This window comes from Hemitrygon akajei, chromosome 5 (assembly GCF_048418815.1).
Source record: "Hemitrygon akajei chromosome 5, sHemAka1.3, whole genome shotgun sequence".
In the NCBI taxonomy this organism is placed as follows: domain Eukaryota; kingdom Metazoa; phylum Chordata; class Chondrichthyes; order Myliobatiformes; family Dasyatidae; genus Hemitrygon; species Hemitrygon akajei.
In genome coordinates this window covers 105,802,889-105,874,977 of record NC_133128.1, presented here as the reverse complement: position 1 = coordinate 105,874,977, position 72,089 = coordinate 105,802,889, and positions in this window count along the sequence as shown.

The following is a 72,089-nucleotide window of genomic DNA, read 5'->3' as shown; positions in this document are numbered from 1 at the left end:
GGAGGACCAATCGACTCACACTAAAGAACGTGTTCTCTGCATGTAAGACCTCGAATCGACTCACTCTAAAGAGAATGTTTTCTGAATGTAGGAGTGGCAATTGACTCAATCTAAAGAGAATGTTATCTGCATGTAGGATGGCCAATTAGTTCACCCTAAAGAATGCTTTCCTCATGTAGGAGGGCCAATTGACTGATCCTAAAGAGAATTATTTCCAGATGTAGGAGCGCCATTCGACTCACTCTAATGAGAATGTTTTCCACATGTAGGAGAGCCAAAGGACACACTCTGAAGAGAATGTTTTTCACTTGTCAGAGGGCCAATTGAATCACTCTAAAAGGAAATTTTCTACATGTAGGAGGGTCAATCAACTCACTCTAAAGAGAATATTCTCCACATGTAAAAGGGCCAATCGATTCACACTAAAGAGAATGTTTTCCACATGTAGGAGGACCAATTGACTCAATCTAAAGAAGATCTTCTCCACATGTAGTAGGGCCAATCGACTCATCCTAAAGAACATGTTCCCTGCATGTAAGACCTCGAATCGACTCACTGTAAAGAGAATGTTTTCTGAATGTAGGAGTGGCAATTGACTCAATCTAAAGAGAATCTTTTCCAGATTAAGGAGGGCCAATCGACTCACCCTAAAGAGAATGTTTTCTGAATGTTGGAGTGGCAATTGACTCAATCAAAAGAGAATGTTATCTGCATGTAGGATGGCCAATCAATTCACCCTAAAGAATGCTTTCATCATGTAGGAGGGCCAATTGATTCACCCTAAAGAGAATGGTTTCCACATGTAGGAGGGTTAATGGACTCTGTCTAAAGAGAATGTTTTCCACATGTAGGAGCGCCAATCGACTCAACCTAAAGTGAAAGTTTTCTGCATGAAGGAGGGCCAACTTACTCACTCTAAAGACAATGTTTTCTGAATGTAGGAGGGCCAATCGTCTCACTCTAAAGAGAATGTTTTCCAGATTAAGGAGGGCCAATCGACTCACTCTAAAGAGAAAGTTTTCCCAATGTAGGAGGGCCAATAGACTCACTCTAAAGAGAATGTTTTCCTCATGTTTAAGGGCCAATCAACTCACTCTAAAGAGAATGTTTTCTGAATGTTGGAGGGCCAATTGACACACTCCAAAGAGCCTGTTCTCTGCATGTAAGACGGCCAATCGACTCACCCTAAAGAGCATGTTCTCTGCATGTAGGAGCGCCCATCTACTCAGTCTAATGAGAATGTTTTCCACATGTAGGAGAGCCAAATGGCTCATTCTGAAGAGAATGTTTTTCACATGTTGGAGGGCCAATCAAATCACTCTAAAAGGAAAGTTTTCTACATGTAGGAGGGTCAATCGACTCACTCTAAAGAGAATATTCTCGACATGTAAAAGTGCCAATCGATTCACTATAAAGAGAATGTTTTCCACATGTAGGAGGAGCAATTGACTCAATCTAAAGAAGATTTTCTCCACATGTAGTAGGGCCAATCGACTCATCCTAAAGAACATGTTCTCTGCATGTAAGACCTCGAATCGACTCACTCTAAAGAGAATGCTTTCTGAATGTAGGAGTGGCAATTGACTCAATCTGAAGAGAATGTTATCTGCATGTGGGATGTCCAATCAATTCACCCTAAAGAATGATTTCCTCTTGTAGGAGGGCCAATTGACTCACCCTAAAGAGAATGGTTTCCACATGTAGGAGAGCCAATGGACTCACCCTAAAGTGAAAGTTTTCTGCATGTAGGAGGGCCAATTTACTCACTCTAAAGACAATGTTTTCTGAATGTAGGAGGGCCAATTGACTCACTCTAAAGAGAATATTTTCCAGATTAAGGATGGCCAATCGACTCACCCTAAAGAGAATGTTTTCTGCATGTAGGAGGGCCGATTGACTCACTCTAACGAGAATGTTTTCTGAATGTAGGAGGGCCAATTGACTCACTCCAAAGAGAATGTTTTCTGAATGTAGGAGGGCCAATTGACTCACTCTAAAGAGAATATTCTCCACATGTAGGAGGGCCAATCGACTCACTCTAAAGAGAATGTTTTCTGAATGTTGGAGGGCCCATTGACACACTCCAAAGAGCATGTTCTCAGCATGTAAGACAGCCAATCGACTCACCCTAAAGAGTATGTTTCTGCATGTAAGACCTCTAATTGACTCACCCTAAAGAGCATGTTCTCCGCATGTAGGAGCGCCTATCTACTCACTCTAATGAGAATTTTTTCCACATGTAGGATGGCCAATCGACTCACCCTAACGAGAATGTTTTCCACATGTAGGAGAGCCAAATGACTCACTCTGAAGAGAATGTTTTTCACATGTCGTAGGGCCAATCGAATCACTCTAAAAGGAAAGTTTTCTACATGTAGGAGGGTCAATCGACTCACTCTAAAGAGAATATTCTCCAGATGTAAAAGGGCCAATCGATTCACTCTAAAGAGAATGTTTTCCACATGTAGGATTGGCAATTGACTCAATCTAAAGAGAATGTTATCTGCATGTAGGATGGCCAATCAATTCACCCTAAAGAATGCTTTCCTAATGCAGGAGGGCCAATTGCCTGACCCTAAAGAGAATGTTTTCCACATGTAGGAGGACCAATCGACTCATCCTAAAGAACATGTTCTCTGCATGTAAGACCTCGAATCGACTCGCTCTAAAGAGAATGTTTTCTGAATGTAGGAGTGGCAATTGACTCAATCTAAAGAGAATGTTATCTGCATGTAGGATGGCCAATTAATTCACCCTAAAGAATGCTTTCCTCATGTAGGAGGGCCAATTGACTGACACTAAAGAGAATGTTTTCCACATGTAGGAGCGCCAATCGACTCATCCTAAAGAGAATATTCCCCACATGTATGAGGGCCAATCCACTCGCTCTAAAGAGAATATTCTCCACATTTAGGAGGGCCAATCGACTCACTCTAAAGAGAATAATCTCCCCATGTAGAAGGGCCAATTAACTCACTCTAAAGAGAATGTTTTCCGAATGTAGGAGGGCCAATTGACTCACTCTAAAGAGAATGTTTTCTGAATGTAGGAGGGCCAATTGACTCACTCTAAAGAGAATGTTTTCCACATGTAGGAGGATCAATCGACTCAATCGAAAGAGACTGTTTTCCAAATGTAGGAGGGCCACATGACTCACTCTAATGATAATTTATTCCACATGTAGGAGGGCCAATTGACAGACTCTGATGAGAATTTTTTTCACATCTCGGAGGGCCAATCGAATCACTCTAAAAGGAAAGTTTTCTACATGTAGGAGGGTCAATCGACTCACTCTAAAGAGAATATTCTCCAGATGTAAAAGGGCCAATCGATTCACTCTAAAGAGAATGTTTTCCACATGTAGGATTGGCAATTGAATCAATCTAAAGAGAATGTTATCTGCATGTAGGATGGCCAATCAATTCACCCTAAAGAATGCTTTCCTAATGCAGGAGGGCCAATTGCCTGACCCTAAAGAGAATGTTTTCCACATGTAGGAGGACCAATCGACTCATCCTAAAGAACATGTTCTCTGCACATAAGACCTCGAATCGACTCACTCTAAAGAGAATGTTTTCTGAATGTAGGAGGGCCAATTGACTCACTCTAAAGAGAATATTCTCCACATGTAGGAGGGCCAATAGACTCACTCTAAAGAGAATGTTTTCTGAATGTTGGAGGGCCCATTGAGACACTCCAAAGAGTATGTTCTCAGCATGTAAGACGGCCAATTGACTCACCCTAAAGAGTATTTTTCTGCATGTAAGACCTCTAATCGACTCACCCTAAAGAGCATGCTCTCCGCATGTAGGAGCGCCCATCTACTCACTCTAATGAGAATGTTTTCCACATGTAGGAGGGCCAATCGACTCACCCTAACGAGAATGTTTTCCACATGTAGGAGAGCCAAACGACTCACTCTGAAGAGAATGTTTTTCACATGTCGGAGGGCCAATCGAATCACTCTAAAAGGAAAGTTTTCTACATGTAGGAGGGTCAATCGACTCACTCTAAAGAGAATATTCTCCACATGTAAAAGGGCCAATCGATTCACTCTAAAGAGAATGTTTTCCACATGTAGGATTGGCAATTAACTCAATCTAAAGAGAATGTTATCTGCATGTAGGATGGCCAATCAATTCACCCTAAAGAATGCTTTCCTCATGTAGGAGGGCCAATTGACTGACCCTAAAGAGAATGTTTTCCACATGTAGGAGGACCAATCGACTCACACTAAAGAACGTGTTCTCTGCATGTAAGACCTCGAATCGACTCACTCTAAAGAGAATGTTTTCTGAATGTAGGAGTGGCAATTGACTCAATCTAAAGAGAATGTTATCTGCATGTAGGATGGCCAATTAGTTCACCCTAAAGAATGCTTTCCTCATGTGGGAGGGCCAATTGACTGATCCTAAAGAGAATTATTTCCAGATGTAGGAGCGCCATTCGACTCACTCTAATGAGAATGTTTTCCACATGTAGGAGAGCCAAAGGACACACTCTGAAGAGAATGTTTTTCACTTGTCAGAGGGCCAATTGAATCACTCTAAAAGGAAATTTTCTACATGTAGGAGGGTCAATCAACTCACTCTAAAGAGAATATTCTCCACATGTAAAAGGGCCAATCGATTCACACTAAAGAGAATGTTTTCCACATGTAGGAGGACCAATTGACTCAATCTAAAGAAGATCTTCTCCACATGTAGTAGGGCCAATCGACTCATCCTAAAGAACATGTTCCCTGCATGTAAGACCTCGAATCGACTCACTGTAAAGAGAATGTTTTCTGAATGTAGGAGTGGCAATTGACTCAATCTAAAGAGAATCTTTTCCAGATTAAGGAGGGCCAATCGACTCACCCTAAAGAGAATGTTTTCTGAATGTTGGAGTGGCAATTGACTCAATCAAAAGAGAATGTTATCTGCATGTAGGATGGCCAATCAATTCACCCTAAAGAATGCTTTCATCATGTAGGAGGGCCAATTGATTCACCCTAAAGAGAATGGTTTCCACATGTAGGAGGGTTAATGGACTCTGTCTAAAGAGAATGTTTTCCACATGTAGGAGCGCCAATCGACTCAACCTAAAGTGAAAGTTTTCTGCATGAAGGAGGGCCAACTTACTCACTCTAAAGACAATGTTTTCTGAATGTAGGAGGGCCAATCGTCTCACTCTAAAGAGAATGTTTTCCAGATTAAGGAGGGCCAATCGACTCACTCTAAAGAGAAAGTTTTCCCAATGTAGGAGGGCCAATAGACTCACTCTAAAGAGAATGTTTTCCTCATGTTTAAGGGCCAATCAACTCACTCTAAAGAAAATGTTTTCTGAATGTTGGAGGGCCAATTGACACACTCCAAAGAGCCTGTTCTCTGCATGTAAGACGGCCAATCGACTCACCCTAAAGAGCATGTTCTCTGCATGTAGGAGCGCCCATCTACTCAGTCTAATGAGAATGTTTTCCACATGTAGGAGAGCCAAATGGCTCATTCTGAAGAGAATGTTTTTCACATGTTGGAGGGCCAATCAAATCACTCTAAAAGGAAAGTTTTCTACATGTAGGAGGGTCAATCGACTCACTCTAAAGAGAATATTCTCGACATGTAAAAGTGCCAATCGATTCACTATAAAGAGAATGTTTTCCACATGTAGGAGGAGCAATTGACTCAATCTAAAGAAGATTTTCTCCACATGTAGTAGGGCCAATCGACTCATCCTAAAGAACATGTTCTCTGCATGTAAGACCTCGAATCGACTCACTCTAAAGAGAATGCTTTCTGAATGTAGGAGTGGCAATTGACTCAATCTGAAGAGAATGTTATCTGCATGTGGGATGTCCAATCAATTCACCCTAAAGAATGATTTCCTCTTGTAGGAGGGCCAATTGACTCACCCTAAAGAGAATGGTTTCCACATGTAGGAGAGCCAATGGACTCACCCTAAAGTGAAAGTTTTCTGCATGTAGGAGGGCCAATTTACTCACTCTAAAGACATTTTTTTCTGAATGTAGGAGGGCCAATTGACTCACTCTAAAGAGAATATTTTCCAGATTAAGGATGGCCAATCGACTCACCCTAAAGAGAATGTTTTCTGCATGTAGGAGGGCCGATTGACTCACTCTAACGAGAATGTTTTCTGAATGTAGGAGGGCCAATTGACTCACTCCAAAGAGAATGTTTTCTGAATGTAGGAGGGCCAATTGACTCACTCTAAAGAGAATATTCTCCACATGTAGGAGGGCCAATCGACTCACTCTAAAGAGAATGTTTTCTGAATGTTGGAGGGCCCATTGACACACTCCAAAGAGCATGTTCTCAGCATGTAAGACAGCCAATCGACTCACCCTAAAGAGTATGTTTCTGCATGTAAGACCTCTAATCGACTCACCCTAAAGAGCATGTTCTCCGCATGTAGGAGCGCCTATCTACTCACTCTAATGAGAATTTTTTCCACATGTAGGATGGCCAATCGACTCACCCTAACGAGAATGTTTTCCACATGTAGGAGAGCCAAATGACTCACTCTGAAGAGAATGTTTTTCACATGTCGTAGGGCCAATCGAATCACTCTAAAAGGAAAGTTTTCTACATGTAGGAGGGTCAATCGACTCACTCTAAAGAGAATATTCTCCAGATGTAAAAGGGCCAATCGATTCACTCTAAAGAGAATGTTTTCCACATGTAGGATTGGCAATTGACTCAATCTAAAGAGAATGTTATCTGCATGTAGGATGGCCAATCAATTCACCCTAAAGAATGCTTTCCTAATGCAGGAGGGCCAATTGCCTGACCCTAAAGAGAATGTTTTCCACATGTAGGAGGACCAATCGACTCATCCTAAAGAACATGTTCTCTGCATGTAAGACCTCGAATCGACTCGCTCTAAAGAGAATGTTTTCTGAATGTAGGAGTGGCAATTGACTCAATCTAAAGAGAATGTTATCTGCATGTAGGATGGCCAATTAATTCACCCTAAAGAATGCTTTCCTCATGTAGGAGGGCCAATTGACTGACACTAAAGAGAATGTTTTCCACATGTAGGAGCGCCAATCGACTCATCCTAAAGAGAATATTCCCCACATGTATGAGGGCCAATCCACTCGCTCTAAAGAGAATATTCTCCACATTTAGGAGGGCCAATCGACTCACTCTAAAGAGAATAATCTCCCCATGTAGAAGGGCCAATTAACTCACTCTAAAGAGAATGTTTTCCGAATGTAGGAGGGCCAATTGACTCACTCTAAAGAGAATGTTTTCTGAATGTAGGAGGGCCAATTGACTCACTCTAAAGAGAATGTTTTCCACATGTAGGAGGATCAATCGACTCAATCGAAAGAGACTGTTTTCCAAATGTAGGAGGGCCACATGACTCACTCTAATGATAATTTATTCCACATGTAGGAGGGCCAATTGACTGACTCTGATGAGAATTTTTTTCACATCTCGGAGGGCCAATCGAATCACTCTAAAAGGAAAGTTTTCTACATGTAGGAGGGTCAATCGACTCACTCTAAAGAGAATATTCTCCAGATGTAAAAGGGCCAATCGATTCACTCTAAAGAGAATGTTTTCCACATGTAGGATTGGCAATTGAATCAATCTAAAGAGAATGTTATCTGCATGTAGGATGGCCAATCAATTCACCCTAAAGAATGCTTTCCTAATGCAGGAGGGCCAATTGCCTGACCCTAAAGAGAATGTTTTCCACATGTAGGAGGACCAATCGACTCATCCTAAAGAACATGTTCTCTGCACATAAGACCTCGAATCGACTCACTCTAAAGAGAATGTTTTCTGACTGTAGGAGTGGCAATTGACTCAATCTAAAGAGAATGTTTTCTGAATGTAGGAGGATCAATCGACTCAATCGAAAGAGACTGTTTTCCAAATGTAGGAGGGCCACATGACTCACTCTAATGATAATCTATTCCACATGTAGGAGGGCCTTTTGACTGACTCTGATGAGAATTTTTTCCACATGTCGGAGCGCCAATCGACTCACCCTTTAGAGCATGTTCTCTGCATGTAAGACATCAAATCGACTCACTCTAAAGAGAATGTTTTCTGAATGTAGGAGTGGCAATTGACTCAATCTAAAGAGAATGTTATCCGCATGTAAGACGGCCAAACGACTCACCCTAAAGAGTATGTTTCTGCATGTAAGACGTCCAATCGACTCACCCTAAAGAGCATGTTCTCCGCATGCAGGAGCGCCCATCTACTCACTCTAATGAGAATGTTTTCCACATGTAGGAGGGCCAATCGACTCACCCTAACGAGAATGTTTTCCACATGTAGGAGAGCCAAAGGACACACTCTGAAGAGAATGTTTTTCACTTGTCAGAGGGCCAATTGAATCACTCTAAAAGGAAATTTTCTACATGTAGGAGGGTCAATCAACTCACTCTAAAGAGAATATTCTCCACATGTAAAAGGGCCAATCGATTCACACTAAAGAGAATGTTTTCCACATGTAGGAGGACCAATTGACTCAATCTAAAGAAGATCTTCTCCACATGTAGTAGGGCCAATCGACTCATCCTAAAGAACATGTTCCCTGCATGTAAGACCTCGAATCGACTCACTGTAAAGAGAATGTTTTCTGAATGTAGGAGTGGCAATTGACTCAATCTAAAGAGAATCTTTTCCAGATTAAGGAGGGCCAATCGACTCACCCTAAAGAGAATGTTTTCTGAATGTTGGAGTGGCAATTGACTCAATCAAAAGAGAATGTTATCTGCATGTAGGATGGCCAATCAATTCACCCTAAAGAATGCTTTCATCATGTAGGAGGGCCAATTGATTCACCCTAAAGAGAATGGTTTCCACATGTAGGAGGGTTAATGGACTCTGTCTAAAGAGAATGTTTTCCACATGTAGGAGCGCCAATCGACTCAACCTAAAGTGAAAGTTTTCTGCATGAAGGAGGGCCAACTTACTCACTCTAAAGACAATGTTTTCTGAATGTAGGAGGGCCAATCGTCTCACTCTAAAGAGAATGTTTTCCAGATTAAGGAGGGCCAATCGACTCACTCTAAAGAGAAAGTTTTCCCAATGTAGGAGGGCCAATAGACTCACTCTAAAGAGAATGTTTTCCTCATGTTTAAGGGCCAATCAACTCACTCTAAAGAGAATGTTTTCTGAATGTTGGAGGGCCAATTGACACACTCCAAAGAGCCTGTTCTCTGCATGTAAGACGGCCAATCGACTCACCCTAAAGAGCATGTTCTCTGCATGTAGGAGCGCCCATCTACTCAGTCTAATGAGAATGTTTTCCACATGTAGGAGAGCCAAATGGCTCATTCTGAAGAGAATGTTTTTCACATGTTGGAGGGCCAATCAAATCACTCTAAAAGGAAAGTTTTCTACATGTAGGAGGGTCAATCGACTCACTCTAAAGAGAATATTCTCGACATGTAAAAGTGCCAATCGATTCACTATAAAGAGAATGTTTTCCACATGTAGGAGGAGCAATTGACTCAATCTAAAGAAGATTTTCTCCACATGTAGTAGGGCCAATCGACTCATCCTAAAGAACATGTTCTCTGCATGTAAGACCTCGAATCGACTCACTCTAAAGAGAATGCTTTCTGAATGTAGGAGTGGCAATTGACTCAATCTGAAGAGAATGTTATCTGCATGTGGGATGTCCAATCAATTCACCCTAAAGAATGATTTCCTCTTGTAGGAGGGCCAATTGACTCACCCTAAAGAGAATGGTTTCCACATGTAGGAGAGCCAATGGACTCACCCTAAAGTGAAAGTTTTCTGCATGTAGGAGGGCCAATTTACTCACTCTAAAGACATTTTTTTCTGAATGTAGGAGGGCCAATTGACTCACTCTAAAGAGAATATTTTCCAGATTAAGGATGGCCAATCGACTCACCCTAAAGAGAATGTTTTCTGCATGTAGGAGGGCCGATTGACTCACTCTAACGAGAATGTTTTCTGAATGTAGGAGGGCCAATTGACTCACTCCAAAGAGAATGTTTTCTGAATGTAGGAGGGCCAATTGACTCACTCTAAAGAGAATATTCTCCACATGTAGGAGGGCCAATCGACTCACTCTAAAGAGAATGTTTTCTGAATGTTGGAGGGCCCATTGACACACTCCAAAGAGCATGTTCTCAGCATGTAAGACAGCCAATCGACTCACCCTAAAGAGTATGTTTCTGCATGTAAGACCTCTAATCGACTCACCCTAAAGAGCATGTTCTCCGCATGTAGGAGCGCCTATCTACTCACTCTAATGAGAATTTTTTCCACATGTAGGATGGCCAATCGACTCACCCTAACGAGAATGTTTTCCACATGTAGGAGAGCCAAATGACTCACTCTGAAGAGAATGTTTTTCACATGTCGTAGGGCCAATCGAATCACTCTAAAAGGAAAGTTTTCTACATGTAGGAGGGTCAATCGACTCACTCTAAAGAGAATATTCTCCAGATGTAAAAGGGCCAATCGATTCACTCTAAAGAGAATGTTTTCCACATGTAGGATTGGCAATTGACTCAATCTAAAGAGAATGTTATCTGCATGTAGGATGGCCAATCAATTCACCCTAAAGAATGCTTTCCTAATGCAGGAGGGCCAATTGCCTGACCCTAAAGAGAATGTTTTCCACATGTAGGAGGACCAATCGACTCATCCTAAAGAACATGTTCTCTGCATGTAAGACCTCGAATCGACTCGCTCTAAAGAGTATGTTTTCTGAATGTAGGAGTGGCAATTGACTCAATCTAAAGAGAATGTTATCTGCATGTAGGATGGCCAATTAATTCACCCTAAAGAATGCTTTCCTCATGTAGGAGGGCCAATTGACTGACACTAAAGAGAATGTTTTCCACATGTAGGAGCGCCAATCGACTCATCCTAAAGAGAATATTCCCCACATGTATGAGGGCCAATCCACTCGCTCTAAAGAGAATATTCTCCACATTTAGGAGGGCCAATCGACTCACTCTAAAGAGAATAATCTCCCCATGTAGAAGGGCCAATTAACTCACTCTAAAGAGAATGTTTTCCGAATGTAGGAGGGCCAATTGACTCACTCTAAAGAGAATGTTTTCTGAATGTAGGAGGGCCAATTGACTCACTCTAAAGAGAATGTTTTCCACATGTAGGAGGATCAATCGACTCAATCGAAAGAGACTGTTTTCCAAATGTAGGAGGGCCACATGACTCACTCTAATGATAATTTATTCCACATGTAGGAGGGCCAATTGACTGACTCTGATGAGAATTTTTTTCACATCTCGGAGGGCCAATCGAATCACTCTAAAAGGAAAGTTTTCTACATGTAGGAGGGTCAATCGACTCACTCTAAAGAGAATATTCTCCAGATGTAAAAGGGCCAATCGATTCACTCTAAAGAGAATGTTTTCCACATGTAGGATTGGCAATTGAATCAATCTAAAGAGAATGTTATCTGCATGTAGGATGGCCAATCAATTCACCCTAAAGAATGCTTTCCTAATGCAGGAGGGCCAATTGCCTGACCCTAAAGAGAATGTTTTCCACATGTAGGAGGACCAATCGACTCATCCTAAAGAACATGTTCTCTGCACATAAGACCTCGAATCGACTCACTCTAAAGAGAATGTTTTCTGACTGTAGGAGTGGCAATTGACTCAATCTAAAGAGAATGTTTTCTGAATGTAGGAGGATCAATCGACTCAATCGAAAGAGACTGTTTTCCAAATGTAGGAGGGCCACATGACTCACTCTAATGATAATCTATTCCACATGTAGGAGGGCCTTTTGACTGACTCTGATGAGAATTTTTTCCACATGTCGGAGCGCCAATCGACTCACCCTTTAGAGCATGTTCTCTGCATGTAAGACATCAAATCGACTCACTCTAAAGAGAATGTTTTCTGAATGTAGGAGTGGCAATTGACTCAATCTAAAGAGAATGTTATCCGCATGTAAGACGGCCAAACGACTCACCCTAAAGAGTATGTTTCTGCATGTAAGACGTCCAATCGACTCACCCTAAAGAGCATGTTCTCCGCATGCAGGAGCGCCCATCTACTCACTCTAATGAGAATGTTTTCCACATGTAGGAGGGCCAATCGACTCACCCTAACGAGAATGTTTTCCACATGTAGGAGAGCCAAAGGACACACTCTGAAGAGAATGTTTTTCACTTGTCAGAGGGCCAATTGAATCACTCTAAAAGGAAATTTTCTACATGTAGGAGGGTCAATCAACTCACTCTAAAGAGAATATTCTCCACATGTAAAAGGGCCAATCGATTCACACTAAAGAGAATGTTTTTCCACATGTAGGAGGACCAATTGACTCAATCTAAAGAAGATCTTCTCCACATGTAGTAGGGCCAATCGACTCATCCTAAAGAACATGTTCCCTGCATGTAAGACCTCGAATCGACTCACTGTAAAGAGAATGTTTTCTGAATGTAGGAGTGGCAATTGACTCAATCTAAAGAGAATCTTTTCCAGATTAAGGAGGGCCAATCGACTCACCCTAAAGAGAATGTTTTCTGAATGTTGGAGTGGCAATTGACTCAATCAAAAGAGAATGTTATCTGCATGTAGGATGGCCAATCAATTCACCCTAAAGAATGCTTTCATCATGTAGGAGGGCCAATTGATTCACCCTAAAGAGAATGGTTTCCACATGTAGGAGGGTTAATGGACTCTGTCTAAAGAGAATGTTTTCCACATGTAGGAGCGCCAATCGACTCAACCTAAAGTGAAAGTTTTCTGCATGAAGGAGGGCCAACTTACTCACTCTAAAGACAATGTTTTCTGAATGTAGGAGGGCCAATCGTCTCACTCTAAAGAGAATGTTTTCCAGATTAAGGAGGGCCAATCGACTCACTCTAAAGAGAAAGTTTTCCCAATGTAGGAGGGCCAATAGACTCACTCTAAAGAGAATGTTTTCCTCATGTTTAAGGGCCAATCAACTCACTCTAAAGAAAATGTTTTCTGAATGTTGGAGGGCCAATTGACACACTCCAAAGAGCCTGTTCTCTGCATGTAAGACGGCCAATCGACTCACCCTAAAGAGCATGTTCTCTGCATGTAGGAGCGCCCATCTACTCAGTCTAATGAGAATGTTTTCCACATGTAGGAGAGCCAAATGGCTCATTCTGAAGAGAATGTTTTTCACATGTTGGAGGGCCAATCAAATCACTCTAAAAGGAAAGTTTTCTACATGTAGGAGGGTCAATCGACTCACTCTAAAGAGAATATTCTCGACATGTAAAAGTGCCAATCGATTCACTATAAAGAGAATGTTTTCCACATGTAGGAGGAGCAATTGACTCAATCTAAAGAAGATTTTCTCCACATGTAGTAGGGCCAATCGACTCATCCTAAAGAACATGTTCTCTGCATGTAAGACCTCGAATCGACTCACTCTAAAGAGAATGCTTTCTGAATGTAGGAGTGGCAATTGACTCAATCTGAAGAGAATGTTATCTGCATGTGGGATGTCCAATCAATTCACCCTAAAGAATGATTTCCTCTTGTAGGAGGGCCAATTGACTCACCCTAAAGAGAATGGTTTCCACATGTAGGAGAGCCTATGGACTCACCCTAAAGTGAAAGTTTTCTGCATGTAGGAGGGCCAATTTACTCACTCTAAAGACATTTTTTTCTGATGTAGGAGGGCCAATTGACTCACTCTAAGAGAATATTTTCCAGATTAAGGATGGCCAATCGACTCACCCTAAGAGAATGTTTTCTGCATGTAGGAGGCCGATTGACTCACTCTAACGAGAATGTTTTCTGAATGTAGGAGGGCCAATTGACTCACTCCAAAGAGAATGTTTTCTGAATGTAGGAGGGCCAATTGACTCACTCTAAAGAGAATATTCTCCACATGTAGGAGGGCCAATCGACTCACTCTAAAGAGAATGTTTTCTGAATGTTGGAGGGCCCATTGACACACTCCAAAGAGCATGTACTCAGCATGTAAGACAGCCAATCGACTCACCCTAAAGAGTATGTTTCTGCATGTAAGACCTCTAATCGACTCACCCTAAAGAGCATGTTCTCCGGCATGTAGGAGCGCCTATCTACTCACTCTAATGAGAATTTTTTCCACATGTTAGGATGGCCAATCGACTCACCCTAACGAGAATGTTTTCCACATGTAGGAGAGCCAAATGACTCACTCTGAAGAGAATGTTTTTCACATGTCGTAGGGCCAATCGAATCACTCTAAAAGGAAAGTTTTCTACATGTAGGAGGGTCAATCGGACTCACTCTAAAGAGAATATTCTCCAGATGTAAAAGGGCCAATCGATTCACTCTAAAGAGAATGTTTTCCACATGTAGGATTGGCAATTGACTCAATCTAAAGAGAATGTTATCTGCAGGTAGGATGGCCAATCAATTCACCCTAAAGAATGCTTTTCCTAATGCAGGAGGGCCAATTGCCTGACCCTAAAGAGAATGTTTTTCCACATGTAGGAGGACCAATCCGACTCATCCTAAAAGGAACATGTTCACTGCATGTAAGACCCTCGAATCGACTCGCTCTAAAGAGAATGTTTTCTGAATGTAGGAGTGGCAATTGACTCAATCTAAAGAGAATGTTATCTGCATGTAGGATGGCCAATTAATTCACCCTAAAGAATGCTTTCCTCATGTAGGAGGGCCAATTGACTGACACTAAGAGAATGTTTTTCCACATGTAGGAGCGCCAATCGACTCATCCTAAAGAGAATATTCCCCACATGTATGAGGGCCAATCCACTCGCTCTAAAGAGAATATTCTCCACATTTAGGAGGGCCAATCGACTCACTCTAAAGAGAATAATCTCCCATGTAGAAGGGCCAATTAACTCACTCTAAAGAGAATGTATTCCGAATGTAGGAGGGCCAATTGACTCACTCTAAAGAGAATGTTTTCTGAATGTAGGAGGGCCAATTGACTCACTCTAAAGAGAATGTTTTCCACATGTAGGAGGATCAATCGACTCAATCGAAAGAGACTGTTTTCCAAATGTAGGAGGGCCACATGACTCACTCTAATGATAATTTATTCCACATGTAGGAGGGCCAATTGACTGACTCTGATGAGAATTTTTTTCACATCTCGGAGGGCCAATCGAATCACTCTAAAAGGAAAGTTTTCTACATGTAGGAGGGTCAATCGACTCACTCTAAGAGAATATTCTCCAGATGTAAAAGGGCCAATCGATTCACTCTAAAGAGAATGTTTTCCACATGTAGGATTGGCAATTGAATCAATCTAAAGAGAATGTTATCTGCATGTAGGATGGCCAATCAATTCACCCTAAAGAATGCTTTCCTAATGCAGGAGGGCCAATTGCCTGACCCTAAAGAGAATGTTTTCCACATGTAGGAGGACCAATCGACTCATCCTAAAGAACATGTCTCTGCACATAAGACCTCGAATCGACTCACTCTAAAGAGAATGTTTTCTGACTGTAGGAGTGGCAATTGACTCAATCTAAAGAGAATGTTTTCTGAATGTAGGAGGATCAATCGACTCAAATCGAAAGAGACTGTTTTTCCCAAAATGTAGGAGGCCACATGACTCACTCCTAATGATAATCTATTCCACATGTAGGAGGGCCTTTTGACTGACTCTGATGAGAATTTTTTCCACATGTCGGAGCGCCAATCGACTCACCCTTTAGAGCATGTTCTCTGCATGTAAGACATCAAATCGACTCACTCTAAAGAGAATGTTTTCTGAATGTAGGAGTGGCAATTGACTCAATCTAAAGAGAATGTTATCCGCATGTAAGACGGCCAATCGACTCACCCTAAAGAGTATGTTTCTGCATGTAAGACGTCCAATCGACTCACCCTAAAGAGCATGTTCTCCGCATGCAGGAGCGCCCATCTACTCACTCTAATGAGAATGTTTCCACATGTAGGAGGGCCAATCGACTCACCCTAACGAGAATGTTTTCCACATGTAGGAGAGCCAAAGGACACACTCTGAAGAGAATGTTTTTCACTTGTCAGAGGGCCAATTGAATCACTCTAAAAGGAAATTTTTCTACATGTAGGAGGGTCAATCAACTCACTCTAAAGAGAATATTCTCCACATGTAAAAGGGCCAATCGATTCACACTAAAGAGAATGTTTTTCCACATGTAGGAGGACCAATTGACTCAATCTAAAGAAGATCTTCTCCACATGTAGTAGGCCAATCGACTCATCCTAAAGAACATGTTCCCTGCATGTAAGACCTCGAATCGACTCACTGTAAAGAGAATGTTTTCTGAATGTAGGAGTGGCAATTGACTCAATCTAAAGAGAATCTTTTCCAGATTAAGGAGGGCCAATCGACTCACCCTAAAGAGAATGTTTTTCTGAATGTTGGAGTGGCAATTGACTCAATCAAAAGAGAATGTTATCTGCATGTAGGATGGCCAATCAATTCACCCTAAAGAATGCTTTCATCATGTAGGAGGGCCAATTGATTCACCCTAAAGAGAATGGTTTCCACATGTAGGAGGGTTAATGGACTCTGTCTATGTTTTCCACATGTAGGAGCGCCAATCGACTCAACCTAAAGTGAAAGTTTTCTGCATGAAGGAGGGCCAACTTACTCACTCTAAAGACAATGTTTTCTGAATGTAGGAGGGCCAATCGTCTCACTCTAAAGAGAATGTTTTCCAGATTAAGGAGGGCCAATCGACTCACTCTAAAGAGAAAGTTTTCCCAATGTAGGAGGGCCAATAGACTCACTCTAAAGAGAATGTTTTCCTCATGTTTAAGGGCCAATCAACTCACTCTAAAGAGAATGTTTTCTGAATGTTGGAGGGCCAATTGACACACTCCAAAGAGCCTGTTCTCTGCATGTAAGACGGCCAATCGACTCACCCTAAAGAGCATGTTCTCTGCATGTAGGAGCGCCCATCTACTCAGTCTAATGAGAATGTTTTCCACATGTAGGAGAGCCAAATGGCTCATTCTGAAGAGAATGTTTTTCACATGTTGGAGGGCCAATCAAATCACTCTAAAAGGAAAGTTTTCTACATGTAGGAGGGTCAATCGACTCACTCTAAAGAGAATATTCTCGACATGTAAAAGTGCCAATCGATTCACTATAAAGAGAATGTTTTCCACATGTAGGAGGAGCAATTGACTCAATCTAAAGAAGATTTTCTCCACATGTAGTAGGGCCAATCGACTCATCCTAAAGAACATGTTCTCTGCATGTAAGACCTCGAGTCGACTCACTCTAAAGAGAATGCTTTCTGAATGTAGGAGTGGCAATTGACTCAATCTGAAGAGAATGTTATCTGCATGTGGGATGTCCAATCAATTCACCCTAAAGAATGATTTCCTCTTGTAGGAGGGCCAATTGACTCACCCTAAAGAGAATGGTTTCCACATGTAGGAGAGCCAATGGACTCACCCTAAAGTGAAAGTTTTCTGCATGTAGGAGGGCCAATTTACTCACTCTAAAGACAATGTTTTCTGAATGTAGGAGGGCCAATTGACTCACTCTAAAGAGAATATTTTCCAGATTAAGGATGGCCAATCGACTCACCCTAAAGAGAATGTTTTCTGCATGTAGGAGGGCCGATTGACTCACTCTAACGAGAATGTTTTCTGAATGTAGGAGGGCCAATTGACTCACTCCAAAGAGAATGTTTTCTGAATGTAGGAGGGCCAATTGACTCACTCTAAAGAGAATATTCTCCACATGTAGGAGGGCCAATCGACTCACTCTAAAGAGAATGTTTTCTGAATGTTGGAGGGCCCATTGACACACTCCAAAGAGCATGTTCTCAGCATGTAAGACAGCCAATCGACTCACCCTAAAGAGTATGTTTCTGCATGTAAGACCTCTAATCGACTCACCCTAAAGAGCATGTTCTCCGCATGTAGGAGCGCCTATCTACTCACTCTAATGAGAATTTTTTCCACATGTAGGATGGCCAATCGACTCACCCTAACGAGAATGTTTTCCACATGTAGGAGAGCCAAATGACTCACTCTGAAGAGAATGTTTTTCACATGTCGTAGGGCCAATCGAATCACTCTAAAAGGAAAGTTTTCTACATGTAGGAGGGTCAATCGACTCACTCTAAAGAGAATATTCTCCAGATGTAAAAGGGCCAATCGATTCACTCTAAAGAGAATGTTTTCCACATGTAGGATTGGCAATTGACTCAATCTAAAGAGAATGTTATCTGCATGTAGGATGGCCAATCAATTCACCCTAAAGAATGCTTTCCTAATGCAGGAGGGCCAATTGCCTGACCCTAAAGAGAATGTTTTCCACATGTAGGAGGACCAATCGACTCATCCTAAAGAACATGTTCTCTGCATGTAAGACCTCGAATCGACTCGCTCTAAAGAGAATGTTTTCTGAATGTAGGAGTGGCAATTGACTCAATCTAAAGAGAATGTTATCTGCATGTAGGATGGCCAATTAATTCACCCTAAAGAATGCTTTCCTCATGTAGGAGGGCCAATTGACTGACACTAAAGAGAATGTTTTCCACATGTAGGAGCGCCAATCGACTCATCCTAAAGAGAATATTCCCCACATGTATGAGGGCCAATCCACTCGCTCTAAAGAGAATATTCTCCACATTTAGGAGGGCCAATCGACTCACTCTAAAGAGAATAATCTCCCCATGTAGAAGGGCCAATTAACTCACTCTAAAGAGAATGTTTTCCGAATGTAGGAGGGCCAATTGACTCACTCTAAAGAGAATGTTTTCTGAATGTAGGAGGGCCAATTGACTCACTCTAAAGAGAATGTTTTCCACATGTAGGAGGATCAATCGACTCAATCGAAAGAGACTGTTTTCCAAATGTAGGAGGGCCACATGACTCACTCTAATGATAATTTATTCCACATGTAGGAGGGCCAATTGACTGACTCTGATGAGAATTTTTTTCACATCTCGGAGGGCCAATCGAATCACTCTAAAAGGAAAGTTTTCTACATGTAGGAGGGTCAATCGACTCACTCTAAAGAGAATATTCTCCAGATGTAAAAGGGCCAATCGATTCACTCTAAAGAGAATGTTTTCCACATGTAGGATTGGCAATTGAATCAATCTAAAGAGAATGTTATCTGCATGTAGGATGGCCAATCAATTCACCCTAAAGAATGCTTTCCTAATGCAGGAGGGCCAATTGCCTGACCCTAAAGAGAATGTTTTCCACATGTAGGAGGACCAATCGACTCATCCTAAAGAACATGTTCTCTGCACATAAGACCTCGAATCGACTCACTCTAAAGAGAATGTTTTCTGACTGTAGGAGTGGCAATTGACTCAATCTAAAGAGAATGTTTTCTGAATGTAGGAGGATCAATCGACTCAATCGAAAGAGACTGTTTTCCAAATGTAGGAGGGCCACATGACTCACTCTAATGATAATCTATTCCACATGTAGGAGGGCCTTTTGACTGACTCTGATGAGAATTTTTTCCACATGTCGGAGCGCCAATCGACTCACCCTTTAGAGCATGTTCTCTGCATGTAAGACATCAAATCGACTCACTCTAAAGAGAATGTTTTCTGAATGTAGGAGTGGCAATTGACTCAATCTAAAGAGAATGTTATCCGCATGTAAGACGGCCAATCGACTCACCCTAAAGAGTATGTTTCTGCATGTAAGACGTCCAATCGACTCACCCTAAAGAGCATGTTCTCCGCATGCAGGAGCGCCCATCTACTCACTCTAATGAGAATGTTTTCCACATGTAGGAGGGCCAATCGACTCACCCTAACGAGAATGTTTTCCACATGTAGGAGTGCAAAATGAATCACTCTGAAGAGAATGTTTTTCACATGTCGGAGGGCCAATCGAATCACTCTAAAAGGAAAGTTTTCTACATGTAGGAGGGTCAATCGACTCAATCTAAAAATGATTTTCTCCACATGTAGTAGGGCCAATCGACTCATCCTAAAGAGCATGTTTTCTGCATGTAAGACGTCTAATCGACTCACTCTAAAGAGAATGTTTTCAGAATGTAGGAGTGGCAATTGACTCAATCTAAAGAGAATGTTATCTGCATGTAGGATGGCCAATCAATTCACCCTAAAGAATGCTTTCCTCATGTTGGAGGGCCAATTGACTCACCCTAAAGAGCATGGTTTCCACATGTAGGAGGGCCAATGGACTCTGTCTAAAAAGAATATTTTCCACATGTAGGAGCACCAATCGACTCACCCTAAAGTGAAAGTTTTCTGCATGGAGGAGATCCAATTTACTCACTCTAAAGACAATGTTTTCTGAATGTAGGAGGGCCAATCGACTCACTGTAAAGAGAAAGTTTTCCAGATTAAGCTGGGCCAATCGACTCACCCTAAAGAGAATGTTTTCTGCATGTAGGAGGGCCAATTGACTCACTCTAAAGAGAATATTCTCCACATGTAGGAGGGCCAATCGACTCACTCTAAAGAGAATGTTTTCCGAATGTAGGAGGGCCAATTGACAAACTCTAAAGAGAATGTTTTCTGAATGTAGGAGGGCCAATTGACTCACTCTAAAGAGAATGTTTTCCACATGCAGGAGGACCAATCGACTCAATCGAAAGAGACTGTTTTCCAAATGTAGGAGGGCCACATGACTCTCTCTAATGATAATTTATTCCACATGTCGGAGGGCCAATCGACTCACCCTTTAGAGCATGTTCTCTGCATGTAAGACATCAAATCGACTCACTCTAAAGAGAATGTTTTCTAAATGTAGGAGTGGCAATTGACTCAATCTAAAGAGAATGTTATCCGCATGTATGACGGCCAATCGACTCACCCTAAAGAGCATGTTCTCTGCATGTAAGACCTCGAATTGACTCACTCTAAAGAGAATGTTTTCTGAATGTAGGAGGGCCAATTGACTCACTCTAAAGAGAATGTTTTCTGAATGTAGGAGGGCCAATTGACTCACTGTAAAGAGAATATTCTCCACATGTAGGAGGGCCAATCGACTCATCCTAAAGAACATATTCCCTGCATGTAAGACCTCGAATCGACTCACTGTAAAGAGAATGTTTTCTGAATGTAGGAGTGGCAATTGACTCAATCTAAAGAGAATCTTTTCCAGATTAAGGAGGGCCAATCTACTCACCCTAAAGAGAATGTTTTCTGAATGTTGGAGTGGCAATTGACTCAATCTAAATAGAATTTTATCTGTATGTAGGATGGCCAATCAATTCACCCTAAAGAATGCTTTCTTCATGTAGGAGGGCCAATTGATTCACCCTAAAGAGAATGGTTTCCACATGTAGCAGGGCTAATGGACTCTGTCTAAAGAGAATGTTTTCCACATGTAGGAGCGCCAATCGACTCAACCTAAAGTGAAAGTTTTCTGCATGAAGGAGGGCCAACTTACTCACTCTAAAGACAATGTTTTCTGAATGTAGGAGGGCCAATCGACTCACCCTAAAGGGAATGTTTTATGCATGTAGGAGGGCCAATCGACTCACACTAAAGTGCATGTTCTCTGCATGTAAGACGGCCAATCGACTCGCACTAAAGAGCATGTTCTCCACATGTAGGAGGGCCAATCGACTCACTCTAAAGAGAAAGTTTTCCCAATGTAGGAGGGCCAATAGACTCACTCTAAAGAGAATGTTTTCCTCATGTTTAAGGGCCAATCGACTCACTCTAAAGAGAATGTTTTCTGAATGTTGGAGGGCCAATTGACACACTCCAAAGAGCATGTTCTCTGCATGTAAGACGGCCAATCTACTCACCCTAAAGAGTATGTTTCTGCATGTAAGACCTCTAATCGACTCACCCTAAAGAGCATGTTCTCCGCCTGTAGGAGCGCCCATCTACTCACTCTAATGAGAATGTTTTCCACATGTAGGAGGGCCAATCGACTCAACATAAAGTGAAAGTTTTCTGCATGAAGGAGGGCCAACTTACTCACTCTAAAGACAATGTTTTCTGAATGTAGGAGGGCCAATCGACTCACCCTAAAGGGAATGTTTTATGCATGTAGGAGGGCCAATCGACTCACACTAAAGTGCATGTTCTCTGCATGTAAGACGGCCAATCGACTCGCACTAAAGAGCATGTTCTCCACATGTAGGAGGGCCAATCGACTCACTCTAAAGAGAAAGTTTTCCCAATGTAGGAGGGCCAATAGACTCACTCTAAAGAGAATGTTTTCGTCATGTTTAAGGGCCAATCGACTCACTCTAAAGAGAATGTTTTCTGAATGTTGGAGGGCCAATTGACACACTCCAAAGAGCATGTTCTCTGCATGTAACACGGCCAATCTACTCACCCTAAAGAGTATGTTTCTGCATGTAAGACCTCTAATCGACTCACCCTAAAGAGCATGTTCTCCGCCTGTAGGAGCGCCCATCTACTCACTCCAAAGAGAATGTTTTCCACATGTAAGAGGACCAATCGACTCAATCTAAAGAAGATTTTCTCCACTTGTAGTAGGGCCAATCGACTCATCCTAAAGAGCATGTTCTCTGCATGTAATACCTCGAATCGTCTCAATCTAAAGAGAATGTTTTCTGAATATAGGAGTGGCAATTGACTCAATCTAAAGAGAATCTTTTCCAGATTAAGGAGGGCCAATCGACTCACACTAAAGAGAATGTTTTCTGAATGTTGGAGTGGCAATTGACTCAATCTAAAGAGAATGTTATCCACATGTAGGATGGCCAATCAATTCACCCTAAAGAATGCTTTCTTCATGTAGGAGGGCCAATTGATTCACCCTAAAGAGAATGGTTTCACATGTAGGAGGGCTAATGGACTCTGTCTAAAGAGAATGTTTTCCACATGTAGGAGCGCCAATCAACTTACACTAAAGTGAAAGTTTTCTGCATGAAGGAGGGCCAACTTACTCACTCTAAAGTCATTGTTTTTTGAATGTAGGAGGGCCAATCGGCTCACTCTAAAGAGAATGTTTTCCAGATTAAGCAGGGCCAATCGACTCACCCTAAAGAGAATGTTTTCTGCATGTAGGAGGGCCGATTGACTCTCTCTAAAGAGAATGTTTTCTGAATGTAGGAGGGCTAATTGACTCACTCCAAAGAGAATGTTTTCTGAATGTAGGAGGGCCAATTGACTCACTCCAAAGAGAATGTTTTCTGATTGGAGGAGGGCCAATTGACTCACTCTAAATAGAATGTTTTCTGAATGTAGGAGGGCCAATTGACTCACTCTAAAGAGAATGTTTTCTGAATGTAGGAGGGCCAATTGACTCACTGTAAAGAGAATATTCTCCACATGTAGGAGGGCCAATCGACTCATCCTAAAGAACATATTCCCTGCATGTAAGACCTCGAATCGACTCACTGTAAAGAGAATGTTTTCTGAATGTAGGAGTGGCAATTGACTCAATCTAAAGAGAATCTTTTCCAGATTAAGGAGGGCCAATCTACTCACCCTAAAGAGAATGTTTTCTGAATGTTGGAGTGGCAATTGACTCAATCTAAATAGAATTTTATCTGTATGTAGGATGGCCAATCAATTCACCCTAAAGAATGCTTTCTTCATGTAGGAGGGCCAATTGATTCACCCTAAAGAGAATGGTTTCCACATGTAGCAGGGCTAATGGACTCTGTCTAAAGAGAATGTTTTCCACATGTAGGAGCGCCAATCGACTCAACCTAAAGTGAAAGTTTTCTGCATGAAGGAGGGCCAACTTACTCACTCTAAAGACAATGTTTTCTGAATGTAGGAGGGCCAATCGACTCACCCTAAAGGGAATGTTTTATGCATGTAGGAGGGCCAATCGACTCACACTAAAGTGCATGTTCTCTGCATGTAAGACGGCCAATCGACTCGCACTAAAGAGCATGTTCTCCACATGTAGGAGGGCCAATCGACTCACTCTAAAGAGAAAGTTTTCCCAATGTAGGAGGGCCAATAGACTCACTCTAAAGAGAATGTTTTCCTCATGTTTAAGGGCCAATCGACTCACTCTAAAGAGAATGTTTTCTGAATGTTGGAGGGCCAATTGACACACTCCAAAGAGCATGTTCTCTGCATGTAAGACGGCCAATCTACTCACCCTAAAGAGTATGTTTCTGCATGTAAGACCTCTAATCGACTCACCCTAAAGAGCATGTTCTCCGCCTGTAGGAGCGCCCATCTACTCACTCTAATGAGAATGTTTTCCACATGTAGGAGGGCCAATCGACTCAACATAAAGTGAAAGTTTTCTGCATGAAGGAGGGCCAACTTACTCACTCTAAAGACAATGTTTTCTGAATGTAGGAGGGCCAATCGACTCACCCTAAAGGGAATGTTTTATGCATGTAGGAGGGCCAATCGACTCACACTAAAGTGCATGTTCTCTGCATGTAAGACGGCCAATCGACTCGCACTAAAGAGCATGTTCTCCACATGTAGGAGGGCCAATCGACTCACTCTAAAGAGAAAGTTTTCCCAATGTAGGAGGGCCAATAGACTCACTCTAAAGAGAATGTTTTCGTCATGTTTAAGGGCCAATCGACTCACTCTAAAGAGAATGTTTTCTGAATGTTGGAGGGCCAATTGACACACTCCAAAGAGCATGTTCTCTGCATGTAACACGGCCAATCTACTCACCCTAAAGAGTATGTTTCTGCATGTAAGACCTCTAATCGACTCACCCTAAAGAGCATGTTCTCCGCCTGTAGGAGCGCCCATCTACTCACTCCAAAGAGAATGTTTTCCACATGTAAGAGGACCAATCGACTCAATCTAAAGAAGATTTTCTCCACTTGTAGTAGGGCCAATCGACTCATCCTAAAGAGCATGTTCTCTGCATGTAATACCTCGAATCGTCTCAATCTAAAGAGAATGTTTTCTGAATATAGGAGTGGCAATTGACTCAATCTAAAGAGAATCTTTTCCAGATTAAGGAGGGCCAATCGACTCACACTAAAGAGAATGTTTTCTGAATGTTGGAGTGGCAATTGACTCAATCTAAAGAGAATGTTATCCACATGTAGGATGGCCAATCAATTCACCCTAAAGAATGCTTTCTTCATGTAGGAGGGCCAATTGATTCACCCTAAAGAGAATGGTTTCACATGTAGGAGGGCTAATGGACTCTGTCTAAAGAGAATGTTTTCCACATGTAGGAGCGCCAATCAACTTACACTAAAGTGAAAGTTTTCTGCATGAAGGAGGGCCAACTTACTCACTCTAAAGTCATTGTTTTTTGAATGTAGGAGGGCCAATCGGCTCACTCTAAAGAGAATGTTTTCCAGATTAAGCAGGGCCAATCGACTCACCCTAAAGAGAATGTTTTCTGCATGTAGGAGGGCCGATTGACTCTCTCTAAAGAGAATGTTTTCTGAATGTAGGAGGGCTAATTGACTCACTCCAAAGAGAATGTTTTCTGAATGTAGGAGGGCCAATTGACTCACTCCAAAGAGAATGTTTTCTGATTGGAGGAGGGCCAATTGACTCACTCTAAATAGAATATTCTCCACATGTAGGAGGGCCAATCGACTCACTCTAAAGATAATGTTTTCTGAATGTTGGAGGGCCCATTGAGACACTCCAAAGAGCATGTTCTGAGCATGTAAGACGGCCAATCGACTCACCCTAATGAGTATTTTTTTTCATGTAAGACCTCTAAGCGACTCACCCTAAAGAGCATGTTCTCCGCATATAGGAGAGCCCATCTACTCAGTCTAATGAGAATGTTTTCCACATGTAGGAGGGCCAATCGACTCACCCTAACGAGAATGTTTTCCACATGTAGGAGAGCCACATGACTCACTCTGAAGAGAATGTTTTTCACATGTTGGAGGGCCAATCGAATCACTCTAAAAGGAAAGTTTTCTACATGTAGGAGGGTCAATCGACTCACTCTAAAGAGAATATTCTCCACATGTAAAAGGGCCAATCGATTCACTCTAAAGAGAATGTTTTCTGAATGTAGGAGTGGCAATTGACTCAATCTAAAGAAAATGTTATCTGCATGTAGAATGGCAAATTAATTCACCCTAAAGAATGCATTCCTCATGTAGGAGGGCCAATTGACTGACCCTAAAGAGTATGTTTTCCACATGTAGGAGCGCCATTCGACTCACTCTAATGAGAATGTTTTCCACATGTAGGAGAGCCAAAGGACACACTCTGAAGAGAATGTTTTTCAAATGTCAGAGGGCCAATTGAATCACTCTAAAAGGAAAGTTTTCTACATGTAGGAGGGTCAATCAACTCACTCTAAAGAGAATATTCTCCACATGTAAAAGGGCCAATCGATTCACTCTAAAGAGAATGTTTTCCACATGTAGGAGGACCAATTGACTCAATCTAAAGAAGATTTTCTCCACATGTAGTAGGGCCAATCGACTCATCCTAAAGAACATATTCCCTGCATGTAAGACCTCGAATCGACTCACTGTAAAGAGAATGTTTTCTGAATGTAGGAGTGGCAATTGACTCAATCTAAAGAGAATCTTTTCCAGATTAAGGAGGGCCGATCGACTCACCCTAAAGAGAATGTTTTCTGAATGTTGGAGTGGCAATTGACTCAATCTAAATAGAATTTTATCTGCATGTAGGATGGCCAATCAATTCACCCTAAAGAATGCTTTCTTCATGTAGGAGGGCCAATTGATTCACCCGTAAAGAGAATGGTTTCCACATGTAGCAGGGCTAATGGACTCTGTCTAAAGAGAATGTTTTCCACATGTAGGAGCGCCAATCGACTCAACCTAAAGTGAAAGTTTTCTGCATGAAGGAGGGCCAACTTACTCACTCTAAAGACAATGTTTTCTGAATGTAGGAGGGCCAATCGACTCACTCTAAAGAGAATGTTTTCCAGATTAAGGAGGGCCAATCGACTCACCCTAAAGAGAATGTTTTATGCATGTAGGAGGGCCAATCGACTCACACAAAAGTGCATGTTCTCTGCATGTAAGACGGCCAATCGACTCGCACTAGAGAGCATGTTCTCCACATGTAGGAGGGCCAATCGACTCACTCTAAAGAGAAAGTTTTCCCAATGTAGGAGGGCCAATAGACTCACTCTAAAGAGAATGTTTTCCTCATGTTTAAGGGCCTATCGACTCACTCTAATGAGAATGTTTTCTGAATGTTGGAAGGCCAATTGACACACTCCAAAGAGCATGTTCTCTGCATGTAAGACGGCCAATCTACTCACCCTAAAGAGTATGTTTCTGCATGTAAGACCTCTAATCGACTCACACTAAAGAGCATGTTCTCCGCCTGTAGGAGCGCCCATCTACTCACTCTAAAGAGAATGTTTTCCCATGTAAGAGGACCAATCGACTCAATCTAAAGAAGATTTTCTCCACATGTAGTAGGGCCAATCGACTCATCCTAAAGAGCATGTTCTCTGCATGTAAGACCTCGAATCGACTCACTGTAAAGAGAATGTTTTCTGAATATAGGAGTGGCAATTGACTCAATCTAAAGAGAATCTTTTCCAGATTAAGGAGGGCCAATCGACTCACACTAAAGAGAATGTTTTCTGAATGTTGGAGTGGCAATTGACTCAATCTAAAGAGAATGTTATCTGCATGTAGGATGGCCAATCAATTCACCCTAAAGAATGCTTTCTTCTTGTAGGAGGGCCAATTGATTCACCCTAAAGAGAATGGTTTCCACATGTAGGAGGGCTAATGGACTCTGTCTAAAGAGAATGTTTTCCACATGTAGGAGCGCCAATCAACTTACACTAAAGTGAAAGTTTTCTGCATGAAGGAGGGCCAACTTACTCACTCTAAAGACAATGTTTTCTGAATGTAGGAGGGCAAATCGACTCACTCTAAAGAGAATGTTTTCCAGATTAAGGAGGGCCAATCGACTCACCCTAAAGAGAATGTTTTCTGCATGTAGGAGGGCCGATTGACTCACTCCAAAGAGAATGTTTTCTGAATGTAGGAGGGCCAATTGACTCACTCCAAAGAGAATGTTTTCAGAATGTAGGAGGGCCAATTGACTCACTCCAAAGAGAATGTGTTCTGAATGTAGGAGGGCCAATTGACTCACTCTAAAGAGAATATTCTCCACATGTAGGAGGGCCAATCGATTCACTCTAAAGAGAATGTTTTCTGAATGTTGGAGGGCCCATTGAGACACTCCAAAGAGTATGTTCTCAGCATGTAAGACGGCCAATTGACTCACCCTAAAGAGTATTTTTCTGCATGTAAGACCTCTAATCGACTCACCCTAAAGAGCATGCTCTCCACATGTAGGAGCGCCCATCTACTCACTCTAATGAGAATGTTTTCCACATGTTGGAGGGCCAATCGACTCACCCTAACGAGAATGTTTTCCACATGTAGGAGAGCCAAACGACTCACTCTGAAGAGAATGTTTTCACATGTCGGAGGGCCAATCGAATCACTCTAAAAGGAAAGTTTTCTACATGTAGGAGGGTCAATCGACTCACTCTAAAGAGAATATTCTCCACATGTAAAAGGGCCAATCGATTCACTCTAAAGAGAATGTTTTCCACATGTAGGATTGGCAATTAACTCAATCTAAAGAGAATGTTATCTGCATGTAGGATGGCCAATCAATTCACCCTAAAGAATGCTTTCCTCATGTAGGAGGGCCAATTGACTGACCCTAAAGAGAATGTTTTCCACATGTAGGAGGACCAATCGACTCACACTAAAGAACGTGTTCTCTGCATGTAAGACCTCGAATCGACTCACTCTAAAGAGAATGTTTTCTGAATGTAGGAGTGGCAATTGACTCAATCTAAAGAGAATGTTATCTGCATGTAGAATGGCAAATTAATTCACCCTAAAGAATGCATTCCTCATGTAGGAGGGCCAATTGACTGACCCTAAAGAGAATGTTTTCCACATGTAGGAGCGCCATTCGACTCACTCTAATGAGAATGTTTTCCACATGTAGGAGAGCCAAAGGACACACTCTGAAGAGAATGTTTTTCAAATGTCGGAGGGCCAATTGAATCACTCTAAAAGGAAAGTTTTCTACATGTAGGAGGGTCAATCAACTCACTCTAAAGAGAATATTCTCCACATGTAAAAGGGCCAATCGATTCACTCTAATGAGAATGTTTTCCACATGTAGGAGGACCAATTGACTCAATCTAAAGAAGATTTTCTCCACATGTAGTAGGGCCAATCGACTCATCCTAAGGAACATATTCCCTGCATGTAAGACCTCGAATCGACTCACTGTAAAGAGAATGTTTTCTGAATGTAGGAGTGGCAATTGACTCAATCTAAAGAGAATCTTTTCCAGATTAAGGAGGGCCGATCGACTCACCCTAAAGAGAATGTTTTCTGAATGTTGGAGTGGCAATTGACTCAATCTAAATAGAATTTTATCTGCATGTAGGATGGCCAATCAATTCACCCTAAAGAGAATGGTTTCCACATGTAGCAGGGCTAATGGACTCTGTCTAAAGAGAATGTTTTCCACATGTAGGAGCGCCAATCGACTCAACCTAAAGTGAAAGTTTTCTGCATGAAGGAGGGCCAACTTACTCACTCTAAAGACAATGTTTTCTGAATGTAGGAGGGCCAATCGACTCACTCTAAAGAGAATGTTTTCCAGATTAAGGAGGGCCAATCGACTCACCCTAAAGAGAATGTTTTATGCATGTAGGAGGGCCAATCGACTCACACTAAAGTGCATGTTCTCTGCATGTAAGACGACCAATCGACTCGCACTAAAGAGCATGTTCTCCACATGTAGGAGGGCCAATCGACTCACTCTAAAGAGAAAGTTTTCTGAATGTTGGAAGGCCAATTGACACACTCCAAAGAGCATGTTCTCTGCATGTAAGACGGCCAATCTACTCACCCTAAAGAGTATGTTTCTGCATGTAAGACCTCTAATCGACTCACCCTAAAGAGCATGTTCTCCGCCTGTAGGAGCGCCCATCTACTCACTCTAAAGAGAATGTTTTCCACATGTAGTAGGGCCAATCGACTCATCCTAAAGAGCATGTTCTCTGCATGTAAGACCTCGAATCGACTCACTGTAAAGAGAATGTTTTCTGAATATAGGAGTGGCAATTGACTCAATCTAAAGAGAATCTTTTCCAGATTAAGGAGGGCCAATCGACTCACACTAAAGAGAATGTTTTCTGAATGTTGGAGTGGCAATTGACTCAATCTAAAGAGAATGTTATCTGCATGTAGGATGGCCAATCAATTCACCCTAAAGAGAATGGTTTCCACATGTAGGAGGGCTAATGGACTCTGTCTAAAGAGAATGTTTTCCACATGTAGGAGCGCCAATCAACTTACACTAAAGTGAAAGTTTTCTGCATGAAGGAGGGCCAACTTACTCACTCTAAAGACAATGTTTTCTGAATATAGGAGGGCAAATCGACTCACTCTAAAGAGAATGTTTTCCAGATTAAGGAGGGCCAATTGACTCACCCTAAAGAGAATGTTTTCTGCATGTAGGAGGGCCGATTGACTCTCTCTAAAGAGAATGTTTTCTGAATGTAGGAGGGCTAATTGACTCACTCCAAAGAGAATGTTTTCTGAATGTAGGAGGGCCAATTGACTCACTCCAAAGAGAATGTTTTCAGAATGTAGGAGGGCCAATTGACTCACTCCAAAGAGAATGTTTTCTGAATGTAGGAGGACCAATTGACTCAATCTAAAGAAGATCTTCTCCACATGTAGTAGGGCCAATCGACTCATCCTAAAGAACATGTTCCCTGCATGTAAGACCTCGAATCGACTCACTGTAAAGAGAATGTTTTCTGAATGTAGGAGTGGCAATTGACTCAATCTAAAGAGAATCTTTTCCAGATTAAGGAGGGCCAATCGACTCACCCTAAAGAGAATGTTTTCTGAATGTTGGAGTGGCAATTGACTCAATCAAAAGAGAATGTTATCTGCATGTAGGATGGCCAATCAATTCACCCTAAAGAATGCTTTCATCATGTAGGAGGGCCAATTGATTCACCCTAAAGAGAATGGTTTCCACATGTAGGAGGGTTAATGGACTCTGTCTAAAGAGAATGTTTTCCACATGTAGGAGCGCCAATCGACTCAACCTAAAGTGAAAGTTTTCTGCATGAAGGAGGGCCAACTTACTCACTCTAAAGACAATGTTTTCTGAATGTAGGAGGGCCAATCGTCTCACTCTAAAGAGAATGTTTTCCAGATTAAGGAGGGCCAATCGACTCACTCTAAAGAGAAAGTTTTCCCAATGTAGGAGGGCCAATAGACTCACTCTAAAGAGAATGTTTTCTGAATGTTGGAGGGCCAATTGACACACTCCAAAGAGCCTGTTCTCTGCATGTAAGACGGCCAATCGACTCACCCTAAAGAGCATGTTCTCTGCATGTAGGAGCGCCCATCTACTCAGTCTAATGAGAATGTTTTCCACATGTAGGAGAGCCAAATGGCTCATTCTGAAGAGAATGTTTTTCACATGTTGGAGGGCCAATCAAATCACTCTAAAAGGAAAGTTTTCTACATGTAGGAGGGTCAATCGACTCACTCTAAAGAGAATATTCTCGACATGTAAAAGTGCCAATCGATTCACTATAAAGAGAATGTTTTCCACATGTAGGAGGAGCAATTGACTCAATCTAAAGAAGATTTTCTCCACATGTAGTAGGGCCAATCGACTCATCCTAAAGAACATGTTCTCTGCATGTAAGACCTCGAATCGACTCACTCTAAAGAGAATGCTTTCTGAATGTAGGAGTGGCAATTGACTCAATCTGAAGAGAATGTTATCTGCATGTGGGATGTCCAATCAATTCACCCTAAAGAATGATTTCCTCTTGTAGGAGGGCCAATTGACTCACCCTAAAGAGAATGGTTTCCACATGTAGGAGAGCCAATGGACTCACCCTAAAGTGAAAGTTTTCTGCATGTAGGAGGGCCAATTTACTCACTCTAAAGACAATGTTTTCTGAATGTAGGAGGGCCAATTGACTCACTCTAAAGAGAATATTTTCCAGATTAAGGATGGCCAATCGACTCACCCTAAAGAGAATGTTTTCTGCATGTAGGAGGGCCGATTGACTCACTCTAACGAGAATGTTTTCTGAATGTAGGAGGGCCAATTGACTCACTCCAAAGAGAATGTTTTCTGAATGTAGGAGGGCCAATTGACTCACTCTAAAGAGAATATTCTCCACATGTAGGAGGGCCAATCGACTCACTCTAAAGAGAATGTTTTCTGAATGTTGGAGGGCCCATTGACACACTCCAAAGAGCATGTTCTCAGCATGTAAGACAGCCAATCGACTCACCCTAAAGAGTATGTTTCTGCATGTAAGACCTCTAATCGACTCACCCTAAAGAGCATGTTCTCCGCATGTAGGAGCGCCTATCTACACACTCTAATGAGAATTTTTTCCACATGTAGGATGGCCAATCGACTCACCCTAACGAGAATGTTTTCCACATGTAGGAGAGCCAAATGACTCACTCTGAAGAGAATGTTTTTCACATGTCGTAGGGCCAATCGAATCACTCTAAAAGGAAAGTTTTCTACATGTAGGAGGGTCAATCGACTCACTCTAAAGAGAATATTCTCCAGATGTAAAAGGGCCAATCGATTCACTCTAAAGAGAATGTTTTCCACATGTAGGATTGGCAATTGACTCAATCTAAAGAGAATGTTATCTGCATGTAGGATGGCCAATCAATTCACCCTAAAGAATGCTTTCCTAATGCAGGAGGGCCAATTGCCTGACCCTAAAGAGAATGTTTTCCACATGTAGGAGGACCAATCGACTCATCCTAAAGAACATGTTCTCTGCATGTAAGACCTCGAATCGACTCGCTCTAAAGAGAATGTTATCTGCATGTAGGATGGCCAATCAATTCACCCTAAAGAATGCTTTCTTCATGTAGGAGGGCCAATTGATTCACCCTAAAGAGAATGGTTTCCACATGTAGGAGGGCTAATGGACTCTGTCTAAAGAGAATGTTTTCCACATGTAGGAGCGCCAATCAACTTACACTAAAGTGAAAGTTTTCTGCATGAAGGAGGGCCAACTTACTCACTCTAAAGACAATGTTTTCTGAATGTAGGAGGGCAAATCGACTCACTCTAAAGAGAATGTTTTCCAGATTAAGGAGGCCCAATCGACTCACCCTAAAGAGAATGTTTTCTGCATGTAGGAGGGCCGATTGACTCACTCCAAAGAGAATGTTTTCTGAATGTAGGAGGGCCAATTGACTCACTCCAAAGAGAATGTTTTCAGAATGTAGGAGGGCCAATTGACTCACTCCAAAGAGAATGTTTTCTGAATGTAGGAGGGCCAATTGACTCACTCTAAAGAGAATATTCTCCACATGTAGGAGGGCCAATAGACTCACTCTAAAGAGAATGTTTTCTGAATGTTGGAGGGCCCATTGAGACACTCCAAAGAGTATGTTCTCAGCATGTAAGACGGCCAATTGACTCTCCCTAAAGAGTATTTTTCTGCATGTAAGACCTCTAATCGACTCACCCTAAAGAGCATGCTCTCCGCATGTAGGAGCGCCCATCTACTCACTCTAATGAGAATGTTTTCCACATGTAGGAGGGCCAATCGACTCACCCTAACGAGAATGTTTTCCACATGTAGGAGAGCCAAACGACTCACTCTGAAGAGAATGTTTTTCACATGTCGGAGGGCCAATCGAATCACTCTAAAAGGAAAGTTTTCTACATGTAGGAGGGTCAATCGACTCACTCTAAAGAGAATATTCTCCACATGTAAAAGGGCCAATCGATTCACTCTAAAGAGAATGTTTTCCACATGTAGGATTGGCAATTAACTCAATCTAAAGAGAATGTTATCTGCATGTAGGATGGCCAATCAATTCACCCTAAAGAATGCTTTCCTCATGTAGGAGGGCCAATTGACTGACCCTAAAGAGAATGTTTTCCACATGTAGGAGGACCAATCGACTCACACTAAAGAACGTGTTCTCTGCATGTAAGACCTCGAATCGACTCACTCTAAAGAGAATGTTTTCTGAATGTAGGAGTGGCAATTGACTCAATCTAAAGAGAATGTTATCTGCATGTAGAATGGCAAATTAATTCACCCTAAAGAATGCATTCCTCATGTAGGAGGGCCAATTGACTGACCCTAAAGAGAATGTTTTCCACATGTAGGAGCGCCATTCGACTCACTCTAATGAGAATGTTTTCCACATGTAGGAGAGCCAAAGGACACACTCTGAAGCGAATGTTTTTCAAATGTCGGAGGGCCAATTGAATCACTCTAAAAGGAAATTTTCTACATGTAGGAGGGTCAATCAACTCACTCTAAAGAGAATATTCTCCACATGTAAAAGGGCCAATCGATTCACACTAAAGAGAATGTTTTCCACATGTAGGAGGACCAATTGACTCAATCTAAAGAAGATCTTCTCCACATGTAGTAGGGCCAATCGACTCATCCTAAAGAACATGTTCCCTGCATGTAAGACCTCGAATCGACTCACTGTAAAGAGAATGTTTTCTGAATGTAGGAGTGGCAATTGACTCAATCTAAAGAGAATCTTTTCCAGATTAAGGAGGGCCAATCGACTCACCCTAAAGAGAATGTTTTCTGAATGTTGGAGTGGCAATTGACTCAATCAAAAGAGAATGTTATCTGCATGTAGGATGGCCAATCAATTCACCCTAAAGAATGCTTTCATCATGTAGGAGGGCCAATTGATTCACCCTAAAGAGAATGGTTTCCACATGTAGGAGGGTTAATGGACTCTGTCTAAAGAGAATGTTTTCCACATGTAGGAGCGCCAATCGACTCAACCTAAAGTGAAAGTTTTCTGCATGAAGGAGGGCCAACTTACTCACTCTAAAGACAATGTTTTCTGAATGTAGGAGGGCCAATCGTCTCACTCTAAAGAGAATGTTTTCCAGATTAAGGAGGGCCAATCGACTCACTCTAAAGAGAAAGTTTTCCCAATGTAGGAGGGCCAATAGACTCACTCTAAAGAGAATGTTTTCCTCATGTTTAAGGGCCAATCAACTCACTCTAAAGAGAATGTTTTCTGAATGTTGGAGGGCCAATTGACACACTCCAAAGAGCCTGTTCTCTGCATGTAAGACGGCCAATCGACTCACCCTAAAGAGCATGTTCTCTGCATGTAGGAGCGCCCATCTACTCAGTCTAATGAGAATGTTTTCCACATGTAGGAGAGCCAAATGGCTCATTCTGAAGAGAATGTTTTTCACATGTTGGAGGGCCAATCAAATCACTCTAAAAGGAAAGTTTTCTACATGTAGGAGGGTCAATCGACTCACTCTAAAGAGAATATTCTCGACATGTAAAAGTGCCAATCGATTCACTATAAAGAGAATGTTTTCCACATGTAGGAGGAGCAATTGACTCAATCTAAAGAAGATTTTCTCCACATGTAGTAGGGCCAATCGACTCATCCTAAAGAACATGTTCTCTGCATGTAAGACCTCGAATCGACTCACTCTAAAGAGAATGCTTTCTGAATGTAGGAGTGGCAATTGACTCAATCTGAAGAGAATGTTATCTGCATGTGGGATGTCCAATCAATTCACCCTAAAGAATGATTTCCTCTTGTAGGAGGGCCAATTGACTCACCCTAAAGAGAATGGTTTCCACATGTAGGAGAGCCAATGGACTCACCCTAAAGTGAAAGTTTTCTGCATGTAGGAGGGCCAATTTACTCACTCTAAAGACAATGTTTTCTGAATGTAGGAGGGCCAATTGACTCACTCTAAAGAGAATATTTTCCAGATTAAGGATGGCCAATCGACTCACCCTAAAGAGAATGTTTTCTGCATGTAGGAGGGCCGATTGACTCACTCTAACGAGAATGTTTTCTGAATGTAGGAGGGCCAATTGACTCACTCCAAAGAGAATGTTTTCTGAATGTAGGAGGGCCAATTGACTCACTCTAAAGAGAATATTCTCCACATGTAGGAGGGCCAATCGACTCACTCTAAAGAGAATGTTTTCTGAATGTTGGAGGGCCCATTGACACACTCCAAAGAGCATGTTCTCAGCATGTAAGACAGCCAATCGACTCACCCTAAAGAGTATGTTTCTGCATGTAAGACCTCTAATCGACTCACCCTAAAGAGCATGTTCTCCGCATGTAGGAGCGCCTATCTACTCACTCTAATGAGAATTTTTTCCACATGTAGGATGGCCAATCGACTCACCCTAACGAGAATGTTTTCCACATGTAGGAGAGCCAAATGACTCACTCTGAAGAGAATGTTTTTCACATGTCGTAGGGCCAATCGAATCACTCTAAAAGGAAAGTTTTCTACATGTAGGAGGGTCAATCGACTCACTCTAAAGAGAATATTCTCCAGATGTAAAAGGGCCAATCGATTCACTCTAAAGAGAATGTTTTCCACATGTAGGATTGGCAATTGACTCAATCTAAAGAGAATGTTATCTGCATGTAGGATGGCCAATCAATTCACCCTAAAGAATGCTTTCCTAATGCAGGAGGGCCAATTGCCTGACCCTAAAGAGAATGTTTTCCACATGTAGGAGGACCAATCGACTCATCCTAAAGAACATGTTCTCTGCATGTAAGACCTCGAATCGACTCGCTCTAAAGAGAATGTTTTCTGAATGTAGGAGTGGCAATTGTCTCAATCTAAAGAGAATGTTATCTGCATGTAGGATGGCCAATCAATTCACCCTAAAGAATGCTTTCTTCATGTAGGAGGGCCAATTGATTCACCCTAAAGAGAATGGTTTCCACATGTAGGAGGGCTAATGGACTCTGTCTAAAGAGAATGTTTTCCACATGTAGGAGCGCCAATCAACTTACACTAAAGTGAAAGTTTTCTGCATGAAGGAGGGCCAACTTACTCACTCTAAAGACAATGTTTTCTGAATGTAGGAGGGCAAATCGACTCACTCTAAAGAGAATGTTTTCCAGATTAAGGAGGCCCAATCGACTCACCCTAAAGAGAATGTTTTCTGCATGTAGGAGGGCCGATTGACTCACTCCAAAGAGAATGTTTTCTGAATGTAGGAGGGCCAATTGACTCACTCCAAAGAGAATGTTTTCAGAATGTAGGAGGGCCAATTGACTCACTCCAAAGAGAATGTTTTCTGAATGTAGGAGGGCCAATTGACTCACTCTAAAGAGAATATTCTCCACATGTAGGAGGGCCAATAGACTCACTCTAAAGAGAATGTTTTCTGAATGTTGGAGGGCCCATTGAGACACTCCAAAGAGTATGTTCTCAGCATGTAAGACGGCCAATTGACTCACCCTAAAGAGTATTTTTCTGCATGTAAGACCTCTAATCGACTCACCCTAAAGAGCATGCTCTCCGCATGTAGGAGCGCCCATCTACTCACTCTAATGAGAATGTTTTCCACATGTAGGAGGGCCAATCGACTCACCCTAACGAGAATGTTTTCCACATGTAGGAGAGCCAAACGACTCACTCTGAAGAGAATGTTTTTCACATGTCGGAGGGCCAATCGAATCACTCTAAAAGGAAAGTTTTCTACATGTAGGAGGGTCAATCGACTCACTCTAAAGAGAATATTCTCCACATGTAAAAGGGCCAATCGATTCACTCTAAAGAGAATGTTTTCCACATGTAGGATTGGCAATTAACTCAATCTAAAGAGAATGTTATCTGCATGTAGGATGGCCAATCAATTCACCCTAAAGAATGCTTTCCTCATGTAGGAGGGCCAATTGACTGACCCTAAAGAGAATGTTTTCCACATGTAGGAGGACCAATCGACTCACACTAAAGAACGTGTTCTCTGCATGTAAGACCTCGAATCGACTCACTCTAAAGAGAATGTTTTCTGAATGTAGGAGTGGCAATTGACTCAATCTAAAGAGAATGTTATCTGCATGTAGGATGGCCAATTAGTTCACCCTAAAGAATGCTTTCCTCATGTAGGAGGGCCAATTGACTGATCCTAAAGAGAATTATTTCCAGATGTAGGAGCGCCATTCGACTCACTCTAATGAGAATGTTTTCCACATGTAGGAGAGCCAAAGGACACACTCTGAAGAGCATGTTTTTCACTTGTCAGAGGGCCAATTGAATCACTCTAAAAGGAAATTTTCTACATGTAGGAGGGTCAATCAACTCACTCTAAAGAGAATATTCTCCACATGTAAAAGGGCCAATCGATTCACACTAAAGAGAATGTTTTCCACATGTAGGAGGACCAATTGACTCAATCTAAAGAAGATCTTCTCCACATGTAGTAGGGCCAATCGACTCATCCTAAAGAACATGTTCCCTGCATGTAAGACCTCGAATCGACTCACTGTAAAGAGAATGTTTTCTGAATGTAGGAGTGGCAATTGACTCAATCTAAAGAGAATCTTTTCCAGATTAAGGAGGGCCAATCGACTCACCCTAAAGAGAATGTTTTCTGAATGTTGGAGTGGCAATTGACTCAATCAAAAGAGAATGTTATCTGCATGTAGGATGGCCAATCAATTCACCCTAAAGAATGCTTTCATCATGTAGGAGGGCCAATTGATTCACCCTAAAGAGAATGGTTTCCACATGTAGGAGGGTTAATGGACTCTGTCTAAAGAGAATGTTTTCCACATGTAGGAGCGCCAATCGACTCAACCTAAAGTGAAAGTTTTCTGCATGAAGGAGGGCCAACTTACTCACTCTAAAGACAATGTTTTCTGAATGTAGGAGGGCCAATCTACTCACTCTAATGAGAATGTTTTCCAGATTAAGGAGGGCCAATCGACTCACCCTAAAGAGAATGTTTTATGCATGTAGGAGGGCCAATCGACTCACACTAAAGTGCATGTTCTCTGCATGTAAGACGACCAATCGACTCGCACTAAAGAGCATGTTCTCCACATGTAGGAGGGCCAATCGACTCACTCTAAAGAGAAAGTTTTCTGAATGTTGGAAGGCCAATTGACACACTCCAAAGAGCATGTTCTCTGCATGTAAGACGGCCAATCTACTCACCCTAAAGAGTATGTTTCTGCATGTAAGACCTCTAATCGACTCACCCTAAAGAGCATGTTCTCCGCCTGTAGGAGCGCCCATCTACTCACTCTAAAGAGAATGTTTTCCACATGTAGTAGGGCCAATCGACTCATCCTAAAGAGCATGTTCTCTGCATGTAAGACCTCGAATCGACTCACTGTAAAGAGAATGTTTTCTGAATATAGGAGTGGCAATTGACTCAATCTAAAGAGAATCTTTTCCAGATTAAGGAGGGCCAATCGACTCACACTAAAGAGAATGTTTTCTGAATGTTGGAGTGGCAATTGACTCAATCTCAAGAGAATGTTATCTGCATGTAGGATGGCCAATCAATTCACCCTAAAGAATGCTTTCTTCATGTAGGAGGGCCAATTGATTCACCCTAAAGAGAATGGTTTCCACATGTAGGAGGGCTAATGGACTCTGTCTAAAGAGAATGTTTTCCACATGTAGGAGCGTCAATCAACATACACTAAAGAGCATGCTCTCCGCATGTAGGAGCGCCCATCTACTCACTCTAATGAGAATGTTTTCCACATGTAGGAGGGCCAATCGACTCACCCTAACGAGAATGTTTTCCACATGTAGGAGAGCCAAACGACTCACTCTGAAGAGAATGTTTTTCACATGTCGGAGGGCCAATCGAATCACTCTAAAAGGAAAGTTTTCTACATGTAGGAGGGTCAATCGACTCACTCTAAAGAGAATATTCTCCAGATGTAAAAGGGCCAATCGATTCACTCTAAAGAGAATGTTTTCCACATGTAGGATTGGCAATTAACTGAATCTAAAGAGAATGTCATCTGCATGTAGGATGGCCAATCAATTCACCCTAAAGAATGCTTTCCTCATGTTGGAGGACCAATCGACTCATCCTAAAGAACATGTTCTCTGCATGTAAGACCTCGAATCGACTCACTCTAAAGAGAATGTTTTCTGAATGTAGGAGTGGCAATTGACTCAATCTAAAGAGAATGTTATCTGCATGTAGAATGGCAAATTAATTCACCCTAAAGAATGCATTCCTCATGTAGGAGGGCCAATTGACTGACCCTAAAGAGAATGTTTTCCACATGTAGGAGCGCCATTCGACTCACTCTAATGAGAATGTTTTCCACATATAGGAGAGCCAAAGGACACACTCGGAAGAGAATGTTTTTCAAATGTCAGAGGGCCAATTGAATCACTCTAAAAGGAAAGTTTTCTACATGTAGGAGGGTCAATCAACTCACTCTAAAGAGAATATTCTCCACATGTAAAAGGGCCATTCGATTCACTCTAAAGAGAATGTTTTCAAGATTAAGGAGGGCCAATCGACTCACTCTAAAGACAATGTTTTCTGAATGTAGGAGGGCCAATCGACTCACTCTAAAGAGAATGTTTTCCAGATTAAGGAGGGCCAATCGACTCACCCTAAAGAGAATGTTTTATGCATGTAGGAGGGCCAATCGACTCACACAAAAGTGCATGTTCTCTGCATGTAAGACGGCCAATCGACTCGCACTAAAGAGCATGTTCTCCACATGTAGGAGGGCCAATCGACTCACTCTAAAGAGAAAGTTTTCCCAATGTAGGAGGGCCAATAGACTCACTCTAAAGAGAATGTTTTCCTCATGTTTAAGGGCCAATCGACTCACTCTAATGAGAATGTTTTCTGAATGTTGGAAGGCCAATTGACACACTCCAAAGAGCATGTTCTCTGCATGTAAGACGGCCAATCTACTCACCCTAAAGAGTATGTTTCTGCATGTAAGACCTCTAATCGACTCACACTAAAGAGCATGTTCTCCGCCTGTAGGAGCGCCCATCTACTCACTCTAATGAGAATGTTTTCCACATGTAGGAGAGCCAAATGGCTCATTCTGAAGAGAATGTTTTTCACATGTTGGAGGGCCAATCAAATCACTCTAAAAGGAAAGTTTTCTACATGTAGGAGGGTCAATCGACTCACTCTAAAGAGAATATTCTCGACATGTAAAAGTGCCAATCGATTCACTCTAAAGAGAATGTTTTCCACATGTAGGAGGAGCAATTAACTCAATCTAAAGAAGATTTTCTCCACATGTAGTAGGGCCAATCGACTCATCCTAAAGAACATGTTCTCTGCATGTAAGACCTCGAATCGACTCACTCTAAAGAGAATGCTTTCTGAATGTAGGAGTGGCAATTGACTCAATCTGAAGAGAATGTTTTCCACATGTAGGAGGGCCAATTGATTCACCGTAAGGAGAGTGGTTTCCACATGTAGGAGGGCCAATGGACTCTGACTAAAGAGAATGTTTTCCACATGTAGGAGTGCCAATCGACTCACCCTAAAGTGAAAGTTTTCTGCATGTAGGAGGGCCAATTTACTCACTCTAAAGACAATGTTTTCTGAATGTAGGAGGGCCAATCGACTCACTCTAAAGAGAATCTTTTCCAGATTAAGGAGGGCCAATCGACTCACCCTAAAGAGAATGTTTTCTGCATGTAGGAGGGCCGATTGACTCACTCTAAAGAGAATGTTTTCTGAATGTAGGAGGGCCAATTGACTCACTCCAAAGAGAATGTTTTCTGAATGTAGGAGGGCCAATTGACTCACTCTAAAGAGAATGTTTTCCATATGTAGGAGAGCCAAATGACTCACTCTGAAGAGAATGTTTTTCACATGTCGGAGGGCCAATCGAATCACTCTAAACAGAATATTCTCCACATGTAAAAGGGCCAATCGATTCACTCTAAAGAGAATATTTTCCACATGTAGGAGGACCAATCGACTCAATCTAAAGAAGATTTTCTCCACATGTAGTAGGGCCAATCGACTCATCGTAAAGAGCATGTTCTCTGCATGTAAGACCTCGAATCGACTCACTCTAAAGAGAATGTTTTCTGAATGTAGGAGTGGCAATTGACTCAATCTAAAGAGAATGTTATCTGCATGTAGGGTGGCCAATCAATTCACCCTAAAGAATGCTTTCCACATGTAGGAGGGCCAATGGACTCTGTCTAAAGAGAATGTTTTCCACACGTAGGAGCGCCAATCGACTCACCCTAAAGTGAAAGTTTTCTGCATGTAGGAGGGCCAATTTACTCACTCTAAATAGAATTTTTTCTGAATGTTGGAGCTCCTATTGAATCACTGTAAAGAGAATGTTTTCTGAATGTAAAAGGGCCAATCAACTCACTCTAAAGATAGTGTTTTCCACATGCATGAGGGCCAATCGACTCTTCCTAAAGAGAATATTCCCCACATGTATGAGAGCCAATCCACTCGCTCTAAAGAGAATATTCTCCACATGTAGGAGGGCCAATTGACTCACTCTAAAGAGAATGTTTTCTGAATGTAGGAGGGCCAATTGACTCACTCTAAAGAGAATGTTTTCCACATGTAGGAGGATCAATCGACTCAATCTAAAGAGACTGTTTTCCAAATGTAGGAGGGCCACATGACTCACTCTAATGAGAATTTATTCCACATGTAGGAGGGCCAATTGACTGACTCTGATGAGAATGTTTTCCACATGTCGGAGGGCGAATCGACTCACCCTAAAGAACATGTTCTCTGTATGTAAGACATCAAATCGACTCACTCTAAAGAGAATGTTTTCTGAATGTAGGAGTGGCAATTGACTCAATCAAAAGAGAATGTTATCTGCATGTAAGACGGCCAATCGACTCACCCTAAAGAGTATGTTTCTGCATGTAAGACCTCTAATTGACTCACCCTAATGAGCATGCTCTCCGCATGTAGGAGCGCCCATCTACTCACTCTAATGAGAATGTTTTCCACATGTAGGAGGACCAATCGACTCAATCTAAAGAAGATTTTCTCTACATGTAGTAGGGCCAATCGACTCATCCTAAAGTGCATGTTCTCTGAATGTAAGACCTCGAATCGACTCACTCTAAAGAGAATGTTTTCTGAATGTAGGATTGGCAATTGACTCAATCTAAGGAGAATGTTATCTGCATGTAGGACGGCCAATCAATTCACCCTAAAGATTGCTTTCCTCATGTAGGAGGGCCAATTGACTCACCCTAAAGAGAATGGTTTCCACATGTAGGAGGGCCAATGGACTCTGTCTAAAGAGAATATTTTCCACATGTAGGAGCGCCAATCGACTCACCCTAAAGTGAAAGTTTTCTGCATGTAGGAGGGCCAATTTACTCACTCTAAAGACAATGTTTTCTGAATGTAGGAGGGCCAATCGACTCACTCTAAAGAGAATGTTTTCAGAATGTAGGAGGGCAAATTGACTCACTCTAAAGAGAATGTTTTCAGAATGTAGGAGGGCCAATTGACTCACTCTAATGAGAATTTATTGCACATGTAGGAGGGCCAATTGACTGACTCTGATGAGAATGTATTACACATGTAGTAGGGCCAATCGACTCATCGTAAAGAGCATGTTCTCTGCATGTAAGACCTCGAATTGACTCACTCTAAAGAGAATGTTTTCTGAATGTAGGAGTGGCAATTGACTCAATCTAAAGAGAATGTTATCTGCATGTAGGGTGGCCAATCAATTCACCCTAAAGAATATTCTCCCCATGTAGAAGGGCCAAATAACTCACTCTAAAGAGAATATTTTCCGAATGTAGGAGGGCCAAGTGACTCACTCCAAAGAGAATGTTTTCTGAATGTAGGAGGGCCAATTGACTCACTCTAAAGAGAATATTTTCCACATGTAGGAGGACCAATCGACTCAATCAAAAGAAGATTTTCTCCACATGTAGTAGGGCCAATCGACTCATCGTAAAGAGCATGTTCTCTGCATGTAAGACCTCGAATCGACTCACTCTAAAGAGAATGTTTTCTGAATGTAGGAGTGGCAATTGACTCAATCTAAAGAGAATGTTATCTGCATGTAGGGTGGCCAATCAATTCACCCTAAAGAATGCTTTCCACATGTAGGAGGGCCAATGGACTCTGTCTAAAGAGAATGTTTTCCACACGTAGGAGCGCCAATCGACTCACCCTAAAGTGAAAGTTTTCTGCATGTAGGAGGGCCAATTTACTCACTCTAAATAGAATTTTTTCTGAATGTTGGAGCTCCTATTGAATCACTGTAAAGAGAATGTTTTCTGAATGTAAAAGGGCCAATCAACTCACTCTAAAGATAGTGTTTTCCACATGCATGAGGGCCAATCGACTCATCCTGAAGAGAATATTCCCCACATGTATGAGGGCCAATCCACTCGCTCTAAAGAGAATATTCTCCCGATGTAGAAGGGCCAATTAACTCACTCTAAAGAGAATGCTTTCCGAATGTAGGAGGGCCAATTGACTCACTCTAAAGAGAATGTTTTCTGAATGTAGGAGGGCCAATTGACTCACTCTAAAGAGAATGTTTTCCACATGTAGGAGGATCAATCGACTCAATCTAAAGAGACTGTTTTCCAAATGTAGGAGGGCCACATGACTCACTCTAATGAGAATTTATTCCACATGTAGGAGGGCCAATTGACTGACTCTGATGAGAATGTTTTCCACATGTCAGAGGGCCAATCGACTCACCCTAAAGAGCATGTTCTCTGCATGTAAGACATCAAATCGACTCACTCTAAAGAGAATGTTTTCTGAATGTAGGAGTGGCAATTGACTCAATCTAAAGAGAATGTTATCTGCATGTAAGACGGCCAATCGACTCACCCTAAAGAGTATGTTTCTGCATGTAGGAGCGCCCATCTACTCACTCTAATGAGAATGTTTTCCACAAGTAGGAGGACCAATAAACTCAATCTAAAGAAGATTTTCTCTACATGTAGTAGGGCCAATCGACTCATCCTAAAGTGCATGTTCTCTGAATGTAAGACCTCGAATCGACTCACTCTAAAGAGAATGTTTTCTGAATGTAGGATTGGCAATTGACTCAATCTAAAGAGAATGTTATCTGCATGTAGGATGGCCAATCAATTCACCCTAAAGAATGCTTTCCTCATGTAGGAGGGCCAATTGACTCACTCTAAAGAGAATGGTTTCCACATGTAGGAGGGCCAATGGACTCTGTCCAAAGAGAATATTTTCCACATGTAGGAGCGCCAATCGACTCACCCTAAAGTGAAAGTTTTCTGCATGTAGGAGGGCCAATTTACTCACTCTAAAGACAATGTTTTCTGAACGTAGGAGGGCCAATCGACTCACTCTAAAGAGAATGTTTTCCAAATGTAGGAGGGCAAATTGACTCACTCTAAAGAGAATGTTTTCAGAATGTAGGAGGGCCAATTGACTCACTCTAATGAGAATTTATACCACATGTAGGAGGGCCAATTGACTGACTCTGATGAGAATGTATTACACATGTAGTAGGGCCAATCGACTCATCGTAAAGAGCATGTTCCCTGCATGTAAGACCTCGAATTGACTCACTCTAAAGAGAATGTTTTCTGAATGTAGGAGTGGCAATTGACTCAATCTAAAGAGAATGTTATCTGCATGTAGGGTGGCCAATCAATTCACCCTAAAGAATGCTTTCCACATATAGGAGGGCCAATGGACTCTGTCTAAAGAGAATGTTTTCCACACGTAGGAGCGCCAATCGACTCACCCTAAAGTGAAAGTTTTCTGCATGTAGGAGGGCCAATTTACTCACTCTAAATAGAATGTTTTCTGAATGTTGGAGCTCCTATTGAATCACTGTAAACAGAATGTTTTCTGAATGTAAAAGGGCCAATCAACTCACTCTAAAGAGAATGTTTTCCGAATGTAGGAGGGCCAATTGACTCACTCTAAAGAGAATGTTTTCTGAATGTAGGAGGGCCAATTGACTCACTCTAAAGAGAATGTTTTCCACATGTAGGAGTATCAATCGACTCAATCTAAAGAGACTGTTTTCCAAATGTAGGAGGGCCACATGACTCACTCTAATGAGAATTTATTCCACATGTAGGAGGGCCAATTGACTGACTCTGATGAGAATGTTTTCCACATGTCGGAGGGCGAATCGACTCACCCTAAAGAGCATGTTCTCTGCATGTAAGACATCAAATCGACTCACTCTAAAGAGAATGTTTTCTGAATGTAGGAGTGGCAATTGACTCAATCTAAAGAGAATGTTATCTGCATGTAAGACGGCCAATCGACTCACCCTAAAGAGTATGTTTCTGCATGTAAGACCTCTAATTGACTCACCCTAAAGAGCATGTTCTCCGCATGTAGGAGCGCCCATCTACTCACTCTAATGAGAATGTTTTCCACATGTAGGAGGGACAAACGACTCACTCTAAAGACAATATTCTCCGCATGTAAAAGGGCCAATCGATTCACTCTAAAGAAATGTTTTCCACATGTAGGAGGACCAATCGACTCAATCTAAAGAAGATTTTCTCTGCATGTAGTAGGGCCAATCGACTCATCCTAAAGTGCATGTTCTCTGAATGTAAGACCTCGAATTGACTCACTCTAAAGAGAATGTTTTCTGAATGTAGGATTGGCAATTGACTCAATCTAAAGAGAATGTTATCTGCATGTAGGATGGCCAATCAATTCACCCTAAAGAATGCTTTCCTCATGTAGGAGGGCCAATTGACTCACCCTAAAGAGAATGGTTTCCACATGTAGGAGGGCCAATGGACTCTGTCCAAAGAGAATATTTTCCACATGTAGGAGCGCCAATCGACTCACCCTAAAGTGAAAGTTTTCTGCATGTAGGAGGGCCAATTTACTCACTCTAAATACAATGTTTTCTGAATGTAGGAGGGCCAATCGACTCACTCTAAAGAGAATGTTTTCCGAATGTAGGAGGGCAAATTGACTCACTCTAAAGAGAATGTTTTCAGAATGTAGGAGGGCCAATTGACTCACTCTAATGAGAATTAATTCCACATGTAGGAGGGCCAATTGACTGACTCTATTGAGAATGTATTACACATGTCGGAGGGCCAATTGACTCACCCTAAAGAGCATGTTCTCTGCATGTAAGACCTCGAATTGGCTCACTCTAAAGAGAATGTTTTCTGAATGTAGGAGTGGCAATTGAATCAATCAAAAGAGAATGTAATCTGCTTGTTGGAGGGCCAATCGACACACTCTGAAGAGAATGTTTTCCTCGTGTTGAAGGGCCAATCGACTCACTCTATAGAGAATGTTTCTGCATGTAAGACCTCTAATTGACTCACCCTAAAGAGCATGTTCTCCGCATGTAGGAGCGCCAATCTACTCACTCTAATGAGAATGTTTTCCACATGTAGGGGGACCAATCGACTCAATCTAAAGAAGATTTTCTCTACATGTAGTAGGGCCAATCGACTCATCCTAAAGTGCATGTTCTCTGAATGTAAGACCTCGAATCGACTCACTCTAAAGAGAATGTTTTCTGAATGTAGGATTGGCAATTGACTCAATCTAAGGAGAATGTTATCTGCATGTAGGACGGCCAATCAATTCACCCTAAAGATTGCTTTCCTCATGTAGGAGGGCCAATTGACTCACCCTAAAGAGAATGGTTTCCACATGTAGGAGGGCCAATGGACTCTGTCTAAAGAGAATATTTTCCACATGTAGGAGCGCCAATCGACTCACCCTAAAGTGAAAGTTTTCTGCATGTAGGAGGGCCAATTTACTCACTCTAAAGACAATGTTTTCTGAATGTAGGAGGGCCAATCGACTCACTCTAAAGAGAATGTTTTCAGAATGTAGGAGGGCAAATTGACTCACTCTAAAGAGAATGTTTTCAGAATGTAGGAGGGCCAATTGACTCACTCTAATGAGAATTTATTGCACATGTAGGAGGGCCAATTGACTGACTCTGATGAGAATGTATTACACATGTAGTAGGGCCAATCGACTCATCGTAAAGAGCATGTTCTCTGCATGTAAGACCTCGAATTGACTCACTCTAAAGAGAATGTTTTCTGAATGTAGGAGGGCCAATCGACTCACTCTAAAGAGAATGTTTTCCAGATTAAGGAGGGCCAATCGACTCACTCTAAAGAGAATGTTTTATGCATGTAGGAGGGCCAATCGACTCACACAAAAGTGCATGTTCTCTGCATGTAAGACGGCCAATCGACTCGCACTAAAGAGCATGTTCTCCACATGTAGGAGGGCCAATCGACTCACTCTAAAGAGAAAGTTTTCCCAATGTAGGAGGGCCAATAGACTCACTCTAAAGAGAATGTTTTCCTCATGTTTAAGGGCCAATCGACTCACTCTAATGAGAATGTTTTCTGAATGTTGGAAGGCCAATTGACACACTCCAAAGAGCATGTTCTCTGCATGTAAGACGGCCAATCTACTCACCCTAAAGAGTATGTTTCTGCATGTAAGACCTCTAATCGACTCACACTAAAGAGCATGTTCTCCGCCTGTAGGAGCGCCCATCTACTCACTCTAATGAGAATGTTTTCCACATGTAGGAGAGCCAAATGGCTCATTCTGAAGAGAATGTTTTTCACATGTTGGAGGGCCAATCAAATCACTCTAAAAGGAAAGTTTTCTACATGTAGGAGGGTCAATCGACTCACTCTAAAGAGAATATTCTCGACATGTAAAAGTGCCAATCGATTCACTATAAAGAGAATGTTTTCCACATGTAGGAGGAGCAATTGACTCAATCTAAAGAAGATTTTCTCCACATGTAGTAGGGCCAATCGACTCATCCTAAAGAACATGTTCTCTGCATGTAAGACCTCGAATCGACTCACTCTAAAGAGAATGCTTTCTGAATGTAGGAGTGGCAATTGACTCAATCTGAAGAGAATGTTTTCCACATGTAGGAGGGCCAATTGATTCACCGTAAGGAGAGTGGTTTCCACATGTAGGAGGGCCAATGGACTCTGACTAAAGAGAATGTTTTCCACATGTAGGAGTGCCAATCGACTCACCCTAAAGTGAAAGTTTTCTGCATGTAGGAGGGCCAATTTACTCACTCTAAAGACAATGTTTTCTGAATGTAGGAGGGCCAATCGACTCACTCTAAAGAGAATCTTTTCCAGATTAAGGAGGGCCAATCGACTCACCCTAAAGAGAATGTTTTCTGCATGTAGGAGGGCCGATTGACTCACTCTAAAGAGAATGTTTTCTGAATGTAGGAGGGCCAATTGACTCACTCCAAAGAGAATGTTTTCTGAATGTAGGAGGGCCAATTGACTCACTCTAAAGAGAATGTTTTCCATATGTAGGAGAGCCAAATGACTCACTCTGAAGAGAATGTTTTTCACATGTCGGAGGGCCAATCGAATCACTCTAAACAGAATATTCTCCACATGTAAAAGGGCCAATCGATTCACTCTAAAGAGAATATTTTCCACATGTAGGAGGACCAATCGACTCAATCTAAAGAAGATTTTCTCCACATGTAGTAGGGCCAATCGACTCATCGTAAAGAGCATGTTCTCTGCATGTAAGACCTCGAATCGACTCACTCTAAAGAGAATGTTTTCTGAATGTAGGAGTGGCAATTGACTCAATCTAAAGAGAATGTTATCTGCATGTAGGGTGGCCAATCAATTCACCCTAAAGAATGCTTTCCACATGTAGGAGGGCCAATGGACTCTGTCTAAAGAGAATGTTTTCCACACGTAGGAGCGCCAATCGACTCACCCTAAAGTGAAAGTTTTCTGCATGTAGGAGGGCCAATTTACTCACTCTAAATAGAATTTTTTCTGAATGTTGGAGCTCCTATTGAATCACTGTAAAGAGAATGTTTTCTGAATGTAAAAGGGCCAATCAACTCACTCTAAAGATAGTGTTTTCCACATGCATGAGGGCCAATCGACTCTTCCTAAAGAGAATATTCCCCACATGTATGAGAGCCAATCCACTCGCTCTAAAGAGAATATTCTCCACATGTAGGAGGGCCAATTGACTCACTCTAAAGAGAATGTTTTCTGAATGTAGGAGGGCCAATTGACTCACTCTAAAGAGAATGTTTTCCACATGTAGGAGGATCAATCGACTCAATCTAAAGAGACTGTTTTCCAAATGTAGGAGGGCCACATGACTCACTCTAATGAGAATTTATTCCACATGTAGGAGGGCCAATTGACTGACTCTGATGAGAATGTTTTCCACATGTCGGAGGGCGAATCGACTCACCCTAAAGAACATGTTCTCTGTATGTAAGACATCAAATCGACTCACTCTAAAGAGAATGTTTTCTGAATGTAGGAGTGGCAATTGACTCAATCAAAAGAGAATGTTATCTGCATGTAAGACGGCCAATCGACTCACCCTAAAGAGTATGTTTCTGCATGTAAGACCTCTAATTGACTCACCCTAATGAGCATGCTCTCCGCATGTAGGAGCGCCCATCTACTCACTCTAATGAGAATGTTTTCCACATGTCAGAGGGCCAATCGACTCACCCTAAAGAGCATGTTCTCTGCATGTAAGACATCAAATCGACTCACTCTAAAGAGAATGTTTTCTGAATGTAGGAGTGGCAATTGACTCAATCTAAAGAGAATGTTATCTGCATGTAAGACGGCCAATCGACTCACCCTAAAGAGTATGTTTCTGCATGTAGGAGCGCCCATCTACTCACTCTAATGAGAATGTTTTCCACATGTAGGAGGACCAATAAACTCAATCTAAAGAAGATTTTCTCTACATGTAGTAGGGCCAATCGACTCATCCTAAAGTGCATGTTCTCTGAATGTAAGACCTCGAATCGACTCACTCTAAAGAGAATGTTTTCTGAATGTAGGATTGGCAATTGACTCAATCTAAGGAGAATGTTATCTGCATGTAGGACGGCCAATCAATTCACCCTAAAGATTGCTTTCCTCATGTAGGAGGGCCAATTGACTCACCCTAAAGAGAATGGTTTCCACATGTAGGAGGGCCAATGGACTCTGTCTAAAGAGAATATTTTCCACATGTAGGAGCGCCAATCGACTCACCCTAAAGTGAAAGTTTTCTGCATGTAGGAGGGCCAATTTACTCACTCTAAAGACAATGTTTTCTGAATGTAGGAGGGCCAATCGACTCACTCTAAAGAGAATGTTTTCAGAATGTAGGAGGGCAAATTGACTCACTCTAAAGAGAATGTTTTCAGAATGTAGGAGGGCCAATTGACTCACTCTAATGAGAATTTATTGCACATGTAGGAGGGCCAATTGACTGACTCTGATGAGAATGTATTACACATGTAGTAGGGCCAATCGACTCATCGTAAAGAGCATGTTCTCTGCATGTAAGACCTCGAATTGACTCACTCTAAAGAGAATGTTTTCTGAATGTAGGAGTGGCAATTGACTCAATCTAAAGAGAATGTTATCTGCATGTAGGGTGGCCAATCAATTCACCCTAAAGAATATTCTCCCCATGTAGAAGGGCCAAATAACTCACTCTAAAGAGAATATTTTCCGAATGTAGGAGGGCCAAGTGACTCACTCCAAAGAGAATGTTTTCTGAATGTAGGAGGGCCAATTGACTCACTCTAAAGAGAATATTTTCCACATGTAGGAGGACCAATCGACTCAATCAAAAGAAGATTTTCTCCACATGTAGTAGGGCCAATCGACTCATCGTAAAGAGCATGTTCTCTGCATGTAAGACCTCGAATCGACTCACTCTAAAGAGAATGTTTTCTGAATGTAGGAGTGGCAATTGACTCAATCTAAAGAGAATGTTATCTGCATGTAGGGTGGCCAATCAATTCACCCTAAAGAATGCTTTCCACATGTAGGAGGGCCAATGGACTCTGTCTAAAGAGAATGTTTTCCACACGTAGGAGCGCCAATCGACTCACCCTAAAGTGAAAGTTTTCTGCATGTAGGAGGGCCAATTTACTCACTCTAAATAGAATTTTTTCTGAATGTTGGAGCTCCTATTGAATCACTGTAAAGAGAATGTTTTCTGAATGTAAAAGGGCCAATCAACTCACTCTAAAGATAGTGTTTTCCACATGCATGAGGGCCAATCGACTCATCCTGAAGAGAATATTCCCCACATGTATGAGGGCCAATCCACTCGCTCTAAAGAGAATATTCTCCCCATGTAGAAGGGCCAATTAACTCACTCTAAAGAGAATATTTTCTGAATGTAGGAGGTCCAATTGTCTCACTCTAAAGAGAAAGTTTTCTGAATGTAGGAGGGCCAATTGACTCACTCTAAAGAGAATGTTTTCCACATGTAGGAGGATCAATCGACTCAATCTAAAGAGACTGTTTTCCAAAAGTGGGAGGGCCACATGACTCACACTAATGAGAATTTATTCCACATGTAGTAGGGCCAATCGACTCATCCTAAAGAACATGTTCTCTGCATGTAAGACCTCAAATCGACTCACTCTAAAGAGAATGTTTTCAGAATGTAGGAGTGGTAATTGACTCAATCTGAAGAGAATGTTATCTGCATGTAGGATGGCCAATCAATTCACCCTAAAGAATGCTTTCCTCATGTAGGAGGGCCAATTGATTCACCGTAAGGAGAGTGGTTTCCACATGTAGGAGGGCCAATGGACTCTGACTAAAGAGAATGTTTTCCACATGTAGGAGTGCCAATCGACTCACCCTAAAGTGAAAGTTTTCTGCATGTAGGAGGGCCAATTTACTCACTCTAAAGACAATGTTTTCTGAATTTAGGAGGGCCAATCGACTCACTCTAAAGAGAATCTTTTCCAGATTAAGGAGGGCCAATCGACTCACCCTAAAGAGAATGTTTTCTGCATGTAGGAGGGCCGATTGACTCACTCTAAAGAGAATGTTTTCTGAATGTAGGAGGGCCAATTGACTCACTCCAAAGAGAATGTTTTCTGAATGTAGGAGGGCCAATTGACTCACTCTAAAGAGAATGTTTTCCATATGTAGGAGAGCCAAATGACTCACTCTGAAGAGAATGTTTTTCACATGTCGGAGGGCCAATCGAATCACTCTAAAGAGAATATTCTCCACATGTAAAAGGGCCAATCGATTCACTCTAAAGAGAATATTTTCCACATGTAGGAGGACCAATCGACTCAATCTAAAGAAGATTTTCTCCACATGTAGTAGGGCCAATCGACTCATCGTAAAGAGCATGTTCTCTGCATGTAAGACCTCGAATCGACTCACTCTAAAGAGAATGTTTTCTGAATGTAGGAGTGGCAATTGACTCAATCTAAAGAGAATGTTATCTGCATGTAGGGTGGCCAATCAATTCACCCTAAAGAATGGTTTCCACATGTAGGAGGGCCAATGGACTCTGTCCAAAGAGAATATTTTCCACATGTAGGAGCGCCAATCGACTCACCCTAAAGTGAAAGTTTTCTGCATGTAGGAGGGCCAATTTACTCACACTAAATACAATATTTTCTGAATGTATGAGGGCCAATCGACTCACTCTAAAGAGAATGTTTTCAGAATGTGGGATGGCCAATTGACTCACTCTAATGAGAACTTATTCCACATGTAGGAGGGCCAATTGACTGACTCTGATGAGAATGTATTACACATGTCGGAGGGCCAATTGACTCACCCGAAAGAGCATGTTCTCTGCATGTAAGACCTCGAATTGGCTCACTCTAAAGAGAATGTTTTCTGAATGTAGGAGTGGCAATTGACTCAATCAAAAGAGAATGTAATCTGCTTGTAGGAGGGCCAATCGACACCCTCTGAAGAGAATGTTTTCCTCGTGTTGAAGGGCCAATCGACTCACTCTAAAGAGAATGTTTCTGCATGTAAGACCTCTAATTGACTCACCCTAAAGAGCATGTTCTCCGCATGTAGGAGCGCCCATCTACTCACTCTAATGAGAATGTTTTCCACATGTAGGAGGACCAATCGACTCAATCTAAAGAAGATTTTCTCTACATGTAGTAGGGCCAATCGACTCATCCTAAAGTGCATGTTCTCTGAATGTAAGACCTCGAATCGACTCACTCTAAAGAGAATGTTTTCTGAATGTAGGATTGGCAATTGACTTAATCTAAAGAGAATGTTATCAGCATGTAGGATGGCCAATCAATTCACCCTAAAGAATGCTTTCCTCATGTAGGAGGGCCAATTGACTCACCCTAAAGAGAATGGTTTCCACATGTAGGAGGGCCAATGGACTCTGTCCAAAGAGAATATTTTCCACATGTAGGAGCGCCAATCGACTCACCCTAAAGTGAAAGTTTTCTGCATGTAGGAGGGCCAATTTACTCACTCTAAAGACAATGTTTTCTGAACGTAGGAGGGCCAATCGACTCACTCTAAAGAGAATGTTTTCTGAATGTAGGAGTGGCAATTGACTCAATCTAAAGAGAATGTTATCTGCATGTAGGGTGGCCAATCAATTCACCCTAAAGAATGCTTTCCACATGTAGGAGGGCCAATGGACTCTGTCTAAAGAGAATGTTTTCCACACGTAGGAGCGCCAATCGACTCACCCTAAAGTGAAAGTTTTCTGCATGTAGGAGGGCCAATTTACTCACTCTAAATAGAATTTTTTCTGAATGTTGGAGCTCCTATTGAATCACCGTAAAGAGAATGTTTTCTGAATGTAAAAGGGCCAATCAACTCACTCTAAAGATAGTGTTTTCCACATGCATGAGGGCCAATCGACTCATCCTAAAGAGAATATTCCGCACATGTATGAGGGCCAATCCACTCGCTCTAAAGAGAATATTCTTCACATGTAGGAGGGCCAATCGACTCACTCTAAAGAGAATATTCTCCCCATGTAGAAGGGCCAATTAACTCACTCTAAAGAGAATGTTTTCCGAATGTAGGAGGGCCAAATGACTCACTCTAAAGAGAATGTTTTCTGAATGTAGGAGGGCCAATTGACTCACTCTAAAGAGAATGTTTTCCACATGTAGGAGGATCAATCGACTCAATCTAAAGAGACTGTTTTCCAAATGTAGGAGGGCCACATGAATCACTCTAATGAGAATTTATTCCACATGTAGTAGGGCCAATCGACTCATCCTAAAGAACATGTTCTCTGCATGTAAGACCTCAAATCGACTCACTCTAAAGAGAATGTTTTCAGAATGTAGGAGTGGTAATTGACTCAATCTGAAGAGAATGTTATCTGCATGTAGGATGGCCAATCAATTCACCCTAAAGAATGCTTTCCTCATGTAGGAGGGCCAATTGATTCACCGTAAGGAGAGTGGTTTCCACATGTAGGAGGGCCAATGGACTCTGACTAAAGAGAATGTTTTCCACATGTAGGAGTGCCAATCGACTCACCCTAAAGTGAAAGTTTTCTGCATGTAGGAGGGCCAATTTACTCACTCTAAAGACAATGTTTTCTGAATTTAGGAGGGCCAATCGACTCACTCTAAAGAGAATCTTTTCCAGATTAAGGAGGGCCAATCGACTCACCCTAAAGAGAATGTTTTCTGCATGTAGGAGGGCCGATTGACTCACTCTAAAGAGAATGTTTTCTGAATGTAGGAGGGCCAATTGACTCACTCCAAAGAGAATGTTTTCTGAATGTAGGAGGGCCAATTGACTCACTCTAAAGAGAATGTTTTCCATATGTAGGAGAGCCAAATGACTCACTCTGAAGAGAATGTTTTTCACATGTCGGAGGGCCAATCGAATCACTCTAAAGAGAATATTCTCCACATGTAAAAGGGCCAATCGATTCACTCTAAAGAGAATATTTTCCACATGTAGGAGGACCAATCGACTCAATCTAAAGAAGATTTTCTCCACATGTAGTAGGGCCAATCGACTCATCGTAAAGAGCATGTTCTCTGCATGTAAGACCTCGAATCGACTCACTCTAAAGAGAATGTTTTCTGAATGTAGGAGTGGCAATTGACTCAATCTAAAGAGAATGTTATCTGCATGTAGGGTGGCCAATCAATTCACCCTAAAGAATGCTTTCCACATGTAGGAGGGCCAATGGACTCTGTCTAAAGAGAATGTTTTCCACACGTAGGAGCGCCAATCGACTCACCCTAAAGTGAAAGTTTTCTGCATGTAGGAGGGCCAATTTACTCACTCTAAATAGAATTTTTTCTGAATGTTGGAGCTCCTATTGAATCACTGTAAAGAGAATGTTTTCTGAATGTAAAAGGGCCAATCAACTCACTCTAAAGATAGTGTTTTCCACATGCATGAGGGCCAATCGACTCTTCCTAAAGAGAATATTCCCCACATGTATGAGGGCCAATCGACTCACTCTAAAGAGAATATTCTCCCCATGTAGAAGGGCTAATTAACTCACTCTAAAGAGAATGCTTTCCGAATGTAGGAGGGCCAATTGACTCACTCTAAAGAGAATGTTTTCTGAATGTAGGAGGGCCAATTGACTCACTCTAAAGAGAATGTTTTCCACATGTAGGAGGATCAATCGACTCAATCTAAAGAGACTGTTTTCCAAATGTAGGAGGGCCACATGACTCACTCTAATGAGAATTTATTCCACATGTAGGAGGGCCAATTGACTGACTCTGATGAGAATGTTTTCCACATGTCAGAGGGCCAATCGACTCACCCTAAAGAGCATGTTCTCTGCATGTAAGACATCAAATCGACTCACTCTAAAGAGAATGTTTTCTGAATGTAGGAGTGGCAATTGACTCAATCTAAAGAGAATGTTATCTGCATGTAAGACGGCCAATCGACTCACCCTAAAGAGTATGTTTCTGCATGTAGGAGCGCCCATCTACTCACTCTAATGAGAATGTTTTCCACATGTAGGAGGACCAATAAACTCAATCTAAAGAAGATTTTCTCTACATGTAGTAGGGCCAATCGACTCATCCTAAAGTGCATGTTCTCTGAATGTAAGACCTCGAATCGACTCACTCTAAAGAGAATGTTTTCTGAATGTAGGATTGGCAATTGACTCAATCTAAAGAGAATGTTATCTGCATGTAGGATGGCCAATCAATTCACCCTAAAGAATGCTTTCCTCATGTAGGAGGGCCAATTGACTCACTCTAAAGAGAATGGTTTCCACATGTAGGAGGGCCAATGGACTCTGTCCAAAGAGAATATTTTCCACATGTAGGAGCGCCAATCGACTCACCCTAAAGTGAAAGTTTTCTGCATGTAGGAGGGCCAATTTACTCACTCTAAAGACAATGTTTTCTGAACGTAGGAGGGCCAATCGACTCACTCTAAAGAGAATGTTTTCCAAATGTAGGAGGGCAAATTGACTCACTCTAAAGAGAATGTTTTCAGAATGTAGGAGGGCCAATTGACTCACTCTAATGAGAATTTATACCACATGTAGGAGGGCCAATTGACTGACTCTGATGAGAATGTATTACACATGTAGTAGGGCCAATCGACTCATCGTAAAGAGCATGTTCCCTGCATGTAAGACCTCGAATTGACTCACTCTAAAGAGAATGTTTTCTGAATGTAGGAGTGGCAATTGACTCAATCTAAAGAGAATGTTATCTGCATGTAGGGTGGCCAATCAATTCACCCTAAAGAATGCTTTCCACATGTAGGAGGGCCAATGGACTCTGTCTAAAGAGAATGTTTTCCACACGTAGGAGCGCCAATCGACTCACCCTAAAGTGAAAGTTTTCTGCATGTAGGAGGGCCAATTTACTCACTCTAAATAGAATGTTTTCTGAATGTTGGAGCTCCTATTGAATCACTGTAAACAGAATGTTTTCTGAATGTAAAAGGGCCAATCAACTCACTCTAAAGAGAATGTTTTCCGAATGTAGGAGGGCCAATTGACTCACTCTAAAGAGAATGTTTTCTGAATGTAGGAGGGCCAATTGACTCACTCTAAAGAGAATGTTTTCCACATGTAGGAGTATCAATCGACTCAATCTAAAGAGACTGTTTTCCAAATGTAGGAGGGCCACATGACTCACTCTAATGAGAATTTATTCCACATGTAGGAGGGCCAATTGACTGACTCTGATGAGAATGTTTTCCACATGTCGGAGGGCGAATCGACTCACCCTAAAGAGCATGTTCTCTGCATGTAAGACATCAAATCGACTCACTCTAAAGAGAATGTTTTCTGAATGTAGGAGTGGCAATTGACTCAATCTAAAGAGAATGTTATCTGCATGTAAGACGGCCAATCGACTCACCCTAAAGAGTATGTTTCTGCATGTAAGACCTCTAATTGACTCACCCTAAAGAGCATGTTCTCCGCATGTAGGAGCGCCCATCTACTCACTCTAATGAGAATGTTTTCCACATGTAGGAGGGACAAACGACTCACTCTAAAGACAATATTCTCCGCATGTAAAAGGGCCAATCGATTCACTCTAAAGAAATGTTTTCCACATGTAGGAGGACCAATCGACTCAATCTAAAGAAAATTTTCTCTGCATGTAGTAGGGCCCATCGACTCATCCTAAAGTGCATGTTCTCTGAATGTAAGACCTCGAATTGACTCACTCTAAAGAGAATGTTTTCTGAATGTAGGATTGGCAATTGACTCAATCTAAAGAGAATGTTATCTGCATGTAGGATGGCCAATCAATTCACCCTAAAGAATGCTTTCCTCATGTAGGAGGGCCAATTGACTCACCCTAAAGAGAATGGTTTCCACATGTAGGAGGGCCAATGGACTCTGTCCAAAGAGAATATTTTCCACATGTAGGAGCGCCAATCGACTCACCCTAAAGTGAAAGTTTTCTGCATGTAGGAGGGCCAATTTACTCACTCTAAATACAATGTTTTCTGAATGTAGGAGGGCCAATCGACTCACTCTAAAGAGAATGTTTTCCGAATGTAGGAGGGCAAATTGACTCACTCTAAAGAGAATGTTTTCAGAATGTAGGAGGGCCAATTGACTCACTCTAATGAGAATTAATTCCACATGTAGGAGGGCCAATTGACTGACTCTATTGAGAATGTATTACACATGTCGGAGGGCCAATTGACTCACCCTAAAGAGCATGTTCTCTGCATGTAAGACCTCGAATTGGCTCACTCTAAAGAGAATGTTTTCTGAATGTAGGAGTGGCAATTGAATCAATCAAAAGAGAATGTAATCTACTTGTTGGAGGGCCAATCGACACACTCTGAAGAGAATGTTTTCCTCGTGTTGAAGGGCCAATCGACTCACTCTATAGAGAATGTTTCTGCATGTAAGACCTCTAATTGACTCACCCTAAAGAGCATGTTCTCCGCATGTAGGAGCGCCAATCTACTCACTCTAATGAGAATGTTTTCCACATGTAGGAGGACCAATCGACTCAATCTAAAGAAGATTTTCTCTACATGTAGTAGGGCCAATCGACTCATCCTAAAGTGCATGTTCTCTGAATGTAAGACCTCGAATCGACTCACTCTAAAGAGAATGTTTTCTGAATGTAGGATTGGCAATTGACTCAATCTAAAGAGAATGTTATCTGCATGTAGGATGGCCAATCAATTCACCCTAAAGAATGCTTTCCTCATGTAGGAGGGCCAATTGACTCACCCTAAAGAGAATGGTTTCCACATGTAGGAGGGCCAATGGACTCTGTCCAAAGAGAATATTTTCCACATGTAGGAGCGCCAATCGACTCACCCTAAAGTGAAAGTTTTCTGCATGTAGGAGGGCCAATTTACTCACACTAAATACAATATTTTCTGAATGTATGAGGGCCAATCGACTCACTCTAAAGAGAATGTTTTCAGAATGTGGGATGGCCAATTGACTCACTCTAATGAGAACTTATTCCACATGTAGGAGGGCCAATTGACTGACTCTGATGAGAATGTATTACACATGTCGGAGGGCCAATTGACTCACCCGAAAGAGCATGTTCTCTGCATGTAAGACCTCGAATTGGCTCACTCTAAAGAGAATGTTTTCTGAATGTAGGAGTGGCAATTGACTCAATCAAAAGAGAATGTAATCTGCTTGTAGGAGGGCCAATCGACACCCTCTGAAGAGAATGTTTTCCTCGTGTTGAAGGGCCAATCGACTCACTCTAAAGAGAATGTTTCTGCATGTAAGACCTCTAATTGACTCACCCTAAAGAGCATGTTCTCCGCATGTAGGAGCGCCCATCTACTCACTCTAATGAGAATGTTTTCCACATGTAGGAGGACCAATCGACTCAATCTAAAGAAGATTTTCTCTACATGTAGTAGGGCCAATCGACTCATCCTAAAGTGCATGTTCTCTGAATGTAAGACCTCGAATCGACTCACTCTAAAGAGAATGTTTTCTGAATGTAGGATTGGCAATTGACTTAATCTAAAGAGAATGTTATCAGCATGTAGGATGGCCAATCAATTCACCCTAAAGAATGCTTTCCTCATGTAGGAGGGCCAATTGACTCACCCTAAAGAGAATGGTTTCCACATGTAGGAGGGCCAATGGACTCTGTCCAAAGAGAATATTTTCCACATGTAGGAGCGCCAATCGACTCACCCTAAAGTGAAAGTTTTCTGCATGTAGGAGGGCCAATTTACTCACTCTAAAGACAATGTTTTCTGAACGTAGGAGGGCCAATCGACTCACTCTAAAGAGAATGTTTTCTGAATGTAGGAGTGGCAATTGACTCAATCTAAAGAGAATGTTATCTGCATGTAGGGTGGCCAATCAATTCACCCTAAAGAATGCTTTCCACATGTAGGAGGGCCAATGGACTCTGTCTAAAGAGAATGTTTTCCACACGTAGGAGCGCCAATCGACTCACCCTAAAGTGAAAGTTTTCTGCATGTAGGAGGGCCAATTTACTCACTCTAAATAGAATTTTTTCTGAATGTTGGAGCTCCTATTGAATCACCGTAAAGAGAATGTTTTCTGAATGTAAAAGGGCCAATCAACTCACTCTAAAGATAGTGTTTTCCACATGCATGAGGGCCAATCGACTCATCCTAAAGAGAATATTCCGCACATGTATGAGGGCCAATCCACTCGCTCTAAAGAGAATATTCTTCACATGTAGGAGGGCCAATCGACTCACTCTAAAGAGAATATTCTCCCCATGTAGAAGGGCCAATTAACTCACTCTAAAGAGAATGTTTTCCGAATGTAGGAGGGCCAAATGACTCACTCTAAAGAGAATGTTTTCTGAATGTAGGAGGGCCAATTGACTCACTCTAAAGAGAATGTTTTCCACATGTAGGAGGATCAATCGACTCAATCTAAAGAGACTGTTTTCCAAATGTAGGAGGGCCACATGAATCACTCTAATGAGAATTTATTCCACATGTAGTAGGGCCAATCGACTCATCCTAAAGAACATGTTCTCTGCATGTAAGACCTCAAATCGACTCACTCTAAAGAGAATGTTTTCAGAATGTAGGAGTGGTAATTGACTCAATCTGAAGAGAATGTTATCTGCATGTAGGATGGCCAATCAATTCACCCTAAAGAATGCTTTCCTCATGTAGGAGGGCCAATTGATTCACCGTAAGGAGAGTGGTTTCCACATGTAGGAGGGCCAATGGACTCTGACTAAAGAGAATGTTTTCCACATGTAGGAGTGCCAATCGACTCACCCTAAAGTGAAAGTTTTCTGCATGTAGGAGGGCCAATTTACTCACTCTAAAGACAATGTTTTCTGAATTTAGGAGGGCCAATCGACTCACTCTAAAGAGAATCTTTTCCAGATTAAGGAGGGCCAATCGACTCACCCTAAAGAGAATGTTTTCTGCATGTAGGAGGGCCGATTGACTCACTCTAAAGAGAATGTTTTCTGAATGTAGGAGGGCCAATTGACTCACTCCAAAGAGAATGTTTTCTGAATGTAGGAGGGCCAATTGACTCACTCTAAAGAGAATGTTTTCCATATGTAGGAGAGCCAAATGACTCACTCTGAAGAGAATGTTTTTCACATGTCGGAGGGCCAATCGAATCACTCTAAAGAGAATATTCTCCACATGTAAAAGGGCCAATCGATTCACTCTAAAGAGAATATTTTCCACATGTAGGAGGACCAATCGACTCAATCTAAAGAAGATTTTCTCCACATGTAGTAGGGCCAATCGACTCATCGTAAAGAGCATGTTCTCTGCATGTAAGACCTCGAATCGACTCACTCTAAAGAGAATGTTTTCTGAATGTAGGAGTGGCAATTGACTCAATCTAAAGAGAATGTTATCTGCATGTAGGGTGGCCAATCAATTCACCCTAAAGAATGCTTTCCACATGTAGGAGGGCCAATGGACTCTGTCTAAAGAGAATGTTTTCCACACGTAGGAGCGCCAATCGACTCACCCTAAAGTGAAAGTTTTCTGCATGTAGGAGGGCCAATTTACTCACTCTAAATAGAATTTTTTCTGAATGTTGGAGCTCCTATTGAATCACTGTAAAGAGAATGTTTTCTGAATGTAAAAGGGCCAATCAACTCACTCTAAAGATAGTGTTTTCCACATGCATGAGGGCCAATCGACTCTTCCTAAAGAGAATATTCCCCACATGTATGAGGGCCAATCGACTCACTCTAAAGAGAATATTCTCCCCATGTAGAAGGGCTAATTAACTCACTCTAAAGAGAATGCTTTCCGAATGTAGGAGGGCCAATTGACTCACTCTAAAGAGAATGTTTTCTGAATGTAGGAGGGCCAATTGACTCACTCTAAAGAGAATGTTTTCCACATGTAGGAGGATCAATCGACTCAATCTAAAGAGACTGTTTTCCAAATGTAGGAGGGCCACATGACTCACTCTAATGAGAATTTATTCCACATGTAGGAGGGCCAATTGACTGACTCTGATGAGAATGTTTTCCACATGTCAGAGGGCCAATCGACTCACCCTAAAGAGCATGTTCTCTGCATGTAAGACATCAAATCGACTCACTCTAAAGAGAATGTTTTCTGAATGTAGGAGTGGCAATTGACTCAATCTAAAGAGAATGTTATCTGCATGTAAGACGGCCAATCGACTCACCCTAAAGAGTATGTTTCTGCATGTAGGAGCGCCCATCTACTCACTCTAATGAGAATGTTTTCCACATGTAGGAGGACCAATAAACTCAATCTAAAGAAGATTTTCTCTACATGTAGTAGGGCCAATCGACTCATCCTAAAGTGCATGTTCTCTGAATGTAAGACCTCGAATCGACTCACTCTAAAGAGAATGTTTTCTGAATGTAGGATTGGCAATTGACTCAATCTAAAGAGAATGTTATCTGCATGTAGGATGGCCAATCAATTCACCCTAAAGAATGCTTTCCTCATGTAGGAGGGCCAATTGACTCACTCTAAAGAGAATGGTTTCCACATGTAGGAGGGCCAATGGACTCTGTCCAAAGAGAATATTTTCCACATGTAGGAGCGCCAATCGACTCACCCTAAAGTGAAAGTTTTCTGCATGTAGGAGGGCCAATTTACTCACTCTAAAGACAATGTTTTCTGAACGTAGGAGGGCCAATCGACTCACTCTAAAGAGAATGTTTTCCAAATGTAGGAGGGCAAATTGACTCACTCTAAAGAGAATGTTTTCAGAATGTAGGAGGGCCAATTGACTCACTCTAATGAGAATTTATACCACATGTAGGAGGGCCAATTGACTGACTCTGATGAGAATGTATTACACATGTAGTAGGGCCAATCGACTCATCGTAAAGAGCATGTTCCCTGCATGTAAGACCTCGAATTGACTCACTCTAAAGAGAATGTTTTCTGAATGTAGGAGTGGCAATTGACTCAATCTAAAGAGAATGTTATCTGCATGTAGGGTGGCCAATCAATTCACCCTAAAGAATGCTTTCCACATGTAGGAGGGCCAATGGACTCTGTCTAAAGAGAATGTTTTCCACACGTAGGAGCGCCAATCGACTCACCCTAAAGTGAAAGTTTTCTGCATGTAGGAGGGCCAATTTACTCACTCTAAATAGAATGTTTTCTGAATGTTGGAGCTCCTATTGAATCACTGTAAACAGAATGTTTTCTGAATGTAAAAGGGCCAATCAACTCACTCTAAAGAGAATGTTTTCCGAATGTAGGAGGGCCAATTGACTCACTCTAAAGAGAATGTTTTCTGAATGTAGGAGGGCCAATTGACTCACTCTAAAGAGAATGTTTTCCACATGTAGGAGTATCAATCGACTCAATCTAAAGAGACTGTTTTCCAAATGTAGGAGGGCCACATGACTCACTCTAATGAGAATTTATTCCACATGTAGGAGGGCCAATTGACTGACTCTGATGAGAATGTTTTCCACATGTCGGAGGGCGAATCGACTCACCCTAAAGAGCATGTTCTCTGCATGTAAGACATCAAATCGACTCACTCTAAAGAGAATGTTTTCTGAATGTAGGAGTGGCAATTGACTCAATCTAAAGAGAATGTTATCTGCATGTAAGACGGCCAATCGACTCACCCTAAAGAGTATGTTTCTGCATGTAAGACCTCTAATTGACTCACCCTAAAGAGCATGTTCTCCGCATGTAGGAGCGCCCATCTACTCACTCTAATGAGAATGTTTTCCACATGTAGGAGGGACAAACGACTCACTCTAAAGACAATATTCTCCGCATGTAAAAGGGCCAATCGATTCACTCTAAAGAAATGTTTTCCACATGTAGGAGGACCAATCGACTCAATCTAAAGAAAATTTTCTCTGCATGTAGTAGGGCCAATCGACTCATCCTAAAGTGCATGTTCTCTGAATGTAAGACCTCGAATTGACTCACTCTAAAGAGAATGTTTTCTGAATGTAGGATTGGCAATTGACTCAATCTAAAGAGAATGTTATCTGCATGTAGGATGGCCAATCAATTCACCCTAAAGAATGCTTTCCTCATGTAGGAGGGCCAATTGACTCACCCTAAAGAGAATGGTTTCCACATGTAGGAGGGCCAATGGACTCTGTCCAAAGAGAATATTTTCCACATGTAGGAGCGCCAATCGACTCACCCTAAAGTGAAAGTTTTCTGCATGTAGGAGGGCCAATTTACTCACTCTAAATACAATGTTTTCTGAATGTAGGAGGGCCAATCGACTCACTCTAAAGAGAATGTTTTCCGAATGTAGGAGGGCAAATTGACTCACTCTAAAGAGAATGTTTTCAGAATGTAGGAGGGCCAATTGACTCACTCTAATGAGAATTAATTCCACATGTAGGAGGGCCAATTGACTGACTCTATTGAGAATGTATTACACATGTCGGAGGGCCAATTGACTCACCCTAAAGAGCATGTTCTCTGCATGTAAGACCTCGAATTGGCTCACTCTAAAGAGAATGTTTTCTGAATGTAGGAGTGGCAATTGAATCAATCAAAAGAGAATGTAATCTGCTTGTTGGAGGGCCAATCGACACACTCTGAAGAGAATGTTTTCCTCGTGTTGAAGGGCCAATCGACTCACTCTATAGAGAATGTTTCTGCATGTAAGACCTCTAATTGACTCACCCTAAAGAGCATGTTCTCCGCATGTAGGAGCGCCAATCTACTCACTCTAATGAGAATGTTTTCCACATGTAGGAGGACCAATCGACTCAATCTAAAGAAGATTTTCTCTACATGTAGTAGGGCCAATCGACTCATCCTAAAGTGCATGTTCTCTGAATGTAAGACCTCGAATCGACTCACTCTAAAGAGAATGTTTTCTGAATGTAGGATTGGCAATTGACTCAATCTAAAGAGAATGTTATCTGCATGTAGGATGGCCAATCAATTCACCCTAAAGAATGCTTTCCTCATGTAGGAGGGCCAATTGACTCACCCTAAAGAGAATGGTTTCCACATGTAGGAGGGCCAATGGACTCTGTCCAAAGAGAATATTTTCCACATGTAGGAGCGCCAATCGACTCACCCTAAAGTGAAAGTTTTCTGCATGTAGGAGGGCCAATTTACTCACACTAAATACAATATTTTCTGAATGTATGAGGGCCAATCGACTCACTCTAAAGAGAATGTTTTCAGAATGTGGGATGGCCAATTGACTCACTCTAATGAGAACTTATTCCACATGTAGGAGGGCCAATTGACTGACTCTGATGAGAATGTATTACACATGTCGGAGGGCCAATTGACTCACCCGAAAGAGCATGTTCTCTGCATGTAAGACCTCGAATTGGCTCACTCTAAAGAGAATGTTTTCTGAATGTAGGAGTGGCAATTGACTCAATCAAAAGAGAATGTAATCTGCTTGTAGGAGGGCCAATCGACACCCTCTGAAGAGAATGTTTTCCTCGTGTTGAAGGGCCAATCGACTCACTCTAAAGAGAATGTTTCTGCATGTAAGACCTCTAATTGACTCACCCTAAAGAGCATGTTCTCCGCATGTAGGAGCGCCCATCTACTCACTCTAATGAGAATGTTTTCCACATGTAGGAGGACCAATCGACTCAATCTAAAGAAGATTTTCTCTACATGTAGTAGGGCCAATCGACTCATCCTAAAGTGCATGTTCTCTGAATGTAAGACCTCGAATCGACTCACTCTAAAGAGAATGTTTTCTGAATGTAGGATTGGCAATTGACTTAATCTAAAGAGAATGTTATCAGCATGTAGGATGGCCAATCAATTCACCCTAAAGAATGCTTTCCTCATGTAGGAGGGCCAATTGACTCACCCTAAAGAGAATGGTTTCCACATGTAGGAGGGCCAATGGACTCTGTCCAAAGAGAATATTTTCCACATGTAGGAGCGCCAATCGACTCACCCTAAAGTGAAAGTTTTCTGCATGTAGGAGGGCCAATTTACTCACTCTAAAGACAATGTTTTCTGAACGTAGGAGGGCCAATCGACTCACTCTAAAGAGAATGTTTTCTGAATGTAGGAGTGGCAATTGACTCAATCTAAAGAGAATGTTATCTGCATGTAGGGTGGCCAATCAATTCACCCTAAAGAATGCTTTCCACATGTAGGAGGGCCAATGGACTCTGTCTAAAGAGAATGTTTTCCACACGTAGGAGCGCCAATCGACTCACCCTAAAGTGAAAGTTTTCTGCATGTAGGAGGGCCAATTTACTCACTCTAAATAGAATTTTTTCTGAATGTTGGAGCTCCTATTGAATCACCGTAAAGAGAATGTTTTCTGAATGTAAAAGGGCCAATCAACTCACTCTAAAGATAGTGTTTTCCACATGCATGAGGGCCAATCGACTCATCCTAAAGAGAATATTCCGCACATGTATGAGGGCCAATCCACTCGCTCTAAAGAGAATATTCTTCACATGTAGGAGGGCCAATCGACTCACTCTAAAGAGAATATTCTCCCCATGTAGAAGGGCCAATTAACTCACTCTAAAGAGAATGTTTTCCGAATGTAGGAGGGCCAAATGACTCACTCTAAAGAGAATGTTTTCTGAATGTAGGAGGGCCAATTGACTCACTCTAAAGAGAATGTTTTCCACATGTAGGAGGATCAATCGACTCAATCTAAAGAGACTGTTTTCCAAATGTAGGAGGGCCACATGAATCACTCTAATGAGAATTTATTCCACATGTAGGAGGGCCAATTGACTGACTCTGATGAGAATGTTTTCCACATGTCGGAGGGCGAATCGACTCACCCTAAAGAGCATGTTCTCTGTATGTAAGACATCAAATCGACTCACTCTAAAGAGAATGTTTTCTGAATGTAGGAGTGGCAATTGACTCAATCTAAAGAGAATGTTATCTGCATGTAAGACGGCCAATCGACTCACCCTAAAGAGTATGTTTCTGCATGTAAGACCTCTAATTGACTCACCCTAAAGAGCATGTTCTCCGCATGTAGGAGCGCCCATCTACTCACTCAAATGAGAATGTTTTCCACATGTAGGAGGGACAAACGACTCACTCTAAAGACAATATTCTCCGCATGTAAAAGGGCCAATCGATTCACTCCAAAGAGAATGTTTTCCACATGTAGGAGGACCAATCGACTCAATCTAAAGAAGATTTTCTCTGCATGTAGTAGGGCCAATCGACTCATCCTAAAGTGCATGTTCTCTGAATGTAAGACCTCGAATCGACTCACTCTAAAGAGAATGTTTTCTGAATGTAGGATTGGCAATTGACTCAATCTAAAGAGAATGTTATCTGCATGTAGGATGTCCAATCAATTCACCCTAAAGAATGCTTTCCTCATGTAGGAGGGCCAATTGACTCACCCTAAAGAGAATGGTTTCCACATGTAGGAGGGCCAATGGACTCTGTCCAAAGAGAATATTTTCCACATGTAGGAGCGCCAATCGACTCACCCTAAAGTGAAAGTTTTCTGCATGTAGGAGGGCCAATTTACTCACTCTAAAGACAATGTTTTCTGAACGTAGGAGGGCCAATCGACTCACTCTAAAGAGAATGTTTTCCAAATGTAGGAGGGCAAATTGACTCACTCTAAAGAGAATGTTTTCAGAATGTAGGAGGGCCAATTGACTCACTCTAATGAGAATTTATATAACATGTAGGAGGGCCAATTGACTGACTCTGATGAGAATGTATTACACATGTCGGAGGGCCAATTGACTCACCCTAAAGAGCACGTTCTCTGCATGTAAGACCTCGAATTGGCTCACTCTAAAGAGAATGTTTTCTGAATGTAGGAGTGGCAATTGACTCAATCAAAAGAGAATGTAATCTGCTTGTAGGAGGGCCAATCGACACACTCTGAAGAGAATGATTTCCTCGTGTTGAAGGGCCAATCGACTCACTCTAAAGAGAATGTTTCTGCATGTAAGACCTCTAATTGACTCACCCTAAAGAGCATGTTCTCCGCATGTAGGAGCGCCCATCTACTCACTCTAATGAGAATGTTTTCCACATGTAGGAGGACCAATCGACTCAATCTAAAGAAGATTTTCTCTACATGTAGTAGGGCCAATCGACTGACTCTGATGAGAATGTATTACACATGTAGTAGGGCCAATCGACTCATCGTAAAGAGCATGTTCTCTGCATGTAAGACCTCGAATTGACTCACTCTAAAGAGAATGTTTTCTGAATGTAGGAGTGGCAATTGACTCAATCTAAAGAGAATGTTATCTGCATGTAGGGTGGCCAATCAATTCACCCTAAAGAATGCTTTCCACATGTAGGAGGGCCAATGGACTCTGTGTAAAGAGAATGTTTTCCACACGTAGGAGCGCCAATCGACTCACCCTAAAGTGAAAGTTTTCTGCATGTAGGAGGGCCAATTTACTCACTCTAAATAGAATTTTTTCTGAATGTTGGAGCTCCTATTGAATCACTGTAAAGAGAATGTTTTCTGAATGTAAAAGGGCCAATCAACTCACTCTAAAGATAGTGTTTTCCACATGCATGAGGGCCAATCGAATCATCCTAAAGAGAATATTCCCCACCTGTAGGAGGGCCAATCAACTCACTCTAAAGAGAAAGTTTTCCTCATGTTTAAGGGCCGATCGTCTCACTCTAAAGAGAATGTTTTCTGAATGTAGGAGGGCCAATTGACTCACCCTAACGAAAAAGTTTTCCACATGTAGGAGAGCCAGATGACTCACTCTGAAGAGAATGTTTTTCCCATGTCGGAGGGCCAATCGATTCACTGTAAAAGGGTCGTTTTCTACATGTAGGAGGGTCAATTGACTCACTCTAAGGAGAATATTCTCCACATGTAAAAGTGCCAATAGATTCACTCTAAAGAGAATGTTTTCCACATGCAGGAGCGCCAATCGACTCACCCTAAAGTGAAAGCTTTCTGCATATAGGAGGGCCAATTTACTCACTCTAAAGCAATGTTTTCTGAATGTAGGAGGGCCAATTGACTCACTCTAAAGAGAATGTTTTCTGAATGTAGGCGGGCCAATTGACTCACTCTAAAGAGAATATTTTCCACATGTAGGAGGATCAATCGACTCAATCGAAAGAGACTGTTTTCCAAATGTAGGAGGGCCACATGACTCACACTAATGAGAATTTATTCCACATGTAGGAGGGCCAATTGTCTGACTCTGATGAGAATGTTTTCCACATGTCGGAGGGCCAATTGACTCACCCTAAAGAGCATGTTCTCTGCATGTAAGACATCAAATCGACTCACTCTAAAGAGAATGTTTTCTGAATGTAGGAGTGGCAATTGACTCAATCTAAAGAGAATGTTATCAGCATGTAAGACGGCTAATCGACTCACCCTAAAGAGTATGTTTCTGCATGTAAGACGGCCAATCGACTCACCCTAAAGAGGATGCTCTCCGCATGTAGGAGCGCCCATCTACTCAATCTAATGAGAATGTTTTCCACATGTAGGAGAGCCAAATGACTCACTCTGAAGAGAATGTTTTTCAGATGTAGGAGGGCCAATCAAATCACTCTAAAAGGAAAGCTTTCTACATGCAGGAGGGTCAATCGACTCATCCTAAAGAGCATGTTCTCTGCATGAAATACCTCGAATTGTCTCACTCTAAAGAGAATGTTTTGTGAATGTAGGAGTGGCAATTGACTCAATCTAAACAGAATGTTATCTGCATGTAGGATGGCCAATCAATTCACCCTAAAGAATGCTTTCCTCATCTAGGAGGGATAATTGACTCACCCTAAAGAGAATGGTTTCCACATGTCGGAGGGCCAATTGACTCACCCTAAAAGCATGTTCTCTGCATGTAAGACCTCGAATCGACTCACTTTAAAGGGAATGTTTTCTGAATGTAGGAGTGGCAATTGACTCAATCTAAAGAGAATGTTTTCCGAATGTAGGAGGGCCAATTGACTCACTCTAAAGAGAATGTTTTCTGAATGTAGGAGGGCCAATTGACTCACTCTAAAGAGAATGTTTTCCACATGTAGGAGGATCAATCGACTCAATCGAAAGAGACTGTTTTTCAAATGTAGGAGGGCCACATGACTCACTCTAATGATAATTTATTCCACATGTAGGAGGGCCAATTGACTGACTCTGATAAGAATGTTTTCCACATGTCGGAGGGCGAATCGACTCATCCTAAAGAGAATATTCTCCACATGTAGGAGGGCCAATCGACTCACCCTAAAGAGCATGTTCTCCGCATGTAGGAGCGCCCATCTACTCACTCTAATGAGAATGTTGTCCACATGTCGGAGAGCCAAATGACTCACTCTGAAGAGAATGTTTTTCACATGTCGGAGGGCCAATCGAATCACTCTAAAAGGAAAGTTTTCTACATGTAGGAGGATCAATCGACTCAATCTAAAAAAGATTTTCTCCACATGTAGTAGGGCCAATCGACTCATCCTAAAGAGCATGTTCTCTGCATGTAATACCTCGAATCGTCTCAATCTAAAGAGAATGTTATCTGCATGTAGGATGGCCAATCAATTCACCCTAAAGAATGCTTTCCTCATGTAGGAGGGCCAATTGACTCACCATAAAGAGAATGGTTTCCACATGTAGGAACGCCAATCGACTCACCCTAAAGTGAAAGTTTTCTGCCTGTAGGAGGGCCAATTTACTCACTCAAAAGACAATGTTTTCTGAATGTAGGAGGGCCAATCGACTCACTCTAAAGAGAATGTTTTCCAGATTAAGGAGGGCCAATCGACTCATCCTAAAGAGAATGTTTTCTGCATGTAGGAGTGCCAATTGACTCACTCTAAAGAGAATGTTTTCTGAATGTAGGAGGTCCAATTGACTCACTCTAAAGAGAATGTTTTCCACGTGTAGGAGGAGCAATCGACTCAATCGAAACAGACTGTTTTGCAGATGTAGGAGGGCCACATTTCTCACTCTAATGAGAATTTATTCCACATGTAGGAGGGCCAATTGACTGACTCTGATGAGAATGTATTCCACATGTCGGAGGGCCAATTGACTCACCCTAAAAGCATGTTCTCTGCATGTAAGACATCGAATTGACTCACTCTAAAGAGAATGTTTTCTGAATGTAGGAGTGGCAATTGACTCAATCTAAGGAGAATGTAATCTGCATGTAGGAGGGCCAATCGACTCACTCTATAGAGAATGTTTTCCTCGTGTTGAAGGGCCAATCGATTCACTCTAAAGAGAATGTTTTCCACATGTAGGAGGACCAATCGACTCAATCTAAAGAAGATTTTCTCCACATGTAGTAGGGCCAATCGACTCATCCTAAAGAGCATGTTCTCTGCATGTAAGAACTCGAATCGACGCACTCTAAAGAGAAGGTTTTCTGAATGTAGGAGTGGCAATTGACTCAATCTAAAGAGAATGTTATCTGCATGTAGGATGGCCAATCAATTCACCCTAAAGAATGCTTTCCACATGTAGGAGGGCCAATGGACTCACCCTAAAGTGGGATGTTTTCTGCATGTAGGAGGGCCAATTTACTCACTCTAAATAGAATTTTTTCTGAATGTTGGAGGGCCTATTGAATCACTGTAAAGAGAATGTTTTCTGAATGTAAAAGGGCCAATCAACTCACTCTAAAGATAGTGTTTTCCACATGTATGAGGGCCAATCGACTCATCCTAAAGAGAATATTCCCCACATGTATGACGGCCAATCCACTCGCTCTAAAAAGAATATTCTCCACATGTAGGAGGGCCAATCGACTCACTCTAAAGAGAATATTCTCCCCATGTAGAAGGGCCAATTAACTCACTCTAAAGAGAATGTTTTCTGAATGTAGGAGGGCCAATTG